Source organism: Sus scrofa, chromosome 8, assembly GCF_000003025.6.
Source record: "Sus scrofa isolate TJ Tabasco breed Duroc chromosome 8, Sscrofa11.1, whole genome shotgun sequence".
Classification (NCBI taxonomy): Eukaryota; Metazoa; Chordata; class Mammalia; order Artiodactyla; family Suidae; genus Sus; species Sus scrofa.
In genome coordinates, this window is record NC_010450.4 from 69,996,531 (window position 1) to 70,068,619 (window position 72,089).

The 72,089-nt window shown below is 40.0% G+C and overlaps 4 protein-coding genes across 5 annotated transcripts; all 4 read left to right on the forward strand.

Annotated features, from left to right (window-relative positions):
• Window positions 11,695-13,830, forward strand: AMCF-II (alveolar macrophage-derived chemotactic factor-II). Its single transcript, NM_213876.1, is given in 4 exon segments — window positions 11,695-11,843; window positions 11,988-12,132; window positions 12,270-12,353; window positions 12,720-13,830. Coding segments are annotated over 4 exon segments (354 nt in total). The 5' UTR covers window positions 11,695-11,737; the 3' UTR covers window positions 12,739-13,830.
• Window positions 24,938-25,960, forward strand: PPBP (pro-platelet basic protein). The gene is given in 3 exon segments (NM_213862.2): window positions 24,938-25,176; window positions 25,459-25,594; window positions 25,724-25,960. Coding segments are annotated over 3 exon segments (360 nt in total). The 5' UTR covers window positions 24,938-25,055; the 3' UTR covers window positions 25,827-25,960.
• On the forward strand, window positions 30,942-32,775 carry LOC100520680 (platelet factor 4). Its single transcript, XM_013978772.2, has 3 exons — window positions 30,942-31,341; window positions 31,628-31,793; window positions 31,942-32,775. Exons 1-3 carry the CDS (start codon window positions 31,242-31,244, stop codon window positions 32,042-32,044), a joined length of 369 nt encoding a protein of 122 aa, XP_013834226.1. The 5' UTR covers window positions 30,942-31,241; the 3' UTR covers window positions 32,045-32,775.
• On the forward strand, window positions 58,266-60,503 carry LOC100525396 (growth-regulated protein homolog gamma-like). 2 transcript variants are annotated; one of them, XM_003126166.6, is made up of 4 exons: window positions 58,266-58,528; window positions 58,624-58,750; window positions 58,860-58,943; window positions 59,770-60,503. In XM_003126166.6, the coding sequence occupies exons 1-4, from the start codon at window positions 58,429-58,431 to the stop codon at window positions 59,783-59,785; spliced, it is 327 nt and encodes a 108-aa protein (XP_003126214.3). In that variant the 5' UTR covers window positions 58,266-58,428; the 3' UTR covers window positions 59,786-60,503. The 2 variants fall into 2 exon arrangements, with proteins under 2 accessions (XP_003126214.3, XP_005652609.1); XM_005652552.3 differs by having other exon boundaries at window positions 58,269-58,528; window positions 58,627-58,750.

Genomic DNA, 72,089 nt, shown 5'->3' on the forward strand with positions numbered 1-72,089 from the left:
GAGTTAATATTTAAAATACATAAGGATGGGAGTTCCCATCGTGGCTCAATGGCAAGAACCTGACTGGTATCCATGAGGATGTGGGTTTGACCCCTCACTTTGCTCAGTGGGGTAAGGATCCAGTGTTGCCATGAGCTGTGGTGTAGGTCACGTGGCTCAAATCTGGTGTGGATGTGGCTGTGGCGTAAGCCAGCAGCTGCAGCTCTGATTCAACCCCTAGCCTGGGGACTTCCATATGCCAGGGGTGTAGCCCTAAAAAGACAAAAAGAAAGAAAGAAAGAAAGAAAATATATAAGAAACTCATACAATTCAATAACAAAAAATAATCTGATGCGCCAATGCAAGAAAAGAAGACTTGAACAAACATTTTTTTTCCCCCAAAGAAGGCACACAAATGGCCAAAAGATATATGAAAAGATGATCAACATCATTAATCGTCAAGTAAAATGCAAATCAAAACTACAATGAGATATCACCTCACATCTGTTAGGATGGCTATGATCAAAAAGATGAGCAATAACAAGTGTTAGTGAAGATCTGGAGAAAAACAGAAAGAACCCTTTGCACTATTAGTGGAAAGGTAAGTTGGTGCAGCCATTATGTAAAACAGTATGCAGTCTCCTCAAAAAATTAAAAATACAACTACCATATGATCTAGCAGTCCTACTTTGGCAAGGGAGATGAAATCACTATCTCAAAGAGATACTGGCATAACCCATGTTCATTGTAGCATTATTCAGAATAGCCAAGACTCAGAAACAATCTGTGTGTGTCTATTCACAGAAGAATGGATAAAATGTGATATATATATGTACACACACACACACACAGGAATATTATTCAGCCATAAGAAAGGAAGGACATACTGACATTTCTGACAACATGGATGGACCTTGGGAATATGCTAAGTGAAATAAGTCAGACAGAGAAAGACAAATACTGCATATCACTTATATCCGGAATCTACAAAAAGCCAAACTCATAGAAACAGAAAGTAGAATGGTGGTTATTATGGTTTGGTGGTAAAGGAAGTGTGGAGATGTTGGACAAAGGGTACAAATTTCCAGTTATAAAATAAATGATGCATCTAATTTACAGAAAAAAGGAAGAAAAAAAGAAACAGAAACTTTTAAAATCTAGTAAATCTACAAAATTTACTAGAACTAATAAGTGACGTCAGTAAGATTTTAGGAAAAAAAGTCAATATATTAAAATTCAGAGTTCCTACTGTGGCACAGTGGCAACAGATTGACTATTATCCATAAGGATTCAGTTTGATCCCTGGCCTTGCTCAGTGAGTCAGTGATCCTGCATTGTGGTGAGCTGTGGCAGAGGGCAGCAGCTGTAGCTCAGATTCGACCCATACCCTGGGAACTTTCATATACCATGGGTGCAGCCCTAAAAAGCAAATGCATATATATATATATATATATATATATATATATATATATATAGCTATGTTTTTCTGTATATGGCAGCAAATAATTATAAATTTAAATTTTAAGTATCATTTACAATAGCATCAAAATTATGAAAGATTTAATAAGTTTAACAAAAGATGTACAAGACTTCTATATTATAAATTATAGAACATAGCAGACAGGTAAAAGAAAACATCTAAAGAAATGAAAGTCTATACCATGTTCATAGATTGGAAGATTAAATACCATAGACATGAAAATTCTCCTCAAATGGATATGTGCATTCAATGCAATGTCAAGCAAAAAAAACTGGCAAGCTCTATTTGGAGAAACTGTCACATCTCCTAATATTTATGTAGATAAGTAAAGGAATTATCACTATCTATATAATTTTGAAAAATAAGAGGAACAGAGTTGAAGGAATCACACTATTTGACTTCAAGACATACAAAGCTACATTAGTAATGTATTTAAATAAGGAAAGGGGAATAGATCCATGAAACCAAATAAAGTACAGAAATAGACACACACATACCGTCAACTGAATTTTAATAATGGCTTCTAGGAAATTCAGTGGGAAAGGGTTTCAAAAAAATTTGCTGGAATAACTGGATATCTATATGGAAACCAAAATGAAGCAATAAATCTCAATCACTACTCTGAACAATTCATACAAATTTTATTTGACATGGCCCATATACCTAAACATAAAAGCTAAAAGCATAAGTCTTCTAGAAGAAAACACTGGAGAATACATTTCAAGCCTGGAATAGGCATTGATTTCTTAGAGCATGCAAAAAGTGACTAATCATTAAAGAAAAATTTGGTAAGTTGAACTCTATCAGAACTTAACACTTCTGCTCCTCAAAGACACTCTCAAGAAAATAAAAACTTAAGCTATAGACTGGGGAAATTGTCACAATACACTGACCTATCAACCAAAGGACTTGGATTAGAATATGTAATTAACTTTTACAAATCAATAATACAAAGACAAACAAACCAACTTAAAGTAGGCAAAGGATTTGAAAATATACTTTGCAAATGAATATTTACAGATAGAAAAGGACATGGAAAAGTGTTTGCCATCATTAATAATCATGAAATAGTAATTAAAAGTACAATGATTTACTGTTAAATGTCTCTCCTAGAAGCAAATTTTATTTTATTTTATTTTTTTTGTCTTTTTGCCATTTCTTGGGCCGCTCCCGCGGCATATGGAGATTCCCAGGCTAGGGGTTGAATCGGAGCTGTAGCCACCGGCCTACGCCAGAGCCACAGCAACGTGGGATCCGAGCTGCGTCTGCAACCTACACCACAGCTCACGGCAACGCCAGATCCTTAATCCTCTGAGTGAGGCCAGGAATCGAACCCGCAACCTCATGGTTCCTAGTCGGATTCCTTAACCACTGAGCCATGATGGGCACTTTTTAAAAAGAAGCAAATTTTAAAAAGACAAATGGATATATAACAACCAGAACACTCGTTTTTTTTGTTTTTTTTTTTTTGTTTTTTGTTTTTTTTTTGCCATGCTCATGGCACGTGGACATTCCCAGGCCAGGGATTGAACCACTACCACAGTAGTGACAACACTGGATCCTTAACCCACTGTACCACAAGAGAACTCCCAGAACACTCCTGCTTTGCTGGTGGGACTATGACAACAATTTATAAGTTTTTTTTTTTTTGAAGTTAAATATAAACATATCCTATGGCTTAGCAATTCCATTCCGACATACTTAACCAAAAAATTAAAAAAGATATTTATTTTATTCATCTGTTCCTGTTAAAAAAAAATCTCAAAACTTGGCAGCTTGAAACAATAACTATTTATTGTTTCAGGATTATCTGAGTCTCTGAACTCATCTGAATAGTTCTTTTGTTCCATATGGCTGGAGCTGCAGTCTTTTGAAATTTGGCTGAGCTGGAATACACAAAATAAGCACATGGCTGTCAACTGGTGCTTGCTTTTAGCTAGGACCTCCACTGTGATATCAGCCCAGTGCCGGTGTTCACTTTGTGTCTCTGCACATAGTTTGAATATCTTACAGCATAGTGTCTGGGTTCCAAGAGGGGCCATTCCAGGAGAGAAAGGTGGAAGCTGCACATATATATTCATAAGCTAGACTGTATTTCTTCCATCAAATTATATTGATCAAAACCAGTCACAGAAACCATTCAAATTGAAGGATGTGAAAAATAGATGCAACATTTCAGTGAGAAGAATGCCAACAAATTTATGGTCACCTTTATTCTATAACACACAAAGATTATTTATATAATGCTTATGGTCACTTTATTATTCATAACAGCCAAACTGTTAACCTAAAACTGAAGATGAAAAAATAAATAAATAAAACTGAAAAAGACCTAAATGTCCATCCACAGATGAATGAATGAACAAACTTTGGTATATCTGTATATCTGAATACTTCACTTGAATTTTTCAAGGAAGGTTCAATTGACTAAAAAGGAATATGCTATTAATATTGACAACAACATGGATGGAACTCACAAGATGTTAAGTGGAGCAAAGAGGAAACCAGGCACAAAAATATTAAATGATTCCATTTATGTGAAATTCAATTAGAGGCGAAACTAAAAATAATAGGCATTTTGTCTAGAGAAGAGAGACTGAGTGGAAAAGAGCACAGGTTTTCTGAGCTGTTCCATATCTTGATCAGTTGTTTACATTTTTAAAAACTCATCGAAATGTGCATGCATTTAACTATGTAAAATTTATCTCAATTTAAAACATAAAAACAAAACCTTTTCATAGCTATCCTGTTTGTTCCTTTCAATAGTTATATGGAGAAGAAAACGGTATATCATTTAAATAAGTGATAAGATTTCTCAGAAGATTGGTGACATTGTAATAAACAGAATCCGGATAAGACAACACTTCATGACTGGAGAAATCACTTTTTTTCTTTTCAAACTTTTTAAAAAAATTATTTTAAAAATAGGCTTTATTTTTTGGACCGTTTTAGGTCCATAGCAAAATTGAAAGGAAAGTAGATATTTTTTGTATACGCCCTGCCTCCATACATGAGTAGCCTCCCCTATTATCAAATTCTTCCCCTAGAGTGGGAAAATTGTTACAACTGTTACATTACCATTCAGAGTCCTTGTTTTACATGAGGGTTCATGCCTGGTATTGTACATTCTATGGTATATACGAATGTATAATGACAGGTAGCCATCATTTCAATATCATACAGAGTATTTTCACTGCCCTGAAAATCCTCTGTGCTATACCTATTTATCCCTCTCTAGTTCCTAATGCCCTGGACATTTTTATTACATCCACAGTTTTGCATTTTTCCCAGAATGTTATATTGTTGCACTCATACAGTATGTATGGTTTTTCAGATTGGCTTCTTTCACTTAATAATATGCATTTAAGTTTCCTCTACATACTTTCATGGATTGATAGCTCATTTCCTTGAAGCACTGAATAACATTCTGCTATCTGGATATACCATACTTTATTCATTCATTCAGCTACTGAAGGGCATCTAGGTTGCTTCCAAGATTTGGCAGGTATGAATCAAACTGATAAAAACCCCTGTGTGCAGGTTTTTGTGGGGACACAGTTTTCCACCACTTTGGGTAAACCCCGAAGAGTGTGATTGCTGGACTATATGCTGAGAATATGTTTAGTTTTGTAAAGAAATTGCCAAACTGTCTTTGGTGGCTGTACCACTTTGCATTCCCGCGACGTTTGCATTTCTGCTACTTCACATCCTCACCAGCATTTGGTGGCATCAGTGTTCTGAATCTTGGTCTTTCTGATAGGTGTGCAGTGTTATCTTGCTATTGTTGTTGTTGTTTTAATTTGCATTTCCCTAATGGCAAATAAGGAGCATCTTTTCATAATATTCAGTATTTTGTATTATTTGCCATCAGTGTATCTTCTTTGGTAAGGTGCTTGTTAAAGGTGTTTGTTAAAGTCTTCGTCCTCTTTTTTAATCCTGTTATTTGTGTTCTTGTTGAGTTTTAAGAGTTCTTTGGATATTTTGGACAATAGTCTTTTATCAGCTATATCTTTTGCAGATATTTTCTCCCATTCAGTGGTTTGGCTTTTCATTTTCTTGGCATTATCTTTTGCAGAATAGAAAGTTTTAATTTTAATGCAGTTCTTCAATCCTTTCCTCCATGGATTGTACTGCCTCAGAGTTATGATTTTATTCTCAAACCATCATGGAAAGCTAATTAGATATACTTCATACAAAACCTTCACAATTATTACTAAAAAAAAAAAAAAAAAAAGAAACTACTTGTGCATAATACATTGTGAGAGAAACCAGTTTGGTCGGTCCCTTATACATTAGCCACTACTATTTTTCTCTCTTCTATGACGTGATCCTTGGTCATAGCTTTCACGAATCTAGTTCTCAAATTTCAGTTAGGAAAAAATAAAACTTACTCCCGAGGAACATTCTGTTCCAAAGAAAATTACTTCCAGCTTGATTTATTCACACGATTTTTTTAAACAGATATGACTCAAAGCAAAACATTTTCTTAGTGGCCTCATCAATTTACTCTCCAGGGGAAGTCATGCTTTAAAATCCTAATGGGATGGTAAGATACTCATAGCCCATCATTAGCCAGAATTTCTAGGATTTTGTGACATTTAGTTTGGTATTGCAACACCTTTTATGTCACTGGGATCAATGTCTTCATTCCCAATACTTATGAAAATATTTCAAAAATTCATAAAAGTGGTTATTCATTAGGAATTCATAATTAGATTTATGAAAAAATTGTGCCAAAATTTATGACATGTTCTATTTCTATTTTTCTCTTGAACTTTGTTGATGTTATTATTTATTTTAGTCCGCTTGGACTCCTGTAGCAAAACACCATAGATTGGGTGATTCGTAAACAACAGGAATTTATGGTTTACAGTTCTGGACACTGGGAAATTCAGGATCAGGATGCTGGCGGATTCAGTGTCTGGTAAGACCTTGCTTCCTGATTCACGGATGAAAACTTCTTGCTGTGTCTTCACATGGTAGAAAGGAGTTAGGGGGCTCCATGAGGTCTCTTTTACAAGGACACTAATCCCATCCATGAGAGATCTGCCCTCATGTCCTAATCACCTCCCAAATGCCTGGCCTCCTAATACCATCATATTAGGAGTTAGGACTTCAAATTTGAGGGGAGACACAAATATTTAGACCATACCATTGTTGGTGGTGGTGGCGGTAGTGGCGGTGTGTGTGTGTGTGTGTGTGTGTGTGTGTGTGTGTGTGTGTGTTTGACTTTTAAATTCATGAACACTGTTTTAAATATTTGACAAATGTCGAGTCTTTGCTATTTGTTCAAGTAGTGACAAAGGAGGCCAACAGAAAGTTTTGATTCTATAGGAAGTGTCTAAATCACACACATATAAACACATCACCATTATTCCTATTAAACAACAGTCAATTATGTTCTAAAATATCTTAAATAAGAATGAATGACACTGTAAGTTCATACAGAAGTGGATATTCTCCTTAAAAAAGTTATGAGGATAATACTGGTCAAAATCAGTATAATAAATGACCATAATTAAGCACAGTATTAGACGTCTAACTTCCACAAAAGACATCTTCAGTGTCAGACAAATGGCTTCTTAAAAAATTACTGAGGAGATCTTGTTGTGGCTCAGTGGGTTAAGAACTCAGCATCGTGTCTGTGAGGATGTGGGTTCAACCCCTGGCCTCAGTCAGTGGGTTAAGGATCCATCATTGCCATAAGCAAGCTGTGATGTAGGTGGGCAAGCTGTGATGTAGGTGGCAGATATAGCCCAGATACAGCATTGCTCCTGGCTGTGCTACAGGCTGGCAGCTACAGCTCTGATTCGACCTCTAGCCTGGAACTTCCATATCCTGCAGGTGCGGCCCTAAAAAGAAAAAAAATATATATTGAAAATGGCTAATTCTTACAAAAATGTTCTTTTCTTGCTTAGCCCAGACCAAATTGGTGAAGAGAGTAATGACTGCATTCCATTTAAAACTTTAATGCCCATATTTTATCCATGTATCATCTTGTCCACAAAAACTTTTTGAGGGCAAGTCTTACACAGCTGAACAAAAATGGTTATGATTACATGGAGCCTCGCTCAGTTGGATGCAAAGTTCATTTATTTCATCCTTTCCCAAGCAGATTTAATCTGAAATGAGTAGCAAGAAGATTAGATAATGAGCAAAAGGAGGGAAAACATTCCTGACCTATCACAATAAATCTGGGACAACTTTCAAGCAAAAACTATCTCTAAATGATGCGACGTCTTCATCGGACTGCCAAACTGAATGTGAAAGGAGACAGCCTTCATTGATATTGCATAGTCAACCCAAGAGGAAGGGGCTTTTTCCTTCCCTTTTGCACACAAGCAAGTAACTCCACTTTCCACTTAAACCCTTATTGGATGATAAACTCTTATACTGATATCTACAATGTGTTTAAACTGAAAATGATGTGTCCACATGTTTACTTACTGCATTTGTTAAAGGTAATATAAAGAGTAGTATACATAAAGGAAAATAAAAACTTTGAAAATTATTTGAAAAGGCCTAACTCACATCAAATAATGAAAGGCTTCTTTGATTTGTTGGAAGAGATCAATTTAAAGTAATGTTCCCACATTTTGACGTTCAACGCAATAGAACCTAATCAGAATTTTCCGTTATCACTCATCTCCAGCAATCTCTAAGTCACATAAAATATACATTTTTGTTGCTATTTTAGTGATGTGTTTTTTCTTTTAATATCAAATATGCTATTTGAACATGTTTTTGAATAGTTTGGATTCCAAAGACTGAAAATATCACCTGAACGATCCCGAAGAATAACCAAGAAACAATGCCTAACACAGGGAAAAGCCAATTCAACATAGTTGAGATCAGGTGTGAATGAGAGTGAACCTTCTATTCTTTCCTCCTCAACTTTAAGATCCACCTGTAATTTAAAAAACACCACAAAACAAAAAGTTATCATTAATTGTCATCAAATGTTCGTAGACTGCTTGCTACTGGACTTGGAATTTATGGGCGTTCATGTGAGAAATACAAGCTATCACTGCTTATTTTAAAGTTTATAGTTGATTTGAGAGAGACAAATGCAAAATTACAAAATAATTCATAATTAATTCTGTCTTAGGAGATAGCTTTTATAAATATATTAAAAGACTGAAGGCAGGAGGACTACATTTCAATCATCTTTGTCAGAATAAAACTTCTAAGGCGAAATAGGACTTTGCACTGGTCTTAAAGAGAGAGGTTTAGAAAGCAGGTGAAAATTTTAGGCTGGCTAACCCGAAAGCCTCTTGGATATTTGACATCATTGTGACCTCAAAGGCCAGGAGTAGAAAGACTAAGGATTTCAACAGCTTAAAATATGATTGTTGAGCAATAAAGTGGTTAACCAGATATGAATAGTTATGGGGTATTTGCCAGAACTGTGAAGAAAGTGGTTAGTAATCTGGAAACCATTAAAAATTTCTTGGAGCAGTCGTTAGTGCTTGACTACCAATCTTGGATTTTCTACTACTTAACTCTTTCTCTGGCCTTCTTTTCTTTCCCTAGCTGAAAAATGAGGGTAAGAAAATGATTTTCACCTGCCTGAAAGACTCAATATGAGGCTCAAAAGACCATGAACATGAAAGAGTTTTGAAAGCTGTAAGCCATCAAGAAGGCTTTAATTCCTCTTACATTACTCTGTGGTATCATGACTAAATTTGGATTGCTCTTGACACTCAACCTTTCAGGCTATCAGGATGTCATTTTGTGGATCGCTTTATTATACTTTGGGACAAAAATAGCAAAGTGTCTTTCTCTACAACCTGGACACAGTGCAAGCAAGGCAAATGGCTTACCTTTAGATTTGCAATAAAGAAGCAATTACTTTTGAAGAGCACTGTCTCCTATGGTATTCAGTGTTGTCATTGTCAACGGCAGTGAGACTTTGGTCCATCCACATTCCTACCTGTCTTTCACAAGTTCTACAGCAAGGATGCCTAGACAGGAGCCAGGCATGGGCCATGAGCCATAATGATTTCAATAAGAACTCAGGTTAAGTTACACACTGCTTCCTGATTAGGCTGGGCAGCCCAACAGCCCATTTCTAGTGGGGACTTCCTATTACCTGTTTGTCAGGTGTAAAAATATTTAGCTTTACAGCCCAAGGTAAGTTGATCCTGAGTGCAAACCAGGTGAAGCACACACATCTGCAATGGTGTCTGGAGGAACTGGAAATCACATTTCATGATCTTTCTCTGATCTTACCATTTGGTGCCCAAACTAATTCATATGTTCTTTATATGTAAAACAGCTTATTTGAAACCTAAATACACACACACACACATAAACTCAACAACCCATTGAGTCATTAAACTTTTCTCCCTCACAAAGTCTATACTGTGGTTTCTTTCCTGTGGTTAAGTTGAACTTAATTGCCCAAGATGCTTAGCCACGTTTTAAAAGTTTTATCTACATCAGTGAGGTTTTTGTCTTTCGAAACATGATAATGTCTAGAAAGACAATATAGTAAACCTGAAGGCTGCTTCCTCAGATCACCACTCCCCAGAAGGATGAAGCATTGAATTCATTATCAGGTGTGATGCTGATGGTACTAGGAAGCTGTACAGCAGAGACAACTTCCTGTTTAACTTCCCACATGGTGAGGCCAAATTTCTCAGCCTTCCTCAACTAGGGAATTTCTTAAGTTTTCTTCCAGATGACAAGGTCTAAAGGTGTAGGACACCTCCTCCTTGCTCACCAGTGGAGGTGCTCTCCTGACAAGGAAGATGTATGGAGGAGTTAAGAAAATCTCCCAGGGTCAGAGGGGATAAGGAAAAGAATTTTGCTTCATGACTAGTTTCTGATTGCCATGTTTACCCATTGCTTTGGCTGGCCTACTGTTGAACACAAGAGTCTTGAGAAAGGTCCAGAATCAGATCTAGTTAGATTTCCATGAAAGAAAGCCTACATGAAATACCAATATCATACTCATGCTAGTCATGAAACCAGATACATGGAAGATCTAGCCATTAAAACTTCAGAGTTCTAACTAATTCCACAGAGAAGAGAGAGATCGAGGAAGCTGGAAGCTACCTCACCCCTCAGCTTCAGGGGTCAGCTCTGAATTCACTTGGACTAGAGCAGGACTGTGGAAACAGGCTTGGTCACACTGCTGATCATGAAGCTGGATGGTTCCAGAAGCTTGTGTGTGAGTCACCCTTCCCTCTTATGAGGTTGTTTGAGTGAAGTCAGAGTGGATGCTGTTTTGGTGCCAAATTGATTCAAGTTCCTAGACCCAAAGTTCCATATGAGCCCCTCAAACTCATCACACTCCACAGCGTCTCCAAAGTAAGTCAATTACACACCTGGCTAGAGTCTGGAGCCATAGCTAAGACAGGCTAGGCTCTTCTGCACTGCTTCAGGGGGTACTCACCCCACCCTATCCCACCCCAGCCAAGACCATACCTGTTCAGATTCCATGGTGCACTGAACTGCAGAAAGTAAGGCATCCTTTCCCACGGCAATCTGCGGCTGCATGATTTTTGTTTTCCTTAAACCACCTTGACACACATATTTGCAAAACTAAGTATAAGATTTCCAGCAAGAGACTTGATTTTGTAGCCCTGTTCCTGCCATTGACTTCAAGTGAGAGTAGAAACACTCATGTTCTCTTAGCTTCTAAGACTGGCTGAAGTTCAGAGAATTATAAAATAATTAAGAAAACTAGAACGGTCTGCCTGCAAGCAGGAGCCAGAAAGTCTTTCAGTTTAGTGCAGTTTTAATCATGGCTTACATTTCCCGATTAATAATGACAATATCATTATAAATGAAAACAGTAATAATGATAATAATAATAATTACAAAGGACATTTAGAAATTTTTCTAAAGTCAAACGTCTCAGCTACTTTATTTCCAGTTTTCCTCTTTACATAGAGATGAAAGGCACTTCTAAGAAGACTGTCCCCCAGGAGAGGCTGGCTTTCACCAGCCGGGGCTGGCTAGACTGTTCCTCACCTCCAGTAGGAACTCCTTCCAGCGCCGGCAAGCAAGGTCATCCCGGAGTCAGGGGTGCGAGCAGCTCAGCTCCTCCCAGCCACCCACCTCCATCCCTACTACCCAGCCCCCTTCCTCCGCCCCCCTCAGTCCAGGGAATTTCCCAAGCATCCCAAAGGTTGGGTTTCCTGCCCCGAGGAAGGGGCGAGTGCAGATAAAAGGGATGCTGAGGACTCGAAGTCCACGCTCTCTGGAGCTTCAAATCTCCGCGCCTTCTCCCTCCTCCTGAACTCCTCTCGCTGCGCTCTCTTCGCCACTATGAGACTCCTAACCAGTCGCGCTACCCGCGTTCCCAGCCCTTCCGGCTTGCTGTGCGCAGTGCTGGCGATGCTGCTCCTGACGCCGTCGGGGCCCCTTGCCAGCGGTGAGAGCGCACAGCCAGCGGGATGCACCCCGGGAGGGTTCCGGGCGGCTCTCGGCAGGAGCGGGGAAGTGTCCCAGGCGGGCTGGCTGGGGAAGAGTTTTTCCAAGCAGCCTGCGTATAACAGTGTCCCTCTTTCTACCCCAGCTAGTCCTATCGAGGCGGCCGAGGCGGCTGTAGTGAGAGAGCTACGTTGCATGTGTTTAACCACCACACCCGGGATTCATCCCAAGATGATCAGTGATCTGCAGGTGATCCCCGCAGGACCGCAGTGCTCCAAGGCAGAAGTGATGTAAGTCCTTGTGCGCGGCTCTGTGCACTGTGACCTTGGCAAAAAGGAAAGACCCCCCCCCCGCCCTTCCCCACTGCCCCCAGCCTGGGTCTTCAGCCCCTTCAGCTCACAGAGGCATCTTTTTTTTCTTTCTGCAGAGCCACCCTGAAGAATGGAAAGGAAGTCTGTCTGGACCCAAAAGCTCCTCTGATCAAGAAAATCGTCCAGAAAATGTTGGACAGGTACCTATCACTTTGATCTTTTTGGTTTTCTTAATCTCTCTTGGAGTGTGGATTTCACATGGTCTTTATTCTATGCGTGGGATTTGGCTACACATTCTAGGACATGCTTAGTATAAAAAGGATGGTCGGGAGAAGAGTGGGAAATTGTTCTAGAATGTCCTGGGAAAATCCTTATCACCAATCTCATGTGTGATTGCCTAGAAAATTACACAGAACTCATTATTGAGATGTGTTTTTTGTTTGTATAGTCCTGGAATCCACCCTTTGCTTTTGATTTGATTGATTCTAAACTCTGCTTTGGAAACAGGTTGGGGTAGACAGGTGTGTGGCAATTGGGTTTAATTGATATCATTCTTTTCTCAACAGTGGGAAAAAGAAAAATTAAGAGAAAGGATCATGCATTGGAAAAAAATCGCCCAGTTCTTCAGCAGAAGAGTTTTCTGGAGATCTCTGGACCCAGTGAAGACAGAAAGCAAGGGCTGATTTTCTCTGAGTTAGGTTTCTAGGTGAATTCCCCACTAGGAGAGAGGGGTGGGAGGAGGGAAACTATGATCCTGCAGCTTTCTGCTCAATTTACAAAGTGGTTAGCATACCCTTTCCTGCTCCTTATTTGCTGTTATTTCATCTGCTATGCTACTGAAATATTTAGCAGTTGACTAAACTGTAAGTCAAGAATCACTGGGTTGTTAATCTTTCAAGGTGACTATTGTAGTTCTAGAATATACTTTGTATAGTACTATGGAAAAAGCCATAGATTTGATGTGTGAATGATATTTCATTAGAATGCTGTATACCCTCACTCTGTCATGAAATAGGAACCGCTTTAGTATTGTTTGGCAGGGGGAGTGGGGGAGAAGAGAACTGTCCTTAGCCTTGACCCTGGGAAGCTCTTTAAATTATATTGCATTAAAAAACTGGGTGTATTATACAGCTATCTGTGTAGAATATATTTCCTTATTTAGAATTTCTAAATGTATGAGTTCTGTAAGGACCAACATATTATTTTCTGATAAATTTAGACATTTGATGTCTTCTTTGTATGGCATAATGTCATGACTTATTCATTAAACTTTGATTTTATATGGTATTTATTAACTATTTTATTAGGAGTATTATCTTTCTAGCCACTAAGTATATGTTTGGGATTGATGAAAAAGCTAGGAACTAGGTAAATTCCTTATTACTAGTCTTTTAAGAGTAAAGGCAAACTTAACAATGATCTATATTCTGAAAATTTTGTAAACATATTTGAGCTCTTTGAATATAAACTCATCATTTAGTTTTTTTTTAAATATGCACAGTTCTGCTAAGGTTTATAGATGCTTATACTGTATCTTTTTAAAGTTTTGACTATTTCATTACAAATAATTACATATGCATCACATTTACTATGTTAAAATTGTACTTTATTGATGTATGTCTCATTGGTTGATAGTACTTCTGTGCTTTGGAAAAAATAAAAGACTTATAAAATGTATTCATGTTCTTTCTTCCATCTTATACTATTACAAAAATGTCATTCATCTTTAATTTTACATTATGGTAAAAATTAACTGGGCCGGAGTTCCCGTCGTGGCGCATGGTTAACGATCGACTAGAACATGAGGTGCGGTTCGTCCTGCCTGCTCAGTGGGTTAACGATCTGGCGTTGCCGTGAGCTGTGGTGTGGTTGCAGACGCGGCTCGGATCTGCGTTGCTGTGCTCTGGCGTAGTGGCGGCTACAGCTCGATTCACCTAGCTGGAACTCCATATGCGTGGAGCGCCCAAGAAATAGCAACAACAGCAACAACAACAACAAAAGACAAAAAGACAAAAGACAAAAAAAAAAAAAAAATTAACTGGGCCCCTCTCTGGGAACATTTCCAATGTTTTTGCATTAGTTCAGCTTTTCTCCAAGCTCACTCCTCTTCCAGTTACTCCAAGGCACCAACAACTTTGTGTTTTTTAGAAAACACAATTTGGTGAGACTTCCTTACCTTAAATCCTTTACTGACTCTCTAGATAGGACTAGATAGGACTTGAGAGTTGCAAACCATGACAAATTAGGCTCCATCTCATGACTCCTGATTACAACTTCAACTTCATTTTTCCTTAGCATCTTTGCAGTCAGGAATTTTGCTCCCTAAAAGGATGTGTTCTATCCAGGCCCAGGCCTTTGCATTGGGTAGGGCCTCTTCCTGGAAGGGCTTTCCCACTTTTATGTCTATAGGAGGAAGCTTATTCTTCCTTCAGAGCCCAGTTCAAAAACTAGCTCCTTCATGAAGTTTTCCTTGGTCCTCCCAGCACAACTCATGGTTTCCATTATCATGTTTCCTTAGCATCTTCTAAATATTTGAATTTATGTGAATAGCCAATATTACATTGCTTTTATTTGTTTGTAGGATTTGTTACCCTACTCTACTAAGAGTTCTCCCAGAGTATCCACCATATTTCATCCATCTTTGCATCCACAGTACTGATACAGATTGATTTTAATGAATTAATAAATTATTCTGAACCTCAGGTTGTCAGAGAGTATACTAAAATCAATCACCTGGCCCATGGAAGGTGCTGAATAAATTGGAATTCCTTTACCCTCTTTTCTTCTTCTTGTCTACAAGGAATCCAACAAGAGTTTGAGGAATGTGCAGTCCTCTCAACCTATAACATCAACCCCTCACTTCCACCTGGCTAATTCCTATCCTTTGTTCGAGGCCAGTTTACCTGTCACTTATGGCCTCTCTGACCCCTTCCCCACCTAGGTGAAAGCTCCTTTTATATCCTGTCATAGAACTTTGTTCTTTTCCTTTATGACATTTTGTCAACAACATGACTGTAGAGCCTACAGCGACTACGTACATGTGGCCATTTATTTTGTGTGTATTTCATCTTCACTGTAAACTCTGGGAGGGCAGGGATGTGTCTATCATGCTCATCTCAGTTCCTAGAACAGTGCCTAGAACCTAGTAGGTGCTTAAACAGATGAGTGATTTAAACAAGTCCCACTGTCTCTCCGGTATTAATATAGCAATTTCATGTAAATAGCTCATTCTAGGAAAAGTAAGGGAAAAAAAAGGAAAGATGCTAATGCAATTAGTACATATACATACATTTCCCAACTGGATTAATGTATTATATATGCTGATATTAACATAGGTTATATGTTAGTTTATGCTAACCTATTAACACATCTATATCTAACCTAAGCTATTCTATATCTTTTCATCTCTCTCCATATATGTACAATATTGCATTAAAAACATTCTATTATATATTAATATGTGTATATATAATAGAGTGTGTATGTGAGACAGATAGATACGAAGTTACAGAAAAATCTAGAATAGGTTCCAAGAGATGGGTTTATTGATAATTTTTTTAGCAATGTAAAAAACCCACAAAATACCTCAAAATAAAAAAAAATTAAACTTTCATGGTATTTTTTTTGCTCTCTCAAATAGCATTTTTCCCCCTTTGAACCTATTACTTACACACTAGCCATAAGGAAACACTAAAAAAGCCAACCAAATCACTACAAATGTTTTAATTATGTGTTTCAGTGTTTTAAACAATCCCTGATTTATTATATATGAGTTCCCCAAATACTCATTGAGTAAGAGTCTGATAATAATAAATTAAAGTACATTAAATGCCTTTTAGATGGAGAGAGCCCAAGTTTTGTGAAGAAATAAACATCACTGATTACTTTTTTCTTTGTCATAATTCAGGATCTTTGTTTTTCCCAGAAACAAGATTTATACGTTTAGTTTGTTTACAGACACAGAGTAAGACCTCATTGTAATATCCTTGAAATTGTATTTGTCATGCATATGCCATAACTGGTTCTTCTATACATAAATTAGAGCACAGTATACTACTGAAGTATAACCTATTCAAGAACCTCAGTGACAGCTACTACTCACCAATTCTCCTGTTTCTATTAATTCTGCCACTGACAAACTCAAAGACTTATGTTTTGGGGAAAATTAATCCAATGTACGTCTTCTAGGAATGTACCTTATGTTTTCCTCTTACAAACCCCTAAGTACTATAGTCATGCTATTATCTCTCTGAAATTCACACTCATATGTGAAATCATGGGAACTGAACAAATGCTCAGCTAAAATGTACTCCCTGACTCCTCCAGTCCAGACAACTTTCAATGTATAATCAATGCCCTTTTTTCTACCAGACTTTCTGGTTGCCTCTGGGTGTGACATATTCACATAATCCTTCCCTTCCTGAAGATATGACAAGACCTATGATAGATTATGACTGGTGGCTTTGTTTTTCTATCATAGTTTTAATTCTTAGAGAAGGAAAAGAGTTGCTGTGGCTAACTCTCCTGGTGTTCATAATTTCAGAAGTCCTTCCTGGATGTAACAATTGGAGAAATTTGCCCAGAGAAGAAGCACCTGGGGATTTTGATGTGCCTTCCTGACTGAATCAAGGAAGACAAGGAGCGTGCATAGGATTCTGACTTTGGCTGATGGTCCTTGATGGCTTTCATCAGCAACATTAATATTCTATTCCTGAAAAGGATTTTCATACTTCAAATATGTAAAGGGAAATAATGACATAGAAAGACCTAGAGATTAGGCATAAAAATTCGTTACTACAAAGTCTAGAGTCCGGTTTCTTAAAAATTGAAAAATTGCAATAACACCTACTCCTGCCCTCTGAAATATCCACGTTCTAAATGCATGTGTTTCCACTGCCACATAAATGTATGATGATTGCTTTTGACCATCCTCCAAGGTTGGACAGAGAGAAATAGTTGATTTGATTCACTTTCAGCAAGAGAGGGCAATGACACTCCTTTACAGTTAGTGCTGAAGTACAAAGTCAAAGCAATTGCATTTCAACTTTACTTTGGGGTACTTTTAGCGTGACTTTGGCTGTTTGTTTAACCTCTCCATTCCTCAAGTTTTCTCATCTGTAAAAATCAGTACAATAATATCTATTTCTTAGGCAAGAAAGGCTAACCTAGAACAAAATGGTTTCTTGATCCATGTTACTTCCTTTCTCACATCATGAAATTCAAACTCTCCTTTAAATGAGAAAATTGAGTGAAAATTCCATATTTATTAATATTCTTTCTACTTCTGTGTGAAAGATTGTCAGTGCTTCTAAGAAATTTTTTCCACCAACCTTATTTAGGAAACTTCTGGAAATAACGCATTCATATTCTTTCTATATGTCAATTATGTGGTAACATTATAAAAACATATGGTATATTGCCCTCATTTTTTTGGCCACACCCATGGCATGTGGAAGTTCTGGGGCCAGGGATAGAACCTGCCACACTAGTGACAACAACACTGGACCCTTAACCCCTAGAGACACCAGAAAACTTCTATATTTCCCTTCTTATAAACATTCACCCATCAAATATCAGTATTGACATTTATTAATAATACATACTGGACCTTGTGTGGGATCCTTATGATACTGAGATCACAAAGATGAGAAGATTTCAACCTAAGTTAATGTCTTTTGGCAGCAAATACATTCTGCATTTTCTCTGACAAAGCTTTTCTTGAGAGCAGAATGAAAAAGAACTAAATTTTTTAAAAAAGAGAAGGAGAAATAGTGTCTTAGGTGGCATTGCCTAGAATCAAAGTCTGGGAGGAGACTATTCAGGAAATGTACTGAGGAGCACTCTAAAAATGAACATGTGCCAGGAAATAAGGAAACAGCTCTGGGCAGAGGGGGAGTTGCTGTTCTAACAGAAGATTTGGGTAGACCCAGGAGAAGCTCTGGAGCTGGGCTGGCCTTTCAGAGTTACTCTGAATTGTGGGAGAGAGCCAGACCTCTGTATCCTCCCACTGACCAGACATTAATGAAATGTGGGCTACCCTGGGGCAGTGGGCACAGCTTTGGGTGAGACAGGTCTGTTAGATGGTGGACTGTGCCCAGTTAGGAGCCATCTGAGGCCACCAGTCCCAGCAACAAAAGAAAGCCACGGGTGCACAACTTGGAGGGCCCCTGAAACGGCATCTTGGAGGCTCATCGGGGACAAGTGGGGGGGGGGGATGGGTAGGGAAGGAGGAGAGGAGGAGTAGTGGAGAGGAAAGGAGAGGAGACGGGGAGGGGAGGAGAGTGGAAGGCTCTTGTTTTTTATTTTCTCTCTCTTTTTTTCCTTTTCCTTTTCTGCTCTCCTTCCTTCTCTCTCTCTCTCTGATTCCCTTGCTTCCTTCCTCTTTCCTCCCTCCATTCTCCATCTATTCCTGAGGAATAAAATGATTCTACTTAAAAGAAGAGGGGGAACAAGGGGACCAAGGTGTAGCAGCAGAAATCTTAGCTAGGAGCTAGCACCTCTGAATGATGAGCTCCTGAATGATGCCCTTTAGGACTTTTCAGCCATGCCAAGTTGCCCTCTGACCACTTAAGTGAGCTCAGGCCAGATGACAGCAGAAGAACCTCTCATTAGCACAGAATTATCAGAAATAAGAAACTGTTATTGTAGGCCACTGAGTTTGGGGTTGGCTTGTTACACAGCAAAAGAGGATCAAAAAAGGATCATCGTGAATCCGATGTTCGACAAAGGATAACAATCAATACAATTAAAATAAAAACTCTCAGGCCTGTAAAAACTTTGCATATTTCCCACATAATAGCACCCAGGAAGATGGGCCCCTCAAGACTTTCACCACCCCCCACCCATATGTCACAGCCTTAATTGAATTAGTGCCAGAATAATTAAGGTCTGGATCATTCTCATCTACTCAGAGTTATACAGAAGACACATTACGTTTCAGCATTTATAGGAGATCTTTTGTTGGCTAGTATTGCAATTTTTCAATTAAAATGCTTTAACAAACTGACTGTCAATGTTATTATCGTTAGGATCTTCTGTACCTATTATTTTATGATTAATTTGTAGGCAATGGCATATTCCCTTCATACTTGGGAGATGTCAGTTCAAAACATTCCATGTAAGGAGTTGCCCTGTGATGCAGTGGATTAAATATATGGCATTGTCAATGCAGTGGCTTGGGTGGCTGGTGTGGCTGGGATTTGATTCTCCGGCTTGGGAACTTCCACATGCTGTGGGCATGGCCCAAAAACAAAAAACCCTGCTCCATGTAAGGCAGTATTAATTTTAATGGTTAATGTTCCTCCAGCATCTCTAGATATTTTCTTTTAAAATAGCTTTTAGATAAGTTCTGCTTTGACTCTTAGAAAACTTGCTAGTTTCCTGAATGACATTGCTATTTATACAGTGACTTAGGAAAAAGATAAATTCACTTACCACATAACACACATGGAAAAAACTCAGAGTGACAATGTAAGATCCATAAAAAGCTGCCGTTATTTTTTTTTTTATTTATTTATTTTGTCTTTTTGCTATTTCTTGGGCTGCTCCCGCGGCATATGGAGGTTCCCAGGCTAGGGGTCCAATTGGAGCCACAGCCACCGGCCTATGCTAGAGCCACAGCAACGCGGGATCTGAACCCCGTCTGCAACCTACACCACAGCTCACGGCAACGCCGGATCGTTAACCCACTGAGCAAGGGCAGGGACCCAACCCACAACCTCATGGTTCCCAGTGGGATTCGTTAACCACTGCGCCATGACGGGAACTCCTGCCGTTATTTTTAAATCCAAGAACTTCTGTCACTAACTTTCTAGCATTCTTTAAAGTTGTAACTTTGTATCAGCTAACTTCTTTTGCTTGAATAACTAATTTTAAGATTTTTTTACTCATATCTGTAGTCAGTTATCCATATTATGTTTCTCTTTATGGAAATCAAAGACAATTATGAAAATGACAGTAATAGCAGTTAGAAACAGTAGTAGTAGTAGTAATAGATTAGTATTTATACCCCATTGCTTTGCACATATTTTTTTGAAGCATACAGAAACACTGTATTATATAAAATGCACAACTTTAAAAAGGCACAAAATTGTATGCTACCAACTAAGATAATAAATAGATGAGTAAAACTATACATGATATAAAATATAAAAAATTGACAAAATGCAATTATAGTAAATGCTTCCTTTATGCCTGTTTCAGAATTGAATTGATCTAAGAAATGCCATCTTTTATGGTAAATAAATACTTATATGGTGCTTAGAAATTCCTTCATATTTATTTCATATATCTCCTATTCCCATTAAGTAAACCTAAATTTAATTCTTTTCATTAAAGCATTGCAGAGTTCCCATCGTGGCGCAGTGGAAACGAATCCAACTAGGAACGATGAGGGTTGTAGGTTCGATCCCAGGACTTGCTCAGTGGGTTAAGGATCCAGCGTTGCCATAAGCTGTGGTGTAGGTCGAAGATGCAGATTGGATCTGGCGTTGCTATGGCTGTGGTGTAGGCCTGCAGCTATAGCTCCCATTAGACACCTAGCCTGGGAACCTCCGTAAGCCACATGTTCGGCCCTAAAAGGACAAAAATACAATAAATAAATAAATAAATAGTCACATTTAATACTCTATTTTTGTACAAGTAATTTTATTTATGTATCCATCCTCTATCTGTAGTTCTATATATATGATAGTTATTTCTAGGTAAGTTTTTTGACCTGCTTTTTTAGTACTTTTTTTGCATTGCTTATATCCTTTAAAATGAGAAATACTCGTTCCATAAAGCAAAATGATTTTTACTAAAAAAAAAAAAATCTTGGAAAATACCCAGATTTGAATTATTTGTTATTTTGACTCAGCTGAATAGGCCAAGTTGTTTTAAATTATGAGCTCACTTCTGCTATATAGCCCAGGGAACTGTGTCTCATCCCTTGTGATGGATGCACATATATTTGAGGTCTCACTTTTTTAAAAGAAATAGTTAAATGAGTAAGCCGCACAACGAAGAGACTTTGCAATGCCTGGTACGTGGCAGTAGTACTTAATCAATACTTACTGAATAAATGAAAATTTGCTAGTTTTACCTCAAATGCTGACTAATAGGCTTGTGAAATTTTAGTGACTCAAGAAATGTGTTCATGCTTCCTCACAAACCTTGCTGACGATGTTTCTTCGTGACAAAATACACTGGTGGATTAAGACAATGAGCTGATCCTGTGCTACATGCCTACCTCGTTCCTGGTATCGACTAACTCAAATAGCATCATTAATTGAGAAGTCTTTCCATATCCTTTTCCCAAAAGGATTAGAAACTTTTGAGTGATCTTACTATACAAACCAGGAAAGAAATATGGCTGGTGTTTGTAGTGGGGAGAAAAGTACCCAGTGAAACCAGTAAGTCTATTAAACAGCCTGTGTTGCAGAGGAGAGCAGAGAGATGGACAGAAAAATAAAGGTTTTTTGTATCATGCCAAAGACCTTTATATCTTATGTGTGAATGAAAACATATCTAATTTGTGAGTTAACAATAGATTAATCACATTATGGGGAAAGGCTATACAGTCATCACGCAGGAAAAACCAGAAGGAAGTTTGCTCTTCTTATTCTGTGTCCTGTCTTTCTATAATTATAATTATAGAAGTCTTTCTATATATTTCTATAATTATAATTATAGAAGTCTTTCTATATATTTCTATAATTATAATTATAGAAGTCTTTCTATAATTCACTTCACACAATCAGCTCTTAGAAAGATACTCATTTTCAGCTTAAGAGTCTTCTTAAGCTTACTTGCTAAGACAGGAATTTTTAGATTGGGAGAGGTGGAAAATCATTTGAATTTAATATGTTCTACTGCTAACTGTAGTTATAAAAAGGAAATAAATGGCATGGAGAAAAGTAAGAAAGCCATTATAAAACAGGACCTAAGAACTTAAGGAGGCAGAGTCAGTAACTGCTAAACAACAGGAAAAGTGGGTTTAACATTGAGGGAAAAAAGTTTGGAAGAATCATTTACTGTATTTACTGTAGTCATTCTTTGCTAAAAAGTAATCTTGTACATGTAATATTTTAAGAGTTTCTTCTAGAATTTTAAAGGTATACATAAATAAGCAAAAAAGAAAATGGGAAGTTTGAATATTACGTAAGACTTGTACGTAGTTGTAAGACGAACACACCCTGTGATTAGGGCCTCATCCTTTCAGCCCAGCCTTCATGTTTTAAACCATCTTTTAGGAGTTCCCGTCATGGCTCAGCAGGAATGAATCTGACTAGTATCTATGAGGATGCCGCTTCAATCCCTGGCATCGCTCAGTGAGTTAAGGATCTGGCGTTGCTGTGAGCTGTGGTGTAGGTCACAGATGCAGTTTGGATCCTGCATTGCTGTGGCTGTGGCATAGGCTGGCAGCTACAGCTCCAATTTGACCCCTAACCTGGGAACCTCCATATGCTGTGGGTGTGGCCCTAAAAATACAAAAACAAAACAAACAAACAAAAAACACAAAAAAATAAAAAAACAAACAAAAAAAACCACCTTTTATACCACATGTACTTTGGGCCATGTGGAGTCTGGTTTGAGAACCGCAGCTAATTAGAAAGGAAAGAGAAAATGTCCTCTAGTGATGCATATTTATTGATTTATTCATTAACATGGTTTTGCTAAGACCTGAAGTATGATGCTTTTTCCTACACGCTATAGAATTCACGAGGCGTTCAAAGAAATCTTGAACATGCCTCTGCCTTCAATAGTATACAGTCCTGTTGAAGAAGCAAGACTCATAGATGGGGCAAAGTTCCAGACAATAGCATATACAAGCCAGCATGTGACATGTAGGTCCACCTCTGTATCTCTCTGCAGCTTTGTCTGTGTCTCATGGGGTGGGAGAGCAAGACCTTTAATAAGGATCTGAGACTTGAGGAATAAAATCGTATTAGAACTTTGTCTAAGTGCAAAAACACCCTCAAGATCACCAATGACACAAAGGTTGGACAACAGTGCCCATGCTATAGAATGTTATGCAGATCTTAAAAAGAATGGGGGGGAATGACATGGGGTAGCATGAAAGGATGCTAAAGACATTTTTTTTAATTACTCAATAAATTTTATTACATTTATAGGTGTATATCAATCATCACAACCAAATTTTATATCATTTCCATCCCAAACCTCAGCACATCCCCCCACCCTGTCTCATTTGGAAACCCTAACTTTTTCAAAGTCTGTGAGTCAGTATCTGTTCTGCAAAGAAGTTCATTGTGTCCCTTTTTAAGATTCTGCATGTAAGTGATAGCATTTGCTGTTGGTGGCTCATGGTCTGACTGACTTCACTTAGCATGATAATTTCTAGGTCCGTTCATATTGCTGCAAGTGCTGTTATTTCTTTCCTAAAAGACCTCTATTTGAAGGACCAAAAGCTATATAATAATCTCACTTACATAAAAAAAGGTCTATGTCTGGAATTCCTGCTGTGGTGCAGCAGGTTATAAACCTGTGTGGTTTCTTTGGCAGTGTGGGTTCGATCCCTGGCCTGGAGCAGTGGTATATGTAAGTGGCAGCTGCGGCTCAGATTCGATCCCTGGCTTGGGAATTTCCATATACTGTGGGTGCATTCATTAAGGAAAAAAAAAAAAGTCTGTGTCTATCTCTTTCTATATATGTGTATCTCTATGTATTATGCGTGTGGCTCTATGTAGGCATATATGTGCATATATAAATGCAGCTTGTATAGGAAACTAATGCCACATTGTTACCAGTGGTTACCATCTGGGAGGAGGAGTGTGGAGTAATGAGGAGGAGGAACTTGCTTTATCCCATATATACATCTGCAGGTTATGAATCATTTACAAAGTATACATTCCGCTACCACGTTAGTAATAAAAGGAAAAATAAAGATGCTGGATGGTTTTCTCCAGGGCATACCCAGATGGTAGAAACACATAATTTATTTTATAACACAAACGAGGATGAATTTGCTTCTAGTTTCTGGATAAAATTACAAAGATAATGCATTTGGAAGACAGAAGCCCATAAATGAATATGCAAAGTGAGGTTTTGATGGTAATTGACTCCAATGTTTTTCCACGTACCCCAAATGAATCCTAATACTTGTCAATAACAAGGATGGGGGAGTTCCCATTGTGGCGCAGCAGAAACAAATCTGACTAGAAACTATGAGGTTGCAGGTTCGATCCCTAGCCTCACTCAGTGGGTTAAGGATTCAGCATTGCCGTGAGCTGTGGTGTAGGTCACTGATGCAGCTCAGATCCAGCATTGCTGTGGCATAGGCCAGCAGCTGCAGCTCTGATTCAACCCCTAGCCTGGGAACCTCCATATGCCCCAGCTGTGGCCTTAAGGAGCAAAAAAAAAGAGTAATAATAATTTCCAGGATAGGAACATCTGCTTTCCCTTGGCCACTGGAAAGGGATGATAACTCTCTTTTCCAAGGACCCTATACTTACACTTCAGATACACAGAAAGCATCTATTAGGCCTATACATTGCATTATAGGAAAGGCAGGGCATATTACATAATTATACAAAGAAAATATATGTAATATTTCAGTCGAGTTCTTGCCTAAGTGGAGTGTTAAATATGTGTAAAGGAGATGGGTATTGAGAAAGGAAGAGTGGAAGTGTGCTGTGATGCTTAAAATGAAACTTAGCAGGAATTGGACTTGCCTGGCATTTATCTGGGTTGGGCACAACGTGACCACTCTTACACATATTAAATTACCACACACCCTCACTTCCCCCATCCCTATCCTTTTTCTCCTTACTGGCCTCGAGGGAGTGTGTACAAGAGATATCAGGAGACCGTGAAAAGCCACTTGGCTGCAGACATCCAGGCAGCAATTTACTTACCTTCCTCGCTGGCTCTGAGAACAACTCTGGCTCAGTCTTTCCACCATGAGCCTCAGACTTGGCGCCATCTCCTCCTGTACCACTTCCAGCCCATTTCCTGTCCTCCAGGTATTGCTGCCATTGTCACTGCTCCTGACCACGCTGGTTCCCGCCACCATGGGAGCAGGTAAGAGAAGCTTGGGGAAGGCTGCAGGTGGAGTCTCTGCTTCCATGCAGCTGAGGCTGCTTCTGCTGCAGCTAGGTGTGGGGGGAGGGTCTTCCTGGTGCACCCCAGACTGGAGAAGGCCATTACATGAATAGGAGCTGCATTCAGTGGGCACCTCATATGTGCCAGGAATTCTGCTAGGGTGCTTTCCAGATCACATTCATGATGGCCTTTGGAGAGAGGTACCTATCAACAGATGGGAGCCCTGAGAATCATCTAATAGAATGATCTCTTGTACCCTAGCTAAAATTGAGGGAAGAATGGCGCACGTTGAACTTCGCTGCCTCTGCTTGAATACCGTCTCTGGCATTCATCCCAGTAACATCCAAAGTTTGGAGGTGATCAGGGCAGGAGCTCACTGTGCCAAAGTCGAAGTGATGTAAGTCTTTGTTTCTGAAGTATTGCCTCACTGAGGAAGCTTTCCACCTCTATCCCGCTGCCCCGACACCACAGGATTCCTTCTGCTGGGGGCCAGGTTGCTCACAGATAATTCTATTCTCTCTTGCAGAGCCACGCTGAAGAATGACAAGAAAATCTGCCTGGATCCAGAAGCACCCAGAATCAAGAAAATAGTCCAAAAAATAATGGAAGATGGTGGGTCAGCTGCTTAATCCTTCTCCCTTTCTGCCAAAGTGGTTTAACTCCCAGGAAGGTTAGGAATTTGAAGTCTTGGCTGTCTAGAGTTCTTATTTATCCAGGATACCTAGTCATCCTGTATTAAACGCTGGATATGTTTTCCATTCTGTCTCAAAGAGTCACATTTTATTCTGAAATGGGTGGTTAATAGAGGACAGAGAGAAGATGAAAGTAAGCAAGGCTACTTACAATATGTAATATATGGTTTACTCCCTAACCCTTGGCTAAATGTGGTATTGTGCTTTGCATTTCTTTCTTTAAAAATTTCCCTCCAAGTAAGACAGACAGAGAAAGACCAATATCAAGTCACATTACTACTATGTGGAATCTAATAAAAAATAATACAAAAGAACTTACAAATAGAAACAAAGATTGAAACCAAATTTATGGTTACCAAAGGGGAAACGCAGGGTGGGAGAAATAAATTAGGGGGGTGAGATTGACATATACACACTAATATGTACAAAATAGATAGGTAACAATGACCTACTGTATAGCATATGGTAAATTACTTAATACTGTGTAATAAGATATATGGGAAAAGAATCTTAAAAATAGCAGATATATGTACATGTATAACTGATTTACTCTGCTCTACACCTGAAACTTACACAACTTTCTGAGTCAACTATATTCCAATGAAATTTATTTAAAAAAACTTCTAATAACTAAGAAAAGAGCAACCACTTGATAATAAACATTTTACTTAGAATATTATTAATTTGCTTTTAAATCAAAATGGAAGAAAAAAAGTCACAAGGATAAGTTAAATTAATGGTAGTCATCCTCTGTAGAGTATTTTACTAATTTTGGTGCAGAAATTGAAATAGGAAATTTTTCCTGAACTTATGGAATTTACAGTACATCCATTTACTGTACAAATAGAAAAATTATGGATACTGCCCTTGTCAATGTTGGTTTTATAAGCACATTCTCTCTGTTAGACTTGTCAAGTTTAATTCTGAAAATTCAATGAGGTATTGATATTTTCATACCTAATAAACATTAAATATACATGTACAAAAAAATTTCTTTCCAAATACATTTGTGTTATCTTGCTCCACTCTGCTGTTAGATAAGTTATGCCCACAATGATAACATAATTCCCAATAATATTAGGAACCACAGTGTCCAGCACAGAGCACTTGTCCCATAAATGTTTGTTAATATACAGACTTAATAGGCTTTTTTACTGTCTTAGTTCCTAGGATGTCTTGTTTCAAAACATTGAAAGATTGAAACATTTAAGGATTTTTCTAATGTTTATTTTAGCCTTCAAATAGTAAAAATAATAAAGCGGTAGAATGTGGATTTAAAGCAAAGGTCATTTACTTTAAAGTGAATGTATTATGGGAGTTCCCTTCGTGGCTCAGTGGTTAAAGAATCCGACTAGGAACCAAGAGGTTGTGGGTTCGATCCCTGGCCTTGCTCATTGGGTTAAGGATCCGGCGTTGCCCTGAGCTGTGGTGTAGGTTGCAGACGTGGCTCAGATCCCCCGTAGGCCGGCGGCTACAGCTCAGATTCGACCCTAGCCTGGGAACCTCCATATGCCGTGGCAGCGGCCCAAGAAATGGCAAAAAGACAAAACAAAACAAAAAAATAAATAAAGTGAATGTATTATGTATTTAATACCAGAAGAACAAAAAATATATGTTGATATATAATATTATATATGATGTATTTTCAATAATATGTGATAGTATTTTCAATAATAAGAGTCATAACAAATTCTACTAGGTATTGGATATTTTCCCTTGACATGCTTTTACATATTTGCATTTATGTAATATCTACATGGTTTCGATTTTAGTATTAGAATTGGTCTTGCAAATATGTATAAGAGAGAACTTAAACTTTATTAGACTACTAATTATTATTTTATGAACAACAGGACTTTCATTCATGTGTTAATCCTTAAATTTACACCCATGCTATTCTTACAGAGCTCTTAACATGAAATCAAAGTGTATTATTGCTTTGTTGTCATATTACTACTTTTAACAGAATCATTGGTGGAAAAGCCTTAATTATCTTTTTTTTAGAAACTTCGGTATTTAACAATATGGCCACCAAAATCACTAGCTGATCTGTGCCATTTTTAATGCGTGATAGTAATAGCTAAATTTATTATTAATTATATTGATAAAAATATTAACATGCCAAAGTAATTGTTCCACATGAATTACAATTAAATAATTGTAAAGAATTAAGCAATTCTTACAAGATAGCTATGACCTGGTTCAGAGTACATCTTTTAAAGAGAGAGTAACTGGATAACTTAGTCTACCACTTACTAGCTGTGTAACTTTGGGCAGGTTACATATCCTGTCGGTGCCTAAGTTTCTTCGTCTCTAAAATGGCATAATAATATTGCTTATCTCAAAGAGTTGATGTGAAAATTAACAGTTAATAAATTAAAAATTCTGAAAATAATGCATGTCACATAAGAATCCATAAGTAAATGTTAGCCACCATTTATTCCATTTATTGTTATAACTATCAGCTTCCCCAAAGGTCCAAAGTTCAAAGAGATTAGGTGACAGAGTTGGGATTTGAAACCATGCTTTTTTTTTTTTTGGCTGCACCTGCAGCATGTGGAAGTTCCTGGACCAGGGATCAAACCCAGGCCACAGTAGTAACCTGAACTACTGCCGTGATGAAGCCAGATCCTTAACCCACTGGGACACAATGGGAACTTCCCGAAACCATGCTCTTAACCACTACACCGCATCACTTTCCTTGATTCTTCTGTGGCCTAAATTAATGGATTACATTATAAATCATATAATGTTATTGACACAGAAAATAGGACTTGATACATAAATAGCATACTGTATGATGGATATAGAAAATATCAGTTCACCTACCCAAACTGTTCATGGACTTTAGGGACCACGCATGTATTAAGCATTTAGCTCACAATTTCGCATTATTGTTTCCTTTTATCTCCTCATCATTATAGGTTTAAAGTTTTAAATGCTTTGTCTGCAAAATAAATACATTTACTGAGTAATAGTTACCAGTATTTGTGAATGAACATGTTATAAATAAAGCAGTAAATGATGAGTGCATTCATGGCATCACATTTTCTCCAATAATTCAAAGTAGCTCTGTGTCTCATTCATTTCTCTAGTGGTTTCCTACTGAAATTCAACAAGGCCAGCTCCTGAGACATGACACAGTTTTTACACTATGCTAATACTTCCTAAAGGCCAATGTCTCTAACTTTCCGTGCACATATTGAATTATTCTATTCAGATACAGAGAAAGAATGATGTAGCCGTCACTTGCTAATCCCTGTATTCCTTTACATGGCAAATATTAAAATCTGGGATAAAGTTGTACAGATCCAGTATCTTGCCCCTCCATACACCAAACCACCCCTCCTATCCCTCCTTCTGCACTCAATCCAATTTGGGATCTCCAGTTTCCATTCCATAAACATGTATGACTTACCACACATGCTGTACCAGCCATTGGGTGGGTGCTGGATATTCAAAGTTCTATAAGTCATGGAGAATTGCCCTTGAAGAAATGACTGCCTTGTGGGAGAGGCAGACAGGCTGTCAAATAATCACAACTGCATGTGACACGTGAGGTGTAGTGGTATGCTATAGCTGCACAAAAAACAGACACATGAACAGGTCAGAACCTCTGCCACCTGGTTATGTCAACATTTATCATTTTCACTAATGTAGTATTTTATAATGAGTTCCTACCAAGATGCTAGAAAAGTGATAGAATGATAGTACTATCTTTCGCCTCATGGAGTTCCCATTTAGGAAGCGAAAACCCTTTTTTGTTGGCTGCATCCTGGGCATGTGAAAGTTCCCAGATGAAGGATCAACCCCATGCCACAGCAGCAACCCAGGCCACTCCAGTGACAATGCCAGATCCTTAACCTACTGGGTCACAAAAGAACTCCTGAGAAACTATTTTAAATAAGTTTAACACACATACACACACACACACACACACACACACACACACACACAACATGTGTGTGTTTGTATGATCTGTGGGAAACATGAAAAGCAAAAGATGTTCCAAGGCTGCAGGGAACACAAGTAGCCTTAGCTGTCTGGGAAGGTGCCTCTGGGAACATGATACTTAAGCAGACACCAGAAATATGAATCAGATTTAGCTGGCTAAAAGGGCAGGTGGTGGGAGAGTAAGAGAAAGAACATTCTAGGAGCAGGACTTAAGTGGCACATCCCTGCAGCAGTCTGGTCTGGCTGAGCATTAGGTCAACTAGGTTGTGCAGTGAGCTCCTGAAGCCCTTCACCACTGTTTATCAGTGTGACATTGAGCCTTCAGCTTTGAGATCCCAAATTGAGTGGACTTGGCCCCTAACAAGAGTCAAAGCTATTTTTGGGGGGGAAGGGAAAATGGCCCAAATCGATCTGTTGACATTTCTGGTCCAGGATTCTATTGCATACGCTCCAACCTCTCTTCTATGTCTTTTTAGAACTCAACTCCCAGATGCTCTGTGTCTTCCTGAGAGAATCGCTGCCCCAGCCAACAGTGCAGTCCATCTCATCCTATCACTGGTACTGGCCCAGGGGCAGCAAAGGCTGGGAGAAGTGGACTGAACACTCTCCTTGACCTCTCTCCTTGGCTGAGCAGAATGGAGACACTTCCAGGCAGCAAACTTTTACAGAGAGAAGACATCACTCATACAATTTTTCTCAGAGTGAGGGGATAGTCGAGGATAATAGAGCTTGCTTCCTAGAGTATATTGGATGGTGGTTGGCAGAGATGGATGGATCTCTTGCAAGATACTAAAGAAGCTTTCTACATCCAGGTGAAATTGGGAATCAAGCCATCATCTAGAGACCAAATTCAACTTTTGGTAGCAGAAAACAATGACAGACTGCACATCTGGAAACGCCCAGCAAGCAAACTCAACTCCATGGTAATCAACAAGAAAGGCAGAAGTGAAGGATCAGTTCTTAGGCTGTTGGGAAGGAAACAAACTTTCATGCAAGGGCAAATTGCAACATGGTGATTACAGAGACCTCTATTTATTATTGCACATAACAAAGTACACATACGTTTTATAAGGATCAAGAACTGTTTCTAACTGCACAAATGTGCCTGTGTATGAATTCCAGGTGGGGGTTGGATCCTGCTACCAGCTCCCAGCAAGAGGGCTTGCTGATCTGGGGCTTTTTTTTTTCCCCCTCTAATCTTGTCTGTCCAGAGCCCAACTCTTTGCACAAGTGTCTCAGCTTCCGCACCGCAGTTCCCCATCCTCCATCCCAGGCTTCCGACGACATGGATGGACCGTGGGGATAAAATGGGCTTGGAGAGTGTCCAGAGTCACTGATCTGCGGAGCGCCATCCCCAACTGCCTCTTGGCTCCTGGCTTCTGCCCTCATCCCAGCGACATGAGCCTGTCAGGGAACACCCGCGCCTCCCGTCCCTGGCTCAGCCCCAGGCTGCTGCTCCTAGGGCTGATGCTCCTGCCAGGCATCGCCCTGGCGCAAGGTGAGAGCCAAAGCAGGGAGGGGAGAGGTCTGGGGCGGGGCGGGGAGGGGGGAAGTTCCAGAAACCTGCAGGGCCAGGGCGGCCTCTGCAGCCGCCTGGGAGGGAGCCCAGCTACGGTTTGCTAGCAAGGAGCATTTGCTAAGTGTTCGGGCTCTGTGCCTAGCGCTGCCCCGTGCGCTTTATCACCTGGTCAATAATACTCCTTCTGAGTGAGGGTTTGTCTGTGAATGAGGAAATGAAGGTCAAATGCAGCGAGAAGAGCGCTAAGGTATCGTTTGCTATTCAGAGTGGTCCCTCCCTGGCACCCGCGTCCCACCCCCGGCAGACCCTGAAGGTGGAGACGCGAATCTGCGCTGCGTGTGTGTAAAGACCATCTCCGGAGTCAGCCCCAAGCATATCTCCAGCCTAGAGGTGATTGGGGCCGGACCCCACTGCCCCAGCCCGCAGCTGATGTAAGTCGTTGTACACGAAGCTTCCACCCCATCATCTCCTCTCCCCTTCCCCTACCCGCCTCCATCCTCCACCTCCTACCCCTGGCCTCCGCCTCATCCCACTTTCAAATCCAAGGACTGAAAGGCGCGTCTCTTCTTTCCCTGGCAGAGCCACGCTGAAGAAAGGGCATAAAATTTGCCTGGATCCACAGAACCTCCTGTACAAGAAAATAATCAAGAAACTTTTGAAGAGTCAACTGCTAACTGCCTAAATCAGTACTTTTTCTATACAATGTGTTTCTTTTTTCTTTCTTTCTCTTTTTTAAGAAGTTTCAATCTAACCTTGAATAAATCTGATGTTTTTATTATCCTTTTTTATCTACATAAATAAAAGAAATCAAGTCGTGGTATAGCCAATATTTCTTAATAGAGCAAAGAAATGAAGGTGACGCATTACAGTTTCATAGAAGGAAACATCTCCAAAATTTTAAGCAAAAATAATTTTGAAAAAAATTTTGGTTTAACAAAGACTGGTTTTACTTTGTTATACTTCTGCTGATACATATTGCATGATTGCATTTCCTGATAACTACTTATTTACATATTAATGTTATGATTAGCTTTGCCAATAAATATTCATCACACTTAAGCTTTCTATGCTGCCTTTTTTTTTTTTTTTTTTTCCTTTTTAGGGCCACACCAGAGGCATATGGAAGTTCCCAGGCTAGGGGTCAAATTGGAGCTGTAGCTGCTGGCCTACCCCACAGCCACAGCAACAAAGGGTCTGAGCTGCAACTGGAAACTACACCACAGTTCATGGCAACAGTATATCCTTAACACACTGGGTGGGACCAGGAATTGAACCTGTGTCCTCATGGATACTAGTCAGTTTCCTCACCATTGATCCACGACAGGGAACACCCTCTGGGCTGCTTTTTTAAAAAAATTAAATAAATCAGACTCTGCTTTTATATCCTTAAGATGTATACTTTATCCCAGTATAGAAAATTAATCAAAATGAAACTAGAATTCTCTACTACTTAATGGAAATATATTGACACTTTCCAGAATGTTGCATTAAAATATTTTACCCTTTATTGTTCCTTTGATAACATTGACATGTCACAAAAGTGAAATTTTTAAAACAGTTCTTGGGAGTTCCCTGGTGTCTCAGCAGGTTAAGGATCTAGCATTGTCACTGCCATGGCTCAGGTTGCTGCTGTGGTGGGGGTTCCATCCCTAGCTCCAGGATTTCTGCATGCCCTGGGTCTGGCCAAAAATAAATTAATAAAATAAAATAAAAATGAAAACAATATATGGGAACAAAGAATGAATATGTTAATATGTATGACTGATTCACTTTGCTGTACACCTGAAACTAATACAACATTGTAAATCAACTATAGTCCAATAAAATAATTTTTAAAAAAAGTGGTTCTTAGACTCATGATACTGCCTGCAATAAATCCCGTATTTGGCAAGCCTACAGAATTGGTTATTACGTTCCGTTTATATACCATGAGTTTTGCTCTAAGAAGGACAATGTCTTTGCTAGATTTTTTTCCCTCAGTATTCTCAGATTTGGTAAAAATGTATTTGCAGTTTATCACTGTTCTATGAATCTCAATATTGGAGACACTGAGATTGTGTGTTAAACATCTGTGGAAATGAGAAGAGTATAGGTTGTATTTAAATTTATGCTTTAAGAAGACACTACACTATTTTGGGAAGAAAGAGTGGTGTTGAAAGATGGATGTGTTTGTTACCTATTGCTTCTGTAACAAAGTACCTAAACTCAATGGCTTCAATAGCACAAATTATTATCTTGCAGTTCTGAAGTCAGGAGTCCAAATTGGGGCTTACAGGCTAATCTCAAACTGTCCTCACAGTTGTATTCCCTCTGGAGTCTCCATTTCCTTGTCTTTCTCAGCTTCTAGGGGCCACCTGCATTCCTCAATTCCTGGCCCCTTCCTCCATCTTCAAATATGTCACTCCCACCTCTGTTTTCATTGTTATACCTCTGACCCTTTCCTTTTTATACCGTGTCTGTCTCTTAAAAGGACCCTATTATGACTCTGTGGGCCACGTGGATAATCCAAAATAATCTTTCTATCTCAAGATCCTTAACACATTTGTGAAGTCTCTTTGCCAGACAAGGCAAAATTTTCACAAGATTCCAAGGATAAGGGCACAGAAGTCTTTATTCAGTCTACCTAGTGGGCAAACAGGTAGAATCTAGTTAAGGCAGGAGAAAACCACAGACCCTTACCCATGGGCTAATGTCATTTCATACTGAAGTGGCAGTGTTTGCATAGAGGTAGGATTATATTCTAAGGGACAATGGGGAGTGTTCAATTCAGTCTCCTTGGGGAGGGAGGAGGGGGAGGGAGGAGGCTTTGAGATAACACACTTCTTAAATAGAGTATCATCTAAATTTCCACACCTACTTTGCATGTGAGGTAATATTAGTCCCATTGTAAAGTTGCAGTAACAATCTCAGAAAGGTGAAGGAGTCTCTCAAGGCCGGTCTATTAGAGGCTAAGCCCATCTGTCTGACCTCCAAACCCCTGCTCTTGCTCTCATGCTCTGCTGCCTTTCAGTGGCTGGGGTATGTTAGTGTTTCAGAGAGGAACTGACTCATAAGCCAGCTCTTGGAGGTGGTGTAGGAATTTGCCAAGGGACAAGGAGAAGAATGAAACTGCCACAAGATGACAAGTAAGCAGAAGACACAGATCATTAAGTCCTCAGCATGTTTATCATTCTGCAGAATGGTGTGTCCACTAGGAGTTTATGATGGTCTCCCAACTAGTTTGTGCCCATTTGGTATTTTTCACTTTCAGCCTGCTTGTACACCATCACCCAAATTATCTTCAAGGTCCAAAATCCTTAGCATGGCACTCAAGGATGTGCTACACCCATGTCCCCTCTGTGCCTTAGTTTCCTCATCTGTGAAATGGGGATGAGGGTCTACTTCAAAGATTCCTGTGAGGACTAAGTAAATGACATATGCAAAACATTGTTATACTTCCTCATACATAGTCTGTGCTTAAAAATTAACAATAATTATTATTATTGCTCTCAATATTCCTCTTAATTCACAATTACAGTTGGCTTGGAGTGTTGAGTAAGGCATTTGACAGAGTCATTCTTGGTGATAAGTAACCAAAAAAATGGTTGCAATAGCAATAAGAATTTGTCCAACCAAATGAACTTTGGGAGAGAATATATTGCAAATGTGTATTACAATACTGTCTTGCTTATTTTTCTTTTACTGCCTGGCTCAACCAACATACTTTGTTGGATTCAATTATTCATAGCTGTGACTCAAAGGGCCAGAGAACCAAAAAAATTTTTCAAAGTCATCCAATGCTGATGCCTTGTAAATCCTCCCTTCAGAATGATCTTGGCTTACTAGCCTGAGAATACTTTCAAGCAGCCGCCTTTATCAGCAATGACATTAGGAGAGGGTTTTCCTGCCAGGAAGTCTAAATCAGAAAATGGTTTACTGTAGCTGCCTGCTGGTCAAATAATCATGGAGAGATAAAGACCTAATATACTTGAATTTTTTTTTCTTCTTTCCTCTTTTTTTCTGGCTAGAAGTAATCAGCAGAAAATGTCCACATACTGGGCACTTACTGCATAGTCATGGGCCCTATCAACAACACAAAACCATCAAAGACCAGTTTGCTCTTGAATATTCTGCATTTTTCTAATTTTGCTTTTTTCTCCCCTTTTAAGGTCTTTGTACTAAAAACAGCTTCTTCTTCAATGCATAGGACACTGAAAATTTAATTGGTTATATGTTTTCTCATAAAAGGCAATGAATGCATGCTCACTATAGAGAACAGAAATACAGAGGGAATAAGGAGGAAGCTTTAAAAAACTGTAATTTCACTACTCAAAATGTTCTTTTCCTTTTTCAAAATATTAGTCACTTGAGATAGCTAGAAGGTGAACTGCTAATTTTCAATAAAAAGTTAGCATTATACACAATCATAAAAGGAATAGATTAATTACTTCATTGCATTGAAACTAGTCAGGGAGCATTCCTTACTTAATTTGGGGTAATAAAATATGTTTTTATCTGGCCAGAGAAATAATATCAAACCCATGTGATCTAGCATGCACTTATCAATTTATAGATACTGTGTATGCAAGTAAGCACTGGGTGTGTGTTTCTATAACCATCTATAGACACATGCCTAAAACAAGGTGACAATGCAATACTTGCTTTGCACACTATGTTTAGCTATTTTATTTTCTATTCTTGTTACTAAACTCAGGTTCAACTTCTCACCATTCAAAAGCCGATAGTCGAGAGGAAAGTGTTAGTTGGAAAAGGAAAAGTTGCTTGTTTCAGGAGCCCTGCCATCTGAGGAGAAGGTGGACTTATGTCCAAAAAACCAACACTAAAGATTTTGTTCTTCCAGGAACCTTTTTAAAGGAAGCATCTTTTGGGGAGGGAGTCAGAGTTTTCGTTATCTTCCACTGGGTGCAGACTTTCTTCTGATTGGTTGGTGATGAGGTAACAGGGCTGTGTTCCAGGAATTTGGGACTCCCCTGAAACTACTATCTTCTGCCTGGGTGTGTGTGGGGGGGCTTTTTTTCTGTAGAAATCAAAGGTTTTTTGTTATGTATATTCCTTGAGGAGGAACCAGGACCCAGCCCCAAGGCTGTACTGTGGTTTGTTGGCTGCCCCTCCTTTGTTCTGCATTTCTTCCCTTCCCTGATAAGCAACTGTTTGAATCTGCCCTTTGGAACTCAGGGAAGTTCAAGGAGACCGAATGAAACCTATTTTCTGCAAACAAGAAAGGAGGGACAGGGAAAAGATTCATACCCAAGAGGACCCTACAGGGTCCTTCTCTATTTCATCCTTTTTTTTTTTTTTTTTTTTGTCTTTTATTGGGCTGCACATATGGCATATGGAGGTTCCCAGGCTAGGAGTCTAATCAGAGCTGTAGTTGCCAGCCTATGCCAGAGCTACAGCAATGTAGGATCCGAACCACATCTGCAACATACACCACAGCTCATGGCAATGCCAGATCCTTAACCCACTGAGTGAGGCCAGGGATGGAACCCACAACCTCATGGTTCCTAGTTGGATTTGTTAACCACTGAGCCACAGCGGGAACTCCCATTCCATGCTATCTTGTCCTATTTTATCCACTTTAAAAAAATGTGGGCCACAAGCCTATACAGTGACTTGTATCATAACCTAGTGATGTATCTTTACTTATAGTTTAAAAACATTGTTTGCTTCTTTGACAAAAGAATCAAATTTTAGAAGTTCCTGTCGTGGCTCAGTGGTTAATGAATCTGACTGGGAACCATGAGGTTGTGGGTTTGATCCCTGGCCGTGCTCAGTGGGTTAAGGATCCGGTGTTGCTGTGAGCTGTGGGTAGGTCACAGACATGGCTAGGATCTCACGTTGCTGTGGCTCTGGAATAGGCCGGCAGCTGTAGCTCTGATTAGACCCCTAGCCTGGGAACCTCCATATGCCACGGAGTGGCCCTAGAAAAGGCAAAAAAGACAAAAAAAAAAAAAAAAAAAAATCAAATTTTAACATCTCATGTTGGAATTCACACCCTAATTAGTGCTTCCCAACTAGCTTGCTAGGTCAGTAGGGGAAGGATGCTCAGGACCTGCAGGACAGTTAAATCTTCTTGCTCATGGTTCACCTTCAATGTCAATCTCCAGGCCTGACCTGAGGTTGTAGTCTTCGGGAATGCCACAAGGAGCAGCTTTTGAGGGGAAGATGTAACACCAAGGATGACATTATCTGGATTGTCTGTATTCTATGTCCTTAACAGCTAGGTGCTCCTACTTATATTCACTGCCCATTCTCCTTCAGCCCTGTGTCCCTGAGTTTGGAGTCTAAAGTGAACTGAATTGAGGGCAAAAAGTATACTGCATTCTAAGAGGGCCTGGAAAAGAAGCAAAGGCCTTTAATGGATTTAATTAGAGGTTTTATGCTTATATCTTCTTTTTTTTGGCTCTTCCTTATCCCTGTAGTTATGAGAGTAAACACAGGTAGTTGTAGAAGTCCCAGTATAGGATCATAGATAGAGAGGGAAATCTAGGGGATTTGGGAGATCACTGTAAGTTAATAAATTGCTCAAAAAAGCCATCAGGCCTGCATTCAGATTCAGACCAAGGGCAGGAGTTTGAGGACCACCCTTCTGCAGATTTGAATACACACCTTCCCAGATACCAAGGAGGAGCTGCTACTCCCAGAAAGGAAGAAGCAGTCTTTTCCAAACCCCACTCCCCTTGGATGATAAAACTGTAGTCCACAGATCCTTGGGGTAGGGCTTCCACACCTGCCCACTTGCATCTCTCACAAGCGTCCTATCCTAATAAATCTGTTTCTTGCCTATCACTTTGGCTCTCGCTGAATTCCTTCTGCCCGGAGACATGAAGAACCTGAACCTCAGTGAGTCCAGACACAGGGTGAGTGATTCTAATTTAAAACCATGGTTTCCAGTCCCAATCTGGGTTCTGACTAGGTTCAGGCCAATAATACTGTCAGTTACAGTTACTGGCTTTAGCCCAACAGATTTCTGAACAAGACCGTCTGGGCTATGTCTTTTGATTCTGTGTGATCTTGAGTCTCCATAGTTTTCTCTTTTGCCAAACATGGTAAGTAGTACCCACCGCACAAGGCTCTAGGGAGGAGTAAACCTCACTTCTAATAGTGTCAGGGCTGGTAACAGAGGATCGTTTAGAGTGTCAAGTCTCTTTGTGTTGTTTCTCAATCCTTGCCCACACGCAACAAAGATTTGGAGGTGCAGGTGGTCTGGAGTTTTACAGATTTATTGAAGCAAATTTTCAGAGAGAGAGAGAGAGCGCTCATGTGAATACAGGTTAAAAGAGGGCCCAACTCATTTTACAGTTGTTTTTATATTCCCACTCTGTGGGCCTGAGTGGAGACCCAGTTACTCCTGGCCCAGCCCCTACACCTGCTCTGTAAGGGCTGAGTGTTGTTTGATCTCTGTAGGGGCATATTGGATCTTCTGATTGGTTTGGGGCAGGGTAAAACCATGGGCATGGGGGACAGGTTATATAGAAATGGGGTGAGGAGTGGTGACATTCCGAGGTGGGGGAAGGGGCATTACAATGAGACCTGGCCAGAGGCTTTGGGTTTAATCTCCTTGAAGGCAACTTGAAGCCTGTAACAACAGGACCCAGCATGGGTGTGAGTCAGAATTGGAACCTAATAAGTAAAAGTTACTTTTCTTCCCTATCTCTGAAGTTTTACCCCCAGAGCACGTATCATTTCCAAACAGTGGCTGGCCCCAATCCTTGTTAGAAAACAACCTATGAAGAACATGGCCAATAAACTATAACTTCCCCTGCAGAAAACCACAACCCAAAGCCTGGGTGCAGATAACTTGTTAAGAAAAACAGTTTAATATGGCAGAGGCAAATTGTATTTCCCCCTCATGGCAACCACGAAAAGAAAATCAAGTAACAAAACCACAATGTTTATCAAATGACACATCTATAAGATTATAAAATCCATAGGACAGCTAGGGAGCAGGAGCCTGGCTTAACTGTCTATGTATAAAAGAAAACAAGCACAGGAAATAAACTTTGTTTTTTTTTGTTTGTTTTTTGTTTTTTTTTTTTTTTGTCTTTTTGCCATTTCTAGGGCCACTCCCGTGGCATGGCATGTGGAGGTTCGCAGGCTAGGGGTCGAATCAGAGCTGTAGCCACTGGCCTCCGCTAAAGCCACAGCAACATGGGATCCAAGCTGCGTCTGCAACCTACACCACAGCTCAGGGCAACGCCGGATCCTTGACCCACTGAGCAAGGCCAGGGATCGAACCCACAACCTCATGGTTCCTAGTCGGATTCATTAACCATTGAGCTATGATGGGAACTCCAAGAAATAAACTTTGGATGTAACTTTGTCAAATATTTATTTTTTGTGTGGCAGACAGAACATGGGGATTATGCTACTAGTAGCCTGTGTTGTGGTGAGAGAGAGCAACACTTGAAAGCAAATAGTTGTTGAACAGAGTGGAAACAATCAGTTCTTACTCATGAGCTAGAAGAAAGAGTTTTCCTTTTCAGGTAACCCTAGAGATGAGGTTAGGATCAGAAAACAAGTAAAGCAATTTATATGCATGTCTGCATTAGAATAACAATTAGATTGCACCTTGGTTAAGTAACCAAGCAGGACCCTAAGGCACCTTCCTGGGACAAGCCCCTACCCCATCTCTCCAGCTTAAGCTCCTCTCTGAAGCACTTAGATAATAGTACCTACTGCCCATTTCCTGAGTTGTTTACAAATGTAATCCCCGCCCCCAAACCAAAAGAAAGATGTTAACTACTTGATGACCGCCAGACATTCAGGCCCCAGGCCTCCTGGAGCCTAAGGATTGGTAGCTTTAACCCTGTGACCCTGCGCTATTACCATCAGCCAATCAGAGAACTGTGCAGGAGCTGAGGCTTACCCTGCAAACCTCTTCCTTCACCTGGCTTTTCAAACCGCTTTACAATTTTGGTTTGGGGAGTTAGGGATATCTGGTGGGCCTGAGCCGCCAGTCTCCTTGCATGACCCTGTAATAAACCTTTCTTTCTTCCAAACAAAGACATTTGCTTTTGTTTGGCCTTACTGTGCCTCAGGCACATGAACTTGCGCTAACAATTATTTGTGTATCTGTTTTCTATCTTCAGAGAAGGAAATAAGGGTTGTGCCTATTAATCTCTCTTTAATCCTATTTGCAGAAAAATGTCTGACAGAGTTGGTGCTACAGAAATCTTTATCAGATATTAACTACATGGAGGGAAATACTAATACAGTTAGTACTATGATGCAAGGGTGCAGCTGGGTGCTGGATAAGTCATCTTGCCATCAGCAAGTTGGTTAAACATTAAAGACTCTTCCCAACTCCTGACCTCACTTAGCCCAGCGGTTTCACCAAATCCTCCACAGACTTGCAACACACTGAGGCATTTGCCTGGTCAGTGATTTGTATTCCTTATTGTGGTTTTTAGAATCGTATCTGCAATTTTTAAGGAATCCGCTGAGGGTTCCATCTAACCCTTCAATCACACACCGAGGCTATAATATGTGCTCATTAAACATTATTTGATTGTAGATATTCACATTTGAGGCATAGCATACACATGTGTAAAATTCACACAGCAAAACCATACCTTCTCCACTTCCACCATAGCTCCCACCATACCTAATTGGGTCTCATATTTCTTTACTGCCATCAACCACTTCAGAAATGTCAATCAATGAACGAGCTCAGTCATACACTAGCAGAGCCACCCCTTTGAAATAAGTATCATTCAGAATTCTCTGCCTCCAAGATTACCTGCGTGGATGGACAGAGCCCGGAAAGGAAAAATATAAACAAGAAATATTTCTGGCCTCCAAACTGGGAAATAATGAACATTGGAAAATACTGTGGACATTAATGCTCAATCAGTGTTGATGATGATTCATAATTTTTGAGTTGAAATTTGTATCTTTTTGCTATTTATTCTCTTTTGCGGTTTATGCACTCATTTTTCAACTTCCTAAATTTTGTTTCCATAACACCATAAAGTCATGATGATGTTTTCATCTACTTACCAAATTTCTTATGTGATTATTTCTAAGAAAACTTCTCTAATTTCCTTATTCTTTTGCAGTGTTGGCAATCCTGTATTTCTTCTCATTACACTATGTGATCATGATGGGATTTATTTAGTGGGTCCCACTTTCAGAAAGTTCAGCAAACAATTTTAAGACTATAAAGAGAAATTTATAAAAAAAACATTTTTAAAAATCAATAAAGCAAAAGAAAAAAGATCTGTCCAAAGCTAAAACATTGAATAGTTAGTTCTTAGTGTTAACTGAATGAATTTAAGTCTTGGCAGACTGATCATACCATCGGATTATCATGCCAGGAACAGAAAAATAAATAATCTAGCATGGCAGAAGAAAGTAGACAGGCTAAAAAATAATTTTATGTTAGAAGCTGGACTTCATTCAACTACACATCTCTTATTACACCCATCACTGCCTCATACACGCAGGCGGATAGGAAATTATACGGAATGAATCACTATTAGCCACTTACTTCCTACCCAGAACTTGAACTTTTAACTAGTTGGATCCTCCCATTTACTGTCAGGCAAAATGTACATGCATAAAGGCCAAACATACTCCAGCTCTATTTGAGGCAGCTAACCAGGACCTCCCCTGCTATATTCATGATATTGCTCCCATTCTGTTCTAGAGCTGGGTGGGTCAGGCTCTCTGGCTTTGAATATATTGATGGGTCCCACTTATGTTTTCTGGGCTTATTGGCAGAACTTGGCCTCAAAACATGCCAGACCCATTTCTCTGGCTGCCCAGGGGATACTTTTCTTTCATGCTTACACTAACCCAACGGGGTGTGCCTGTGTCCCCTAAGAGGTTTCACTCCGATGCTGAATGGTCCAAGTGGGTGAAAGAAAGTAAGGACATCTGGGCTGTTGCAATCTGTCAAGGACAGGATCCTAGGGTCCTGCTCTCAAGACTCATTGCTTATGGAAGAGTGGCCTGAAACCATCCATTCACAAGCATTTGTTGTCGACAAGCATTTGTTGAGCGCTTATTATAGGTATAGACCAGACTCACACTGGAGCTAGGGATGGAAAGAGAAATAAGATGTGATAGCTTCCTTGCAGAGTACCTCATCCAGCAGGCGAAGATATAAACCAATGCCCCCTCTCTCCACACGATTTGTATCCGAGGGCCAAGGTAAACACTTGGAGGGAGCTTTGGGATTTCTGATAAAGGTGACATTGGAAATGAGTGACAGGGAAACTTCTGGTATCTGGGTCATGCCTAGCTTCATGCTGTCCGTACAACCCTGCCTTGATGGTAATCCTCAGGTTAAAAAAAATAACCTGCTTATTTTTGTTCTCTGGTCAAACTGCGCTGCTTGCAGCTTCCATGCCTTTGCTCATGTGGCCTTCTTTGTCGGGAATGGGTACCCTACCTACTCTCCTTAAGGGCTACCCTTTTCCAGCATGTTTTTTTCTCTGACTTCTTTTCTTCTTCTACCCTTTCCAGAAGGGGAATCAGATGCCCCCCTCCTCTGAGTGGCTATATGCCCTGTACATGGATGGCTGAGTATCTGTAGACCTCCACAACACCACTTCATATTTTTCTGTCTTGCTTCCATAGAGAGAGAAGTTGGTAGTGGCAGAGTCTATATTTTTTTTCCTTTTTGTAGACTAATTTAGAACCTAATTTAGTTCCTAGTTTATACGTGGTGGATAAATGTTAAAGAGATAAATGGATAGGCAGATTAAACACAGTGCAGAGAGTTACTTGTGTTGGAAAGGTATCTGTAGCAGAAATGTGAAAGTCTGCTGTCCAGACTATTTCACTGGCAAGAGACCAGTGCAATGGTCTTATTAAAAAAAAGAAAAAAGAAAAATACAGGAGGCCCCGTGGCGCAGTGTGGTGATGGTGTGCGGCATTGGTGTAGACGTGGCGCGTAGGTGACACTTTCCACTCGGATTCTGTCCCCAGTCTGGGAACTTACTATATGTTGTGGGTGCAGCCACTAAAAAAAGAAAAAAAGAAAATCTGTTGGCCTACATAATGTCCGCAAGCAAATCAGAGCCAACTGGAAGACACAGATGCCCAAAGAAGATCCTTAGTAAATTGCTCCATTTCATGGGCTTTCCTCTGTGCCAACTTCTGAACGAATTCTCAGCATTGCAGGACATCTGAGAGACTTTGCAGGAAATCTCCCCCCAAGGATTGACTCACTTCTAAGCCCCATTTTACCCCTTGAGGAAGCCTGGGAAGGATTAAGTCTTTTTCAATGGTTTCAACACAAATTTGAGAGACTTTCTTATTTTACCAGACTTAGGTCCCTTGCCCATCTCTGAGTCAATCAGCAATAGGGGGTGAGCCCTGATAGGAAGGAACTGGGGAAGGGACCTTCCTACCTGAACCCACAGACTGAGAACAGAGTCAGTCTAGGGTGTGTTACCCGCAGAAAGAGTAAGGGGAACCAGACAGCAGCCTCTGGGGAGACTGACTAGAGAGGCTGAGCCTTGATGTGGTTCAGAGCAGGGGACTTAATGCCACTTTGGTATATTTATCATTTTGAATAAATTAATAATAATTTGTTATTTTGAATTATTATAATTATATATATATAATTTTGAATTAACCTTAGTTGGCAGTTAAGAAACAGCCCATACAAGGACACTCTGATCCTCCTTTACCCCATGAAGCCAGGAAATAGATTTCCCACATGAAAGGTACACATCCTAGACTAGGACAGAAAAAAAGACACCTTTATCATCAGAGATAAAGAATTTAGGGCCAAGAAGGCCACAGAAACTAACTTTGTTACTTCTACCCTAATTTGCCACCTCAAGCCCAAACCCCTTTGTCATTTACTCATTCCTCACAAATGAACTGTCACTTGGTCTCAAAGATGTAAAACTGCCTAATTTTTTCTTTGTTTGGTTTGTTTGTTTGTTTGTTTGTTTTGTTTTTTTAGGGCCTTACCTGTGGCATATGGAGATTCCCAGGCTAGGGGTCTAATCAGAGCTGTAGCCTCCCAGCCTACACCACAGCCACAGCAATGTGGGATCCAAACCGCATCTGCAATCTATTCCACAGGTCCTGGCAATGCTGGATCCTTAACCCACTAGGCGAGGCCAGGGACTGAACCCGCAACCTCATGGTTGCTAGTCAGATTCGTTAACCACTGAGCCATGACGGGAACTCCAAAAGCTGCCTACTTTGGTCCCTTCTTTGAATCTCCTATTTGTATGGGACTCCTGTATGTATGAAATTAAATTTGTTTTTCTCCTGTTCCTCTGTCTTATGTCAATTTAATCATGAGGTTTCCCAAGGAACCAAGAGAAGAAGTGGAAAGTTTTCCTCTTCCAGGTTTTGGCATCCAAGTTGGAGGACTTCCCTGGCTGGATGCTGCTCCTTTGGGGGTGGCTGCACTCAAAGATCCCAGGGTCTCAACAGGAGCCAGCACAAGGCGAAGGTTCTTTACTCTGTATGCCTCTCACTCTCTCCCTGTATGGTCTGATGGAAGCAAGAGAAGTGAGAGTCCCTTGCTTCTTGGAAATTTAGATTAGAAAATATTTGTGTGGATTCATTGCTTAAGTATAGCAGTTCTGGTCAAGATTTCTCCTTTTTATTTTTCATTCAAAAAAAGTTTTTCTGGCTGCACCTGTGGCATGTGGAAGTTCCCAAGCCAGGGACGGAACCTCCATCAGTGCAGTGACCTGAGTCGCTGCAGTGGCAATGCCGGATCTTTAACCAGCTGTGCCACAAGAGAACTCCTGGTAAAGATTTCTTATGCGTACTCTCACTTTCTATTAATCATTTTCCTCCCAGAGATGGTCATTGTTTCTTTCCTCTCTGTCTTTTGTTCCATTTGCCCTAAGGAGGAAAACCACAGGCAAAGGCAGGCATTGGGGCTGTAAGCCTGAAGTTGGAGTGGGCTCGTGGTTCTCACCAGAACAGCATCTGTTTAGGCAAACATTGCCATGGTCCCCTATGGAAAAGCCAGGTCAGTTTTCCTTGGTCATGTTCCATGATCTGAGAACATGGCCCTGTGACAGTGGAGGATGCTGTCTCTGGCCTCCGCCTTCTGAAAGGCGCACATACCCCTGTGTATCTGATGGGCATTCAAATAGACTAGGATTCCAAGACACAAAGTCACAGGCAGCATTCTCTTTGCATGGCCCTTCTAGCTGGCAGAAATTTGTCATTAGAGGTCCCAGTCCATCAGGGAAATTTCTTGTCTCAACCTCCCAGTGAAGGTTAAGTCCTGGAAAAGTCATGTTCCGGTAGCCCCTGCCCAGTGTCACAGGTTAATAGGTGTATGACTGGCGGCAAATTTCATTCCCAAGAATGACCAGAGACAGTTTTCAGTACATAATTCTTAGTGTCTGTGACAAGGAAGGCCTTCTCTTTCATAGGCTAACTGGGAATTAATTTTCTGGATCATGTGAGGGTTGCATCTTTTTATCCACTCTAATGTGGGATGCCTTTTACATCTTTGGATAAGCCATAAAAAGGCAAATTGCTTTGGGTCGCTATTGAGATTAATATGTTCTACGCATCAATGGCCAAATGATGGATCTTTTGAATTAGAAAATAAACTCCTGTATTTGAAAAAAATATATTAGAGTGCTCTCACCCCAAACAATTGTGTTATTGGTACCTATGCAAGCCTATATTAAAAATGGATATAAAGAAGTATAATGTCTACCGTTAGGATTCACCGTTAGGTGAAAACAGAGAACATAAATTTATTTATTTATTTATTTAGTCTTTTTGTATTTTTAGGGCCGCACCTGCGGCATATGGAGGTTCCCAGGCTAGGGGTCAAACTGGACCTGTAGCCGCTGGCCTACACCAGAGCCACAGCAACGCCAAATCCGAGCCACATCTGTGACCTACACCACAGCTCACAGCAATGCCAGATCCTTAACCCACTGAGCAAGGCCAGGGATTGAACCTGCAACCTCATGGTTCCTAGTCGGATTCTTTTCTGCTGTGCCACAACAGGAACTCCGAGAGCATAAATTTAAAATGGAATTAATGTTCACACTCAATGTAAATTCCCCTTTTTAAAATCCAGCCCCGTCTCCTCGGCATATTTACGTCATTCTCCAAGCTCCTCCACCTTCCTCAGAAAATCCCTTAAATGCCCAGCTGCCTGTTTTGGCTACCCTTTTCCTACAAGAAACACTCCAGCCTAATCTCCAGAATATACAGGTTACTTACATAAACAGTAAAAGTTGGGAAATGATTTTCGCAGCAGCAGCAGGGACAGTGAGACTCAAGCTTTGCCGAATCCCTAATCAGGCCCTGCCAGTGTCAGGTCCTTTGTGGATTATCCTAGACCTCTGCCACAAGGAATGTATGTTCCTGAAACTCAGCCTCTGTGCACTGTTATGGAATTGAATCTCAAAGACAGTTTTGTCTGTTTGTTTGTTTGTTTGTCTTTTCTAGGGCCAATCCCATGGCATATGGAGGTTCCCAGGCTAGAGGCCTAATCAGAGCTGTAGCCACCTGGCTACACCAGAGCCACCGTAATTTGGGATCCCAGCCTTGTCTTCGACCTACACCACGTCTCACGGCAATGCTGGATCCTTAACCCACTGAGCGAGGCCAGTGATCGAACCCACAACCTCATGGTTCCTAGTCGGATTCGTTAACCACTGAGCCACTATGGGAACTCAAGACAGAGTTTTGAGTGAAGGAGAAAAGAGTAGCTTTATGGCTTTGCCAGGCAAAGAGGGGCAGAGCAGTCTCATGCCTCAAATGTTGAGTGTCCTGGAGTTCCTGTCATGGCTCTGACACCATGAGCTGTGGTGTAGGTCGCAGATGCAGCTCAGATTCGATTCCTAGCCTGAGAACTTCCATATGCCAAGGGTGCAGCCCTAAAGAGAAATAAATAAATGAATAACGGAGTATCCCAGCCCAGGAGGATTTGGTGTGGGATTTTTTAGCAGTATGTCAAGGGTGGGGCTGCTGATAAAGATCAGGATGTGTGCAGAACCTCCTTTAATCTGGCCTGGTGGAGGGGGGGGTTCTCCTGATAAGCTTGGGTGTTTCTCAAGCTTATCAAACTGTGACCTTCTCTCTGTAATGAAGAATACTTGAGCCCAAAGATGGCCAAGCGCCAGGCGTATCCGTGTCCAGGAGCCCCACAGGGTCCTGGTCAGTTTCATGTCCCTGTACAGCAATGAGTCCCTCTCTCTCCTCTTTATTTATTTTTTCCGGCTTCATCCATGGCAAGTGGAAGTTTCAGGGCCAGGGAAATTCCAAGCAATAACCCAAGCCACAGCAATGACAACACTGGGTCCTTAAACACTAGGCCACCAGGGAAAGCCTGAATCTCTTAAATTATAAAGTCCTTTTACCTCCACTTTTATTTTATTTTTTGCTTTTGGGGGCTGCACCTGTGGCATATGAAAGTTCCCAGGCTAGGGGTCAAATTGGAGCTAGAGCTGCTGGCAATGCCACAGCCACAGCAATGCCAGAGCCGAGCCACATCTGCGACCTACACCACAGCTCACGCATGCCGGATCTTTAATCAACCCACTGAGCAAGGCCAGGGATCGAACCTGCATCCTCAGGGATCCTATTTGCGTTCGAAACCTGCTGAGCCACAGCGGGAACTCCCTTCACCTCTACTTTTGGAAGATCCCACCAAATTTTAAAAGGCCAAGGAAAAGAAAAAGCAAAACAGCCAACAACAACAAAAACATTGCATTCTTTCTCTGCCCCTTAAAGATGAAAATATTACTATGTTTTTGAAATGTAAACACCCTAGGAGGTAATCAGAACTAACCCGTACTCACCTAAGTCTGAAGGAAAAAAAAGAATGGAGTATTTTTTTAAGTACAAACTGCTAAAAAGACTCCTTTGCTCACATTCTAGACCACAACCTCCTTAAGATTACATGTCAAGGATAATTATAAATCTTAAAAGTCTTGTCCACAAATGTTAGCAAAATCTTTTAAGCTGGTAACCTTAATTTTTTCTGTTGGTCAGAGACAGTGATTTATAAACTAGTAATTTTTTTTTATTGTGCTTGACTCATGGCTAAAGTTTTGAAATGGAAGATGTGAGATTTTTGTTTTGTCTGTCTGTAGGTTTATGTATGTCTAGGTATGTAAGTTTAGATATATTATTTTTCTACCTCTGGGTTGTAGTGCTACAATTAATTTGTAAGGGGTTTTATTTACTTGGCTTAAAAATAAGTATTTGTGAATTAAACATTTCTAAATCTTAGGAATATAACTGAAACTACCAAATGGTATTCAAGTTCATGGGATCTAAGATAATTTTAAGTAAATAAAAAGTAGTTTTAAGTTTGTTAGCTTAATTAACATAGGCATGTCTTAATAGTTATCAGCATTAAGTAATAATATTTTTATTCCACTTAGGTTTACTCAAAGTAAATTAAGCTCTTGTTATCTTTGTTATAAAATTTGTTAGCAAAAAAAAGGGAAAGAAATTAAGATGATAGCTAACTGCTTCAAAGGCTCATGTCACTTTTAGGAGTAATCTAAATATAATTGTATCGGTGAGATAACATATTTTTGGTGAAATTTTCAGTAATGATTGTTCTATGGTATGCCTATGTAAAAGTAGCTACCCAAATCTCTTTGATTACTCCCACTGTTGAAGTTTTGCTATGTTAAATTCAATACTGAAATTTCATTGGTTATCTAGATTATTTCCAAGTAAGACAAAATATAACAATGTTGATTGAACAACCTAAATTTGTCCACCTTGGGCTTCTTTTTTTTGGCTGCACCCTCTGCCTATGAAAGTACCTGGGCCTGGGATTGAATCCAAGCTTCAGCCGAGACCTACACCCCAAATGCTAGATCCTTAACCCACCGTGCTGGGTCGAGGATTGAACCCACAGCACCAGAGAGACAACGCCAGATCCTTAACTCACTGCACCACAGCGGGAACTCCACACATTTGACTTTTTATTATAAATATCTGGCTCTTTTAGTAAACATGCTTGTACCAATTTTTTTTTTAAATTAGTTATATTACAAAGCAGAGTGTGCTACAAAAAATTGAAAATGTATTCATAAACTTTCCAATCTAAAGAATGCTGTGTAACAGAGAGTTCACAATTGCTTACCTCTTAATTTTTACTAGAAATTAGGGTTTCAGAAGATAAAGAATTCTAATTAATATATGTAATTAAAAGTAGTGGAAATAATAAAGGAAACACTTCTGTATGTCAAGAAAATAAGATGTGTGTTTTGGGCAAGAAAAGGTATGAAGACTAAAAATGCATTTTGTCAAGGAAAACAAAATAATTTTGTCCTAAATCAAAACCAATTGTTTCAGAATGGATAAAGAGAACAAGAAACAAACTAAAATGAACATATAAAGTTACAGAGGTTTATGGAGTTCCCGTCATGGTGCAGCAGAAACAAATCCAACTAGGAACCACCAGGTTGTGGGTTCAATCCCTGGCCTTGCTCAGTGGGTTAAGGATCTGGTGTTACCGTGAGCTGTGGAGTAGGTTGCAAATACGGCTTGGATCTGGCTTTGCTGTGGCTCTGGTGTAGGCCAGCAGCTGCAGCTCTGACTAGACCCATAGCCTGGGAACCTCCATATGTCATGGGTGAGGCCCTAAAAGACAAAAGACAAACAAGAAAATACAATACAATACAATACAATACAATAAAATATAATAAAATAAAGTTATGGAAGAAATCTTAGGAAAGGAATTTTATTTTATTTCATTTTATTTTATTTTATTGTCTTAGAGCCACACCTGCAGCATATGGAAGTTTCCAAGCTAAGGGTCGAATCAGAGCTGCAGCTGCTGGCCTGTGCCACTGCCAAAGAAATACTGGATCCAAGCCACATCTTTGACCTACACCACAGCTCATGGCAACGCTGGATCCTTAACCCACTAAGCGAGGCCAGGGATCGAACCTGCGTCCTCTTGGATACTAGTCACATTAACGATCACTGAGCCACAACAGGAACCCCAGGAAAGGAATTTTATGTGTGACCAAGTTGGATAAGATTGAATGAAGTTATTATAAGGGTTTTAAACACAAACTTTCTATCAATAGTGTGCTTATATAAAACTGGAAATGAATCTTCTTTCATCTGCTAAAAGGACAATGTTTTTTTGGACTATTGCTCTGCTCTTGATATAATGAAAAACTTTTCTTTACCTTTTAAATGATATGCCGAGAAAACAAAGTGTGCTTTTTCAAAATAATTTCCTATACCTTCTGTTATCTTTGTCATTGGTCTTTGATCACTTAAGTAAACAAAGTCTTCTCCATATTAAAACAGTTAAGTTTTGCTCAGAATTATGTAACCTTCCGGATTGAAGGTTTACATTTAAAAAAATCTTTTATTGCTACTTTGATAAATGGATAATTAAATACTGTTTCATAATGATCTATGATCCTTTTTAGCCAAGTGTCAACAACTTTTTGATGTTTTTGACAAAATTCCCCAAATCAAATTCCAAATAAATTCTTTTGACCTCAAACTGACTTTGGGATTTTCCAGAGGGCCCCTGAAACATCTTAACAGATTTATTTTACTCTCCATATAAAAACAGAGAGAGAGAGAGCAAGGAAGCTTAGGTTATAGGTGAATCTCATTAATGTAAGTATTCCAGAAATTACATGAAATTCCAAAAAATCTGATATGTCCTGGTAAAATGTTATTGTGATTCTAATTATCTTAAGATGTTGTGTGTCATAGAAATAACTAAATTTCTTTATCATTTACATTGTAATAAACTCCCATCTGATCTTTAACCATTGCCATTTTAAGTCTTTTATCATTTACGGACAGTTACTGTTTTATTCTGATTCTTTTGCAAATGTTTTCTTGTAAAAATATTTCATCTTCAAAGAAATTCTGCGAAAGTCCCTGACAAGTACTCTAGAATACAGGTGTTTGATGTCTTTAAGTATATACCACCAAACTGGGTGAGAAATACAGAATTCAAATTAAAAAAAAAATCCCAAAAAATGATGCTTCATAAAAGTTCTTAAAAAATCAAGATCATCAAGAATTATTACATGGGGCCGAATGGACTGACAAGGATAATTATAATTTTTATGACTTCAAAAACATTGCTGGTTCTTTAATCTTTTGTTTTCCAGATATAAGGAAATCTTTCCTCTTAAACTACCTATGACTTACAGAAATCTAGTAAAATATCCCTTTGTGAACAAAGTTGAAACATATTTCTTTTTCTCCATACCTGATTCTTCCAGAATTCAGAGGCTTTCAGTGAGTATTCTTATTTTCATGGCACTATTAGTTGTTTACATAAGTTCACTGAGATTCTGTTCTCCTTGTAACAACACAATTGGATATATTATCAAGGCTTTGACTGGAATGTCATATACATAGACATACAGAGACTCAGACAGGACCAGACAGCTTTAAGGAGCTAAGGTTCATTTTTATGAAGCCAATCAAATTCTTTGCAGAAATCTGCCTGGTACTTGCATACAGGGTTCACAGCAAGGTTACCAAATGAGTAAGGAAGGGCATTCCCTGGCAGGTGCAGGAACCTCAGGATATTTACAGACCTAGAGAAGAGAGGAATTCACCCAAATCAACACGTATTGAAATCCGATGGCAAGTTTTTGGCTTGGCTTCCTAGCTTCAAGAGACTTTTTAAAAATCCAATCTGTGATGCCTTATGAAAAGTTCTAGCAAACCAAAAATATAAAAGAGCCTATATGGCCAATCACTATTCCTGCTGCATTTGTGTAAATAAGCAGGCCACGTTTATTGAAACTAGACTTAATTTTGCAATAAATTAGTCTTACGGTGGTTGTCTTTGATATAAATCATGAAGTTTATAGAGAGAAAAATTATGTTTCAATAATACACCTTTACGGGTATTAGATTTTAATGCTGTTAATTATCTTTGAGGTTTCATTTTCTACCTGCAAACTCACTGGATCCTGGATTCTAGTTTCCTTCAATATCTGTCTAAAACCATCCAAACCAATGTTTCCAATTTGTATTCCACCCTTCTGGCTTGAAATCATTGAAAAGTAAAAGTGCCCTTTTTCCAAAGCCATGTAAACTCATGTTGGACAACTTGATACAGACTTCAGGGAAATCACCAACAGCTCCCATAGAGAAAACTTCATGCCTGTTGTTGTGTGGGCCACTTAGAATGATCACCAGAGACATTCAAATCGTAAACAGTAAAATCTGTCATGTTGTCACTGCCTCCTCTCAATCTACCTGAATATCCTTTGAGCCTGGCATCTAGAAACCCTTTCAACTGGCTATCCTCGAAACTTAGAAACTGGTTTACAATTTTCTGCAATCATTAGTCACTGTTTTTTTCTTTTGTTTCCATATAATGCCTTATTAATTGCCTGATTTCTCACACAATATACCTAACTTTGGGAACCAGGCTACAACACCACCTCCTAAAATGAGACACAGCTGTTTAAGTGACCTATTTTCAAGACTAGGAGATTGTCATATTGATTCTTTTGAACTGAAGTTACTTAAGAAATATCCAGTGCAAGAAGGAGACTCTGATCATTCTTTGTCCCTGAAGGCAGGAAATAAATTTCTCATGTGAAAGGTATCTTTCCTGTACCAGGAGAGAAAAAGAGACATCTTTATCATGAGAGATTAAAGAATTTAGAGCCAAGAAAGCTTATAAACAAACTTTCTTCTTCACTAATGTACTACCCCAAGCCCAAACCCCTTTGTCTTACCCATTCTTCACAAATGTATCAATATTTTGTCTAAAGGGTAAAAAGTCTGCCTACTTTAGTCCCTTCTCTGAGTCTCCTATGTTTATGGGACTCCTGCACATATAAACTTAAATTTTTCTCCTGTTCCATTGTCTTATGTCGGTTTAATAATTAGGCCAAGAAGAGAAGAAGAGAAACATCTTCCTTCCTTACACCTCGATGTGGGTACACACTAATGCCATTGGCCCGGAGAGATGGATAGAACAAGGGATTTAATGTCATATTCATTGTTCTCTCCACAGAGCCAGTCATTATAACAAAAGAGGTCATTGTAGGGGAAACAGAGATAGAAGTTGAGAGAGAAAAAGTTCTTAAAGCAAGCTAGGGGTAGAGTAGAGCTACACAGCCCATTTCTTCCTGCTGGTCAGCAAAGTCAGTTCTCAAGATGGCGGTGTGTCCCCCCCAAAAAGCAGAACCTGCGTCATTGGCCTACAATGCAGGCAGGTTTATTTGGGGAAATATTCCAAAGGTATGGGATTGGAGAACTGGGAAGAGGGGAATAAGAAAAGAGGGTGTGGCCATCTTGGGTTCAATCCTATTGGGGACCCTTTGAGAAGTCATGTAGCATATCTGCCTAAACCATGAAATGGGGGGGGGGTGGAAATAGTTTTTGCTTACCTCCTATTCTTGATGGGCCCGAGATTTTCCATGGCAGTGACAAAAAAAATTTGGTGCAGGGAGTAGAACTGAGGTGAGGACTGTAAGTTTCCATCTGCCTGCTGGGGCTGCAGCAATGGCAGGAGTAAAACAGTGGATCTTCAAGATGTGAACATCCTGGATTTTAGTAATTGTCAATTCCAGAAGATTCACAATGATTGCCAGGAAAATGGAATTGCACCACCCAAAGCTTCCATTTGAGAGATTATTCCATTTCTTTCAGGGTCACTGCTTGCATGAGTTTAAAGATTGTGCATAAAAACCTGGTCTTCAACTTTTGCAAAAGTAATTGGCCTAAAGAAGCACTTGTTCAAACAGGAAAATGAATTTGTTTATTGTACACGACTAAGCACTCCTTTGCTTATAAATTCTTCTTGTATTTTGGTTGATGAGGCTCTCATTAATTCAAGTGGCACAGGAAAGAGAAAATAAGAGCAACAACAACAACAAAAAAATCGTTCTTTTTTACCTCAGTTCCAAAAACAAGTAATTTTGATTGTCATTCCCAGGAGTCAAATTCTTCACAATCTACGCATGTTGGCTACTTTTTGACACGCTTCATTTGCTTTATTTATTTATTTGTCTTTTGGGGCAGCTCTTGTAGATACATTGGAGTTCACTCTCCTTGAAAATTCATTTACGTCACTTTTGGGCTAAGTCCTTTAGATCATTACGGCAAACACTTTATGTTTTTCATCAGTTACAAGAAATAGATGAGAGATTTGGGATAGTGTGACTAACACTGAAGACAAACTATTTAAACCTATGAAATAAGATGGCATGTCCAAAATGGAGCAGCAGATATTTTGAATGTTCATACTTCAGCAAACATGGACTCAAAAATTTAATTCCCTTTCTAGGAAGCTACGAGATAAAGCATGCATGTCTATAGATTTCATTTTGGTAGTATTCTAACTTGATTTAGAAATAGAAAGTTTTTTTTTTAAAAATTTATTTTGAAATAATTTTAAATTAAAAAAAGTTACAAAGATAGTACAGCCTCTGTGTTACCTTGCACCCAGTTTTCCCTATTGTGAACATTTTATTATTATTATTGTTGTTGTTGTTATTATTATTTAAGGCTGCACCTGCAGCATATGGACGTTCCCTCTGGGCTGGGGTTGAATCCGAGCTGCAGCTGCCAGCCTGCACCACAGCTCACAGCAACGTGGGATCTGAGCTGTGTCTGTGACCTGCACCAGAGGTCACAGCAACACCAGATCCTTCACCCACTGAGTGAGGCCAGGGATCAAATTCATATCCTCAGGGACACTAGTCAGATTCGTTACCTGCTGAGCTATGGCAGGAACTCCAAGCACATTACTCTTAATGAAACTCCAGACTTTATTTGATTTTACCAGATTTTCCACTTACCTTTCCTCTTTCTGTTCCAGGAGTCAATCGAGGTGCCACTTTGCAGTTAGTTGTCAAGCTCTATACTTTTTCCCGTTTGTGACTCTTTCTTAGCCTTTCCCAGTTTTCATGACTTTGACATTTTTCTACAGTGTTAGTCAGCTATTTAGTATGTCTCAATTTAGTTTCGAAAAATGCTTTTCTTATGATTGGACTGGGTTTATGAACTTTTGGAAAGAATACCAAAGAGGTGAAGTCGTATAGGGGTACATGACATACATCTGACATGGCACTGTGATATTAACCTTTGTCATCATCGCTTGGTAAGGGAATGTTTGCCAGATTTATCTAGGATAAAATTACTATTTTTTTCAGAATTGGACACTTTAAGAAAATATAACAAGCTGTATTAATGCCCCAGAAGAGAGTTATTCTGGGTGTAAAACCAAAATTTGGAGGTGGGTAACCATTGTCTCTGTTTGCTTTTTAGAATAAGGCAATCTGAAACCTTCAAGTAGTGGGAAAAAACAAACACAGAGAACCCCAAACAGGTTTTTAAAAATCACTCCTCTCTGGATATTTTTAGCCATATACCACAGAAGTTTTTATCATAGTAAAATTTAAATGTATTAAAAGCTGTTCTCTCTGGCTGTGAGCCCCAGGCACAAGAGCTGGTGCCTTTAGGGAAGTTCCTCAACTTCTCTGGACCTCAGTTTCCTTATCCGCAACCTTCAGGTACCACAGAGATAACAGTAATACATCTTTTCACGGGGATGTTTGAAAGATCGAATGAGTCAGTATTTGTATAACTCTTAGAAGAGTATTGTGCTGCACCTTGGGGTGGGTAGAGAGTTTAGTAACTTGCCCACAGTATGAGGCAACTAAATGAAGGAAGCAGCGTCTTTCATATTGACTCAGAGCAGTGTGCCCTTATAATTTGTCAGCTGCCATGTTTGTTGAAGAAAAGAGCAAATGTCCAGTGACCCATTAAAGTTTGTTCCACAGACAGAAGTCAAGAGAGATTAGAGAAAAAATAATCTCTTCATGCCTTTCTGACTTTTATAAACTTTAGAAACAGAATCTGTATTACTTAAATTATGAAACAAAATAATACATTTTACAACTTTTAAAGACTAATGTTTGTATTTCTGCGGCCAGTTTACCATGAAACCTCAGGAAACAAGTGATCACAAGGGGAGGAATCACACAAATTCTCAATTATTTCTGAGCTTGTTACCGTAGATAGCCTTTAGATTATTTTTCATTTCCTAGTGCTTAATACAAATTTTAATTTCCCAGGTTTGTCTCTCAGGATTACACTTAAAAACCCTAGAGTGTTTATTTATTTATTTTTGGCAGCACCTGCAGCATATAGAAGTTCCAGGGCCAGGGATCGAATCCACACTGCAGCTGTGACCTACATGGCTGCTGCAGCAAAGCCAGATGCTTAACTCACTGTGCCACAGGGGGAACTCCTACAGTATTTTTAAAGTCATTCATTCATTCATTCTGTAAATCTCTTCCAATAAGTAAGGTGAAGAGTCTTTAATTCAAACTCCCTAATAGATGAGATGATTGATAGTAAGACTACAAAGTAAATCAATGATAGATCTCAAAAGTAAAAACAAACAAAACCACACCACCACCCAAATCCCAGATACATGTGTCTCCTAGTAGAGTGGAGCAGTGCCTTCCTTTCAGAAAGTCTGACCCAGAAATTTTTAAATGTGCAAAGAAAAATTGGGGAGTGAATCTTCCCGTTACCTTTTTGTTTGTTTCTTTATAGGAAGAGTCACAACAGGTAGAGTTTCTGTTTAGGCAATGTTGGAAAAAGCTATTTCTATTTTGTCTATTCTACAAACATCTACACAGCATTTAATCTCTACTGACTCTCACACAAGTTGAGTCATTTCTCATAACCATCTGTGAGGAGGCAGAGAACCCTTTACAACTTGCTGGTGATAGGCGGCAACTGGCAACTAAATGCACGAAGCTCTGCTCTATGCCAGGTGGCCTGAATGGTGGAATGGCACACAGCTTCCGTACCACGGAGCTGGGCTGCCCAGAGCCCTGTCCAGAGACACCCATCTCTGGGCCAGAGGCCATTTCTTTCTCCTCTCCCAACTCCCATCATTTTCCCCATCTCCAAGAGGTCTGACTCCCACCTGGAGAATTACACTTAAGCCCTCTACACTTAATGCTGAGTCAAGGCATGTTCTCTAAAACTTCTGGTGAAAAAAAAAGTAAAGGCATCAGGTTAAAAGACTGAAATTCCTGGTCAGAAAAAAAGTTTCCAGAAAAAGGAGGACCGATCTATACGGAGGGGTCCCCTTCAGTGAATGAAACAGGCTTTTGAGTTTCCTGCTTCATCTTCACACATCTGGAGTAAGGGCGCTATGCAGCAGCTACACCCCTTCAAGTGTCCACATGCTATTCTGTCCAAGGACAGAACCAGAACAGGTGACCGGGCTAGCCTGCCCGCAGGTTCCAGAGTGACCACCAGTCTCCCATTTGTAGATCAGCTCTGGAATTTCATACATGGAAAAGGAGATCTGCAAGGAATTTTGGAAGAGGGAAGAAAGAAGTTCACAGGACACAAAAGACATGGCATGGTACAGCCCTCAACTTTCACAGAAATGAACCCTGACTTCAACTTTTGACACGATGCCAGTTCCCACGGAATGGAAAACATAACCAGAATACTCCAGGCGTGATTTGAGAATATACAACATGAGGAACGAGCTGAACATTCTTCTCGAGAATCGAGATGTCAGCTGTATTTTTGACAGAATATTCCGTCCACATGTATGAAATAGGCAAAATGGAAACAGATATATAGATATTGTATCTGTATGTGTGTGTGTGTTATATTTACATGATAAAATAATCACATATACTCGTTTACTCCTCCTTAATTTCTTCCGGTTTGATAACTAAGAACAGAAGTCTTTCCTTCTAAAACTGTCTTGCCATCCCTGTGCGGGGTCTCAAGGAGCGATTTCCTCTCCCCGTCCGGTGGCCAGAGGTGGCCAAGCGCCCAAGGTCCCCTTCCCCGCGCAGGATGTAGCCCCCGCGTGCCGGCGACTCACTCCCGCTGTGGGATTTGAGCACAAAGATGACACCGTGAGTGCGCGGATTAGCAGATTACGCGGGAGGCGGGCGGGGCGGCGCCTTCCTTCCGGACCCAGGAACGACCCGCGCATCAGGGAATTTCCCTGGCCCGGGGCTGCTAGCTCCAGTCCCATCAGGATAAAAGGGGTTCGCTCCGCTCAGAGAGCCACAGAACCCGCTCCACCAGCACTCTCTCCAGCCCTCCCGCCGCAGACACCCACCCTCCGAGCTAAGCCCCATGGCCAGCGCCGCGATCGCCGCCTCCCCCTGCGCCCCGCGCTTCCTCCGCGCTGCGCTGCTGCTCCTGCTCCTAGTGGCTGCCGGCCGGCGCACAGCAGGTGAGACTCGGCGCCTGGCATCCCCAGGCCGGACCCGGGGGCGGGGGGGGGGTGCTCATCGGGGAACACCCCAATAACCAAGTCTGTTGTTCCAGCAGGGGCCCCCGTGGGCGGCGAACTGCGCTGCCAGTGCCTGCAGACCGTGCAAGGAATTCACCTCAAGAACATCCAGAACCTGAAGGTGACATCCCCGGGACCCCACTGTGACCAAACGGAAGTCATGTAAGTTTCCCTGCCCGCCGCTGTCCTCGTCACCCCCAGCGTCCCAAAGCCCCACCCTGACCCCCAGCCCGACCTCCTGCCTCACATGGATTCTCCCTGCTCTCTGCAGAGCCACTCTCAAGAATGGTCAGGAAGTTTGTCTCAACCCCGCAGCCCCCATGGTGAAGAAAATCATCGAGAAGATGCTAAACAAGTGAGTTATAGTTTTTATTCACTCGTGTGAGTAGAGTCATTCTGTCTCCTGCAAATTATACCAGAGAAACCCACGATTTAGGTGCAGGACTGAAAATCATGATTATTTCACCATTCAATTTGCTATTAAGGTCATTAATCTGCTCTGGTGTCAGAAGGATATTTCCAGTGCCTCCCCCCCTGGCTCCTGACTCTATCCCCATTCAAATAAATGTGGATTAAGCTGCTTTCATGAAAATATTCACTAGTGTTGGACAGTCATGCTAAAAAGCTTTCTATTTTAACAAACAACAAAAACAACAACAAAAATAGGCATTCTCCCCACCCCAGTTCTTTCTGGAACACATACATTAAAAGCAGAACTGGTTTTCTGCAACATCGACCCTCAAGTTCAGTGATGAAAAGCAAGGACTTTGCAGTGAGTAGGTACTGGGTACAAATGTGCATCCCCACCTATTAGCTGTGTGCCAATGGTTTGGTTTATCTAAGACTTAGTAAAACAAGGAAAACAATAGTAGTTACTGCATGGGTCCGCTCTGTGTCTTTAAGTGAAACCCAATGTGACAGGCAGAGAGTAAACGTTCTAGCCATTTGTAGCCAATAATAGCCAGTAGTGCAGGAGGCTACAGATGCCACCCCATTCCTAAATAAGAGTACTTGGGAGCCTAGAGGTCTCTGCCACAGAGCATAGCAGGTTACAGGCAGTAGCCACTTGGGTGCCACACTCGATTCAGACATCACTGGAATCTAGGGAGCAGGGCAGGAAAAGAGGGCTGTGCCCTCTGCTTTCTGGAGCTGCTGCTAAGGAAGACCTTTTCTCCTTATAGGGCCAACTCCAACTGACCAGGGGAGAAGGAAGTTCCTCCATCACTGTTCCTGAAGTAAGCCCTGCCCTTCCAGGAATCGAAGAAGGATTGCCAGCTCACGGGGTCACCTGGGTCCGGTTTAATATGTTTGAACATCTCTTAGGAGGGCTCTTCCACTTATTTATTTATTTATTTATTTAACCATTGCTTAGTTTGCAAAGATTCTTTGTTAATATTTACAGGTAAAATAATTAAGGATGTGATTGAATCTCCTCGCACGCCGTATCATTGTTTTTATTATGTATTTTATGAAAGAAAACAAGTTAATTTAGTCCTGATTCTTATTTAACTTGAAGTAGAATGTTTCCACATGTTCTCCAGTCATTAAACTAATATTCTGAAGCACCTACAGCATGCCAGCCCTGTGACAGAGGCCAGGGGATGCCGGCCAAACTTGAGATCCTTGTCAGGGTGGGGGAACGTGTGGGTACATCTCTTTCTGTAAATGTTTAAAAGAATGTTAGTTGTTCTTTACTGAAATGATTTCATGGTATGTGGGCAACATTTCCCATGTTGAAGCTTTAAGAACTGTAATGTTCTAAATATCCTTTAGACATTTTATGTCTTTCTTGTAAGGCATAATGCCTTGTTTAATGTTACTTACAAAGTGCCTTTCCTTGACTTCGAAAAAAAGAAATTTCAATACTTGTGGATGTTTTTACATAAAATATGAAAATAAAGTATTTCAAACGAAACAATTTTTGTTTCATTTTTCTGAGTGGAAAAAAAGTCTATCTTTACTGGATAATCTGATGATTTACATCCATGTCTTTTAACTTCTTTTTCTCCTCCTGGGCATTCAATTTTCTATACAGATAAACCAAAGTGTAAATGATGCTTCATCTCATCTGGTGATAGTTGTCACTTCCCCTGGCTCTTACCTCCCTAAGAATGTGCTTTTCCTGGGGACCTGGCCCCTGCCCCTCAGTATGAGAGTAACTATGACACTCTTATTGCCTTTTTTTTTTTTTTTTTAAATAAGGAGCACCTTGCTACCTTGCTATTCAAGTTGGCCACTTGAAAAACATTTTCATTCTTGCCACCAACTTAACAAGAACCTTCATTTCATTCCTTTTGCTAAAGGATTTTTCAAACAATTGTTGACAATTTCATGGTGGAAAAGACGGATTTTTTTTTCCTTCAAAACTCAAATAATAGGTGTTATAGGTAGAAGCAGACAAAAGTGAGTGGCTAAGTAGTTAATCCATAAAAAGATTTAATTGACATTCAGATTCAATTTTTTAAACCTTTATTTATAAGTAACCACCTCAGAGTTTAAAATCATCTCAATCCTTTATACCAGTTTATCAAATACAGTAGGATGGTTTTAAGATTTGAATGTGTTAGTTCCCACCCTTTCCAGTGTGATTTTTAGGGAAACCAATGGTTTGTTTAGCCTGAGGAAGCCCTCTGGAACTTCAACACTGTCCCTGTATCCTGCAGGACACCACATTTCCAAGACAGAAAGACAACTGATATGTCAGGGGAAGAAAGAAACCCATACACTAAAAGAAACCACCCTCCAAACCTGAAAAGAAAGAATGTTTGTAGATGTATGAGGTGTGTGCTTGTCTTTGATTTAAGACCCATTCAGGAAATGCTGAGCCCTAGGTAAGAGGCTTTAGCAGAGGAAACAAAGTGAGCCTGGCAGCCAGAATACTTGAGATCAAGTTTGGGCTTGCTCCAAGCAGCTGGGTAAATAAGGGCTCTAAGTACCAAGAAACAATCTCTGCTAGCCTTGTTGCACATTAAGAAAGTTAAAAATGGGAGTTCCTGTCCTGGCTCAGTGGTTAACGAACCTTACTAGCAACCATGAGGACGTGGGTTCCATCTCTGTCCTTGCTCAGTGGGTTGGGGATCTGCCATGGCCGTGAACTGTGGTGTAGGTCGCACGCAGATGAGGCTGGGATCCTGAGTTGCTATGGCTGTGGCGTAGGCTGGTGGCTTCAGCTCTGATTGGACCCCTAGCCTGGGAACCTCCATATGCCTCAAGTGTGGCCCTAAAAACAAAAGACAAAAGACCAAAAAAAAAAAAAAAAAAAAAAAAAAAAAAGAAAGAAAGAAAAGTAAAAAATGGAGTTCCCTGGTGGCCTAGTGGGATTCAGCATTGTCACTACTGTGACAGGGGTTCATTCCATCCCTGTCCTGGGAATTTCTGCATGCTGTGGGCATGGCCAAAAAGGAAAACATAAAATAAAATAAAATAAGTTGGGTGTGATTGGACCACAGAAGTATTAAGGGGCAAGGCAGTGTAGTAAGTAGGGACCCAGTCTCAAAGGGCCTATGAACCATATGGAGAGGGGTGGGCTCTGTTATTAGAAGAGGAGTGGGATGTTACTGACAGAAAGGATCAGATGGTCATCTTGGACAGATCACAATCTGGAGGAAAACTGGATAAATAGTCAAAGGTAGAACTGACAAGTTTTGATGAACCATGAAATCCGGTGTAGAAGAGCATGGAAACTTCCAAGTTTCTGACTTGGGTACCATAGAGCAATAAGAGAAGGGGAGGCTTGGGAGGGAAGACATGAGCTCCATTTGGACATGTTTAAAAATAAATTTAAAAATAATTTTAAAAGAAAGTTAATAATATCTCCCTAACTCCAATTTTATTAATTATGAATGAGATGAGAAGCAACAAAATTTTGTGAATGGTACAGAGTAAATAAATGCAAACTGTTTAGATGCTTCCTAAACACTGGCATTCACTTGCTAACCCCAAGTCAGAGGACAAGGGGAAATGTTTGCAAGTAGGACCCAGAGAGTTCGGTTACACCCTCACACCTAAGACCAGTCCTTACCTTCAAACATGGAGCTTGCTATACTGGCCACTTAGCTTAAAAAGGAGAAGGACACACATGGTGATTAAAGACAACATTTTCAAAGAATCGGATTTACTTTGGAGGAGACTCTAGTTCTGTCAGCTGTGGCCATTGATCTTGGGCAAGTTTCCTGACCTAACTTTATTTTCCCTTTTACACAATAAAGGTAATAACAGAATACACTTTCTGAAATAGTGCATGGATTAAGTGTCATTAATGGCTCTAGGAACCATTGGTCTTCAGGCCAACTCCATGGGTGTCATCTCAGTCTCAGTCCTGAATCAGGTGGATATGCGGCATAGTTTTCACACTAAATTTCCCAGAGACTTTCCAGGTACAAGGCGGTTCCCATTGGGAGTGTCATTGCAGGAAGTGAAACACAAAGCATGTGGGGTGGTGGTCAAAGGATGAAGGAAGTAGGAAAAGAATATTATGTGTCATATTACAACTTGGAGAGATCATCAGCAAGAAAGAGCAATGGCAACAGTAACTGAGATTTCCTGAGCAATGTTACCAAATGAGCTAGAGCCAGAGAGCAGAGAGTATGGCTTACCCTACTTGTCATGGCGAGTCTTTCTTTGGGAGTTGTATTGAGATGCCCTCTCAGGACTTCCAGAAGTAAATGGAGAAAGACTAGGAGATGGCAGAGGTGGCAGACCTGCAACAGCCAACTGGGGGCCATCAAAATCCCAGATGATGGCATTTCTCCTTTCTCAGAGGACTCAAATAAATAATAAGGGAAAGGACTTGTCCTACCTTCTCTGTTAATGCCCCACTCACATCCCCTCTGCTTACTCATGAGTTCCCAAGTTGAAATGGTCAACATCCATATGGGATGATGACTTCCCAACTTAAGCTCCCCTCCCTTTCTGCTTCTTTCCGTAGGAGTTTTCTCCATTTAAGGGTACGGGGGGGGGATGGAGGGGAGTTTGCTCGACCCACAGATACCCATGGTCTGTCATGAGACAACTCTCAGTGAGCGTCAGGAGTTAGAAAATGTGTATTCTATTTTCTGGTCCCTCAGTTGGATATTTTTAGAAGTTAGGCTACATATGTATACTTTCCCCTTCTCTTTTCATTGTGTTCATATTTTCGTTTAAACACTTTAGCATATTTATAGCAGCTATTTTTAAATCCTTGTCTACTAATTCTATCATCCTGTCATTTCTGAATCTATTTCTATTGCCTGAATTTTCCTCCTGGTTCTGGGTTATGATTTTCTACTTTTTGGCATGTGTAGTAATTTTTGATTGGATGCAGACAATTTTTAATATTTTGATTGGATGCATACAATTTTTAATATTTTTGTCAAGTTTTATTTTCTGCTTTTGGAGTCTTAGTTTCTGTTCTGGCAGGCAGTTAAGTTACGGGAGCATCAGCTTGATTGTTTTGAGGCTTCTTTTTAAATTTTGTTAAGGTGGTCTAGAGAGAGTTCTTTGCTCTAGGGTTCATTTAGCTGTACTTCTAAGTCAAGTCTCTTCTGTGTCTCTACTGAGCACCCTAAGTTGCTCACAAGATCTCTCCACTATAAAAAGTCAGACCTCAAGAATCTCCTCACCACTTATGAGGTCTGAGAATTGCTCAGCCTAAGCATTTCTGACAATTCTTTGCCTGACTTTATGACATTCCACCTTCTACATATGTGGTTTAGTATTGATCAAAGAGACCCAATGGAAATTCAATGCTGATCTCTGAGTTCTCTTTTCTTTCTTTTTCTTCTTTTTTCTTTTTTGTCTCTTTGTCTTTCTATGGCCACACCCACAGCACAGAGAGGTTCTCAGGCTAGGGGGTCCAATCAGAGCTGTTGCCACCAGCCTACGCCAGAGCCACAGCAACACCAGATCTGAGCCATGTCTGTGACCTACACCACAGCCCATGGCAATGCTGGATCTTTAACCCACTCAGCGAGGCCAGGGATCGAACCCGCAACCTCATGGTTCCTAGTCGGATTCGTTTCCTCTGCGGCATGATGGGAACTCCTGAGTTCTCTTTTCTTTAGCAAATGCTTACCATGATGTCCTGGGCCTGACTTTTAAGTTTTGGAAAACTAAATTATTTTGAGTCTTTCAACACTGGTTATCTTATTTTTGAATACTTCATTAGTATCATCATAAAACCTAAACATGTTGATGATGCCATGTTTCATGATTTCTACTTGGTGCAGAAGAAAAATGAGACAAAGAAATTAAGATTGTATCTGAATAGTGTTTCTAACACTATTTTTAGCTTTTTGGTTTATATAAAGGCCAGGATCTGATCAGTCAATTGAATGCTGTCAAGTTATTAAAACTTATATTTGTTGGGTTTTTTTTTTTTTTTTTTTTTTTTGCTTTTCAGGGCCACATCTTTGGCATATGGAAGTTCCCAGACTGGTAGGGATAGGTGGGGGGGCATTGCAGAGGGCGAGCTACAGTTGCCGCCTACACAACAGCCACAGCAAAGTGGGATCCAAGCAGGGTCTGTGACTTGCAGCACAGCTTATGGCAATGCTGGATCCTTAACCCCCTGAGCAAGGCCAGGGATCAAACCTGAATCCTCATGGATCCTAGTTGGCTTTGTTAACTGCTGAGCCATGCAGGGAACTCCCTAAAACTTATCTTTAGTATGTTATTAAAACTTTAAGATTGGAATGACTTTTTTCCCCTTTCTCAACTTGCCATGACTGTTGTCTTAGTCCATCTGGGCTGCTGTAACAAAATACCATACAGGGGGCGGCTTAGAAACAACAGCTAGTTTTTCCTATATATTTGACTTTAATCCACCTGACACTGATTTCTGCATATGATGTGAGAGAATTACTCAATTTTGTTTTATTTTTCTATATAGTTCATCAATTGTTCCAGCATTATTTGTTAAAATATTATTATTTTCCCACTGATTTGCAATGCTATTTCTGCTATAAACTGAATTCCTCTCAATTTTTAGGTATTGTTCCAATTTCCTTATTCTGTCCTGTTAATCAATTTTTCTCTATTTGTATACCATCATAATTATTAATATTTTGTTCTTAACATAAGAAAAATTCTCCCATCTTCTTTAGAGTGGATTTTCCTTTCTTAGACTTTGTCCTTCTGTATAAATCTTAGAAGCCACTTGCAACTTTCACTCATTAAAGTGCAGTTCTGAGTGGAATTTCTTTGCAGTTGTATCTTACTTTGTGAATTACTAACAACTTTATGATTCTGAGTTTTCTATATCAAGAACATAGAGTAGCTCCCAACTTATTTAATGTTTTCAAACAAACTTTTATGGTTTTCTCCATAAAGGCTTTCCATATTTTGTATTATAAAAAACTTATTTCTAGTCACTTTATACTTTTGATCCTACTGGAGGAGATAGCTTTGTAAAATTTCAAATTCCATCTGTTATGAGCATTTAGACACAATTTTGAATCGATTTTGTAGCCATCAACCCTTTACTCACATAGTCATGCCATTTGGAAATAACGGCAGTTTAGTTTCCTTCTTTGGCGACCTTGTGACTCTTACGTGTCCAGTTTTGTTGAGATGTCTGTGGTGATAGCAGGGACACTTTTAAGTTTTCACTCTTAAGTGTGACGTTTTGTGGCTATCCTGGTATTGGTAATTTATTAAGGAGTTATTATTATGTTATGGCACATTATTATGTTATGTCATAACAATAATAACTCCTTAGTTTTATTATTAATAACTCCTAATATTAATATTATTAATAACTCCTAAGTTTTCTTATGACTCACTCCTCACATAATGAACCCCAAAAGGGTGGAGCTTTGCTGTTCTGTTGAATGCAGTTGAAAATTGCAGAATTAATTTAAATAATTAATTTACTCTCTCCCCCTCCCTCTTAATAATAAATGAGGCTTTAACGAGGTCTTAAAGACTAACCAAGTTAGCAGCGGTGTAATGCTAAAGAGTACATAGTAAGTAGTTGAGAACTGGCAGCCTGGAACATACTCTCCATTGCAAGTTTTCCAGAGTCTGACACTATACCTTGTACATCCCAGGTTCAAGAAATATTTGCTGATTAGTTGATATATCAAAATTCTCTAAGAAATTTTATCTTCTAGTTGACTTTTTTAAAAAAATTTATTACGTGCACCGATATTATTAAAAGTCATATTCTAATAGTTAATTTAGTCATTTAGTCTGAGAAAGTTGTGTTGTGTTCTTTCTTTCTTTCTTTCTTTCTTTTTTTTTTTTTTTTTTTTGTCTTTTTTCGTCTCTTTAGAGCCACACCTGATGCATGTGGAGGTTCCCAGGCTAGGGGTTGAATTGGAGCTAAAGCTGCGGATCTATGCCACAGCCACAGCAACGCAGGATCTGAGCCACGTGTGCAACTTGCACCACAGCTCATGACAATCCTGGATCCTTAACCCACTGAGCAAGGCCTTAACCCACTAGTCAGGCTCGTTAACCACAGCAGGAGCTCCTATGTGTTCATTTTAAGTGTAGGAATTTCATGTTATAGAAATTGTAATGAATACATTGAAAGTGTTATTAAATTAAAAGCAGTTGTTACTTAAGCAAAACACCCTTTTCTTTTCAGAGTCACCTTGAAAGATGGAAAATTAATTAGTTGGGAAAGTAACACTGGATGGGGGAAGACCATTATTTTAGACAGGTATAATTGATTTCAAGGATTCTCATGTTAATATTCTCTCTCGTCTTTTTTTTTTTTTTTTTTTTTTTTTTAGGGCTGTACCCAAGGCATATGGAAGTTCCCAGGCTAGGGGTCAAATTGGAGTTACAACTGCTGGCCTATACCGCAGCCACAGCAACGTGGGGCTGAGTCTGTGACCTATACCACAGCTCACGGCAATGCTGGATCCCTGGTCCACTGAGCAATGCTAGGGATCAAACCCTCATCCTCATGGATACTAGTCGGACTCATTTCCACTGCACTGCAATGGGAAATCCTCTCCTGTCTTTTATTTATTTATTTATTTATTTAGGTCTTTTTGTCTTTTTAGGGCCACACTGCGTCATATGGAGGTTCCCAGGCTAGGGGTCCAATTGGAGCTGTAGCCACAGCCACAGCAACATGGGATCTGAGCCGTGTCTGCAACCTGCATGACAGTTCATGGCAATGCTGGATCCTTAACCCACTGAACAAAGCCAGGGATCGAACCTGCAATCTCATGGATCTTAGTCGGGTTTGTTAACCACTGACACTTGAAGGGAACTCCTTCTCCTGTCTTTTAATTAAAGATACGTTTAGAAATATATGCATACTCCGCAACAGATCAGAATAAAATTACAATAAAACAAGAATAAGTCTATAACAGAAAATCTGTAAATCTGGTCCCAGGACCAGCAGAATTATCATCGCCTGGTAACCTATGAAAAATCCCAATTCTCAGTCCTCACTTCAGAAACTCTGGGGTGGCCCCAAGACTCTACCCTGCAGGTGACTGATGCACTCTTGAGTCTGAGAGCCACAGATTCACACTTTCTATTTAACATGATATCCAAATTGACCTATTTAAAACAAATCTCCATTGAGTATAAAAGTGGCTTAAAATAGCTAGAAGCTGTCTTACAGAAACCAACGAGGGAAGCAACGGACCCATTTGATGAATGAAATTTTAAGGAAAAACAAGCAAAAACAGGAGTTCCCATCATGGCTCAGTGGTTAACAAATCCGACTAGGACCATGAGGTTATGGATTCAATCCCTGGCCTTGCTCAGTGGGTTAAGGATCCGGAGTTACCATGAGCTGTGGTGTAGGTTGCAGATGCGGCTCAGATCCTGCGTTGCTGCGGCTCTGGCGTAGGCTGGCAGCTACAGCTCTGAAACTCCATGTGCCTCGAGTGCGGCCCTATAAAGAAAAAAAAGGAAAAAAAACTCTATTTGTGAAAGAAAATTATTTGGGGCATAGCATTTTTAGAAACTGAACTCCAAACAGAATTCTCAAATTGGTAGTGGAGGAGAAACAATAAAGAGAGGCAGGTGATAATGAGAGTATATTTGTGACAGGGATGGAGAGGACACAGGTAGTTGTAGAAGTCCCCATAAAGGACCATATTTAAAGAGGGAAACAGGGGACATGGGGAAATCATTCTGTTAAGAAATTGCTTAAAAAGCCATCAGAACAAGACAGGTTTGCTTCATTAGTGGAGCCTTGAGAGTGTCACGTGTTGTTGGGTGGGGGATGGGATGAGGCCTGCATTCACATTCAGACCAAGGGCAAGAGTTTGAGGACCACCCTTCTGCGGATTTGAATACACAACTTATCTGATACCTAAGAGGAGCTACCACTCCCGGAAAGGAAGAGGCAGGCTTTTCCAACCCCCACTCTCCTTGAAAGATAAAACTGTAGCCCACAGGATCCTCAGGGCAGAGCTTCTGCGCCTGCCCGCTTGCATCTCACAAGGGTCCTATCTTAATAAATCCATTTCTTGCCTATCATTTTGTCTCTCACTGAAATCCTTCTGTGTAGAGACATGAAGAACCTGAACCTCAGTGAGTCCAGACACAGGGTGAGTGATTCTAATTAAAACCATGGGTTCAAGTCCCAATCTGGGTTTAGGCTGGGTTCGAGTCCCAGCACGTTGGTTCAAGTCCCAATCTGTGTTCTGGCTAGGTTCAGGCCGTTAATACTGTCAGTTTCATTTGGATTAACTTCTGGGGAAATAAAAACACAAACCAAAACCAGTGTTTTTTGTTTGTTTGTTTGTTTTAATCAAGTCACAGCAGTGGATAAGACCACTTAAAATAGAAAAAAAAAAAACTTAAAATGATGACCCTTATAGTGAAAAAACTAAATTTGGTGTGTTTTTAATTAAAAAATTACAAGGAAAATAAATTTAGGGTATGTGGAGGTTGTGATTCATCTAAGGGTCACTTTGGCAGTTGAGTGGTTAGCTTGGTCGAAAGAACTTGAGTTTGTTTTTTTTTGTTTGTTTGTTTGTTTAAGGCTGCACCCACAGCATATGGAATTTCCCAGTCTAGGGGTCAAATCAGAGCTACAGCTGCTGGCCTACGCCATAGCCACAAACTCAGGATCCGAGCCGCATGTGCAACCTACACCAAGCTCAAGGCAATGCCAGATCCTTAACCCATTGAGCAAGGCCAGGGATCGAACTGATGCAGGTTGGGTTCATTAACCCCTGAGCCACAACGGGAACTCTGAACTTGGGCTTTTTAATCCTATTGCTGTGGTTTAGTGTTCTAGATCCATTGCTATAAGGTATGTCATTTTGGATAAAACACTTCACTTTGGGGATGTACATGCTTTTATTTGTTGTTACTTTGCTATGTCATTGGAGAAGTAGAGATGATACATGTAAAATGTTTAATTGTAGTTATTATTCATTTTTACCTTACTCAATACATGGGCTTTGTTCTTTATTCTTTAGGTTTTCTTTTTTCTTACAAGGACTGACAGTGGGTAATCCTGTGTGTGTAGAGTTACACGTCACTACCCCTGTATTGCAGGGCCCCTGACTAATGACCACACAAGGAACGTCACATCCTATGGGTCTCAAGAGCCCTGCTGTCATCAAGAGCTTGGACATCCTCCAGTGTTTTCTTTGAAAATAGCACCTATTTATGCTAATTTAGGACTGCCTTGAACTGCTTTCTCTATACATTCTGGGGATTTGAACAGTTGTTTTCAGGCAGGTGACTGAGGGGACTATGGGGAGAAGAGGTAATGAAATTTCCATTATGTTGGAAGGATAATCTGAACTCATGCAGTAGGTGAGTGGTTTCCCTGTTAGGCTCAATCTCTCTCTCTCTTTTATTTTTATTTTTTGTCTTTTTGGAGCCACGCCTGTGGCATGTGGAGGTTTCCAGGCTAGGGGTCAAATTGGAACTGTACCTGTGGGCCTACACCACAGCCACAGCAACACAGGATCTAAGCCATGTCTGCGATCTACACCACAGCTCACAGCGATGCCAGATTCTTAATCCACTGAGTAAGGCCAGGGATCGAACCTGCGTCCTCATGGATGATAGTCAGATTTGTTTCAACTGAGCCACGATGGGAACTCCTTTTTTTTCCCCAATATTTCTTAACAGATTCTACCTTCTTTGTGATGTCCCCATCACCGTTTAGTCCATTTAACTTCCTAGTTAACTCTGACATTTGATCACTGTTTTTCTCTCCACCTCATCCTCTGATATCATTCTTGATGACATCAGTATGTTTCTTTATTAATTTATTAACATTTGTCTCTTGATTGCTTTAACCTCTTGCTTTAGTCTTTTGCTTTACAGAGTTCCTGTTGTGGCTCAGGGGTAAAGGACCCAATTATTATCCATGAAGATGAGGTTCTATCTCTGGCTTCAATCAGTGGGTTAAGAATCCAGTATTGCAGTGAGCTGTGGTGTAATTTACAGATGTGGCTCAGATCCCACATTGCCGTGGATGTGATGTAGGCTGGCAACTGCAGATCCAATTCGACCCCTAGCCTGGGAACTTCCACATGCTGTGGAAGCCTTAAAAAGCAAAAACAAAACAAACAAACAAACAAAAACAAACAAAACAAACCCCTTTTGCTTTAAACCTTCTCCTTATTTTAGTCACTCACAATCCTGGATCTCATCATAAAGTAAACTTCTTTAACTAAAGTCTTCAAAACTGAAATACTTCTTTTAGGGGAATTTTTATTTATTGTAAGGTCTGAGGTCAGTATGCACTTAAGATGCATGCTGTTGTATAACAGAATAGCCTTAAATTTTAATAATTTACTTTTACATAAAGCAAACCTAATAGATCATCAGCCTATTTACATCAACCAAGAATATCAGAGATCCAACCTAGGAAACTTTAAAGCTGTGCTGCGGGGTGAGAGGAGGGAGGGAATTTGAGGCCATCAACATCCATGAAAGATCACAAGGATACTGCCTCAGAAAGAGGAGATTGAAAACCAAGCTAAAGCAATTTTCTAATAATGTGTATATTTTCTTGGTAGAATTCCTGCATATATAACATCATATTCAGTGAATACACACTTTTTTCTGTTTGTTTAAACATTATTTCTGAAGAAAAAAATGTTAACCAATGAGTGATGTTCTCATGGAGCCAATGGACAGGATTATATCTTCAGAAAGTATCTTAGTCAGTTGAGGCTGCTCTAACAAATTACCATGGACTAGGTGGCTAAGACAATATTAATTTCTCACAGTTCTGGAGACTGGGAATCCAAGGTCAGGGTGCTGGCATGGTCAGGTTCTTGGTGAAGACTCTTGGTTGACAGATAACCATCTTCTTGCTGTGTCTTCCCATGGTGGAAAAAGAGAGAGGGAGCTCTCTGGCCATTTCTTATAAGGGCACCAATTCCATTCACAACAGTTCCACTCTCATGACCTGATAACTTCCCAAAGGCCCCATCTCCAAACACCATCAAGCTGGGATTAGGGTATTCAAAGTGTGACTTTTTGAGGGACACAAACAGTTAGTCCATAGAAGAAAGGGACTTTTATAGGCACTGGAACCTTCAGGACTTACTCTTGTCATCCGCTGTGTCTTTGC

What these genes read in the sequence shown, in the direction of transcription:
- LOC100520680 (XM_013978772.2), top strand. Translation starts at nt 31,242, where the DNA reads ATGAGCCTGTCAGGGAACACCCGCGCCTCCCGTCCCTGGCTCAGCCCC. An exon ending in AGGCATCGCCCTGGCGCAAG is followed by an intron (nt 31,342 to 31,627) that starts GTGAGAGCCAAA and finishes TTTGCTATTCAG; the next exon opens with AGTGGTCCCTCCCTGGCACC. An exon ending in TGCCCCAGCCCGCAGCTGAT is followed by an intron (nt 31,794 to 31,941) that starts GTAAGTCGTTGT and finishes TTTCCCTGGCAG; the next exon opens with AGCCACGCTGAAGAAAGGGC.
- LOC100525396 (XM_003126166.6), top strand. Translation starts at nt 58,429, where the DNA reads ATGGCCAGCGCCGCGATCGCCGCCTCCCCCTGCGCCCCGCGCTTCCTC. An exon ending in TGCCGGCCGGCGCACAGCAG is followed by an intron (nt 58,529 to 58,623) that starts GTGAGACTCGGC and finishes CTGTTGTTCCAG; the next exon opens with CAGGGGCCCCCGTGGGCGGC. An exon ending in TGTGACCAAACGGAAGTCAT is followed by an intron (nt 58,751 to 58,859) that starts GTAAGTTTCCCT and finishes TGCTCTCTGCAG; the next exon opens with AGCCACTCTCAAGAATGGTC.